We start from the raw sequence: 54,733 nt of genomic DNA, 5'->3' as shown, positions 1-54,733 counted from the left end.
GGAGCATCGAATACACAATAGAATAATCTAACAAACTATAAAGAAATGGGAATTAATTTCAATGTACCTAATAAACACAATGTTGTATAAACTGTAGAAACTACAGAGATCAAGTAGTGTTGTTCCTCATAATGTCTTCCTCCCACCTAAAATCACCCAAAAACATTCAATATGGATCTTTTATCTGTGTGTACTAACATTTATATTCCTCACTGAAAATAACAGAAATAATCTAAACTTGATAGATGGGTGTGTGCTCCTCTTCCTGCTGCTCCTTCATTTTCTTGTTGTTTCTCACTAGTTTCCTGGGGATATCACTCTCCCTTCTCCGTAGATTTCTCTTAAGTTCCTTCACTCATTACTTCATGTGTTTCTGAAAGTTTATTCAGTGTGGCCTTGGTCAGCCACCATTTAATAACACAATGTGCTGACAAGCTCCAAGTTCTCTGAAAGTTACTTCTGACATCTTTACTTATTTCTGATAGAGGTGAATGGAGCTTGCTGTGAATTTCATGATTTACAAATCAACAAACTATCTTGCTTTCCCAATTTTGGGTTTACTCGAGGTGGCCCACAGTGTCCTAAATCCTCATGAAATTGATATTAGATACTGACGTTAGGCATAGCATACATCTAATTCATATGTATGCTGTGAATTTAACTGTTGTCAAAAATGGCCATTCTTACATATTTAACTTGAGGTTCCATACTTACTTCCTTTGAATTAAAGTTCCTTAAAAAGCAAAGCCAATTTTGCTGTGCATTTAGATTTTGCTGTTGACACTTTTCACTTTTTCTCAATAGTACACTTCATAACTATGTTAAAAACAGTATAAAGACTAATAATGATGCGTGTGTAATATATATGTATATATATATATCATATATCACATTTCACTTAGTAGAGACATCATGCATGGCACAATGACATGTTACCTTATGTATTAAGAATTGCTTTTAAGTGTTGCCAATCATTGTTGTACATTATGAATTGTAAATGACATTTAACTTTAGCTTAATTAAAATGTGAGAAAAATCAAATCTCAAACTCAGTGCTGTGCCATATCTACAACCCAGGCTCCCTGGAGGCTGAGGCAGCAGGACCATACGTTTACAGCAGAACAAGTCTCAAGTTTTGAAGAGATCACCTTAGACTTGAAAATATATACTTGCTCTGTACATTCAATATTTCTTTATGTATATGTTTTATGTCTAAATACATGGGATGGGATAATCTTTCCTGGTACACATCTCTGGAAAAGACTAATTCTTTCTCTGCCAGAGGTCATTAAATATTTCTTACAGACCATCCAGTGATGAGCTCTCATGAGATTTTCCTAATCCAAACTAGCATTTCAACTGATCGTTTCATTTTTCAGATCTCATTTAAGCAGCCATATTATTGAGATTTCATAGGTATAGCTTCCCTGCCATAGCTGGAAGACACAATCTTTTAACAGATATACTAATACTCCAACTCTTATCATCTTTCCACCTCTTTTTCAGTGATGTTCCCTGAAATCTGGAGATGTAAGAGTTGTGATGTAGATGTTTCAGCCCGAATTTTGTAAATATGTAAATACAAATGCAATTTATGAGTACTCTAACTAGAACCTTATACCAGTGTGTACAGACCTATAAAGAGCTATCCATTATATGTGCATTTAAGACGGATTTTTATTTTTCTAGGTGAAAGATTAATCATAAAATTTCTTTTTTTATGCTTCTTTTTTTCCTTTTATTTTATAATTTAATTTAATTTTACATATCAGCCACGGATTCCCTTGTCCTCCCCCCTCCTGCCCCCCCAACCCCCGCCTTCCTGCAGCCCACCCTCCATTCCCATCTTCTCCAGGGCAAATCATAAAATTTCCTATGTGAAATGAAAAGTTCTACTCTAATTTCTCCACTCTCTGTTACTGGATTTGAGAAACATATTCTTCTTCACACTAATCCAAATAGTCTAAAAGAGCTACAGGGTTTGTGCGCTCATAAAAGGAATCTGTTTCTCCCAGGTTAGTGATGCATTATATAAATGCTTGTCTAAAGGAATGGGACGGAATGTACATTCTCATGCACCCTGGTTAGAAATGCATTTCACAAGTTCTCTAATAAGGTATTTATAATAAAATGATATAGACCTATAATGACCAGAGAAAATGTCTTCCTCTGAAATAGAATCTTTATGAGGTATTCATCATAGGAGTTCTCTCATGGCCTGAAAGAATGCCACATCTTTACACCTTCTGTTTAGTAATCATCTCTAAGTCTTCCAGAACAGTGCATTTGATTGATAATCATGTAGGGAGAGTATGTTCTTGGAAAATAGATTTCTTTATTCTAGATGATAGATCCTCAAATATAATTTTTCAAATTAAATAGACAGTTCTTATTTTCTTCCTTCTGTATATTGTAATAGGAGTAATGCCAAAGATATTTTCCATAACACTTACATTCCTATAATGAGCTGGAGGAAATGTGGGCTTATAAAATGGGACCTGTGTGATATAGAAGAAATATTGACTATAGACATATGAATCTCTCCCACCTGCCTATTTCCAAATAATCAGTCGGAGGCTTATTATCAATTACAAACTGTTTTGTGTATGGCTCAGGCTTATTGCTAGCTAGCTCTTACCTCTTAAATTAGCCCATTTCTATTAATCTATGTATTGCATGTGTTTATCTGTGTTCTATTACATCTTGCTCCTCCAGAGGCATGCATTGTCATCCCTGACTCTGTCTTTCTTCTTCCTGTATGTCTCCTTGGATTTCCCACCTGGCTCTAAGCTGTCTTGCCATAGGCCAAAGAGCTTCATTCATCAACCCATAAGAGCAACACCTATTCACAGGGTTCCGAAAGACCACTTCACAGCATTTGACAAAACTTTCATTGTGGATTGGAGAAATTAGCCACATTCTTATCCAGTTACATAATTTAAATGCTCTCCTACATGTTTTGCATAAGTTTGCAAGTAGCTCAATATTGTACAGTTGTAAAGATGTGCTCACAAAATAGAATCTACTCATTCTGTGTTAATCATGCCTCATAGACTACATTTCAATTATCAAATACTGGATGAACGTGAAGTGTCTTCCAAACTTTTATGTAACCAATTTCAAAAAAATTCTAACATTCTTCTTGTCCATAGTGCTATAAGATTTAAAAATGCGATAGTTAGTGTATACTTTTCACACAGCTTCTTCATTAATAGTGAAGAATGCACCATTCATAAACTTTTGTTTTGGAAAAGAACAGTGTTTCATTTTCTTCTCTATCATGTAACTGCATTATCCAATGTGGTAACTATTTCTCCAGAGTGCAAATCTACCTAGATCATGCTTCTTGTTCATGTGTTATATGTCTTAAAATGAGAATAGAGAATCTTGCTACATAAAAAGAATATATTCATTCGTGACAAAATTTTAACATGAGTTTCTGTCATGAAATGAAAAAAAAAACACCATGGAAATGATGTCTTCTAGACACAATGGATCTGATGCACAAGTGAATTCATAAAGACTGTGGCAGTACACAAAAAACTTGCACAGGTTCAACTACATGGAGTTCCAGCATTGAGGAGGGTAGAAAATGAAGTAGGGTTCCCATCCCTAATAAAGAAGGTATCTGAAATTTATACCTGCCAGAAAGGGAAAACCTTTTTTCTGTAACGGAGTGACTCTGTGTATACAAAATCCCACGGCCAAGAGTAGTTGGCCAACAAAAATGAATTCCAGGTTCTTTGTGTATGTGTCAGGGGGAATTTGTGTTTTCTCATTTTTGTTTTTACATTTGTTTTGTGGTATTATTGCAAAAGAAAAAGAAAAGAGAAAACAAAAGCTTAGGTTCATAATGTGGAAGGGAGGATCTGGAGTGAGTTGGGGGAAGGGAAAGCATGGTCAAAATATCTTGCATGAAAATTTGAAAACCAGTAATCTTGTAATTGCTAAAAATATGAATCTAAAAAAGAAACATTTTAAACATTAAAAAAATAATTTTTAAAAGGAACAATAGACAGCTAACAACTACTGAAAGAGGGAAAATTAGTCTTTTCCAGGGGTAAGTCCCCTAGTCGTCATGTAACAGTATTTAATCACACACTCTAAATAGCCAGACCTCCAACTTAGGAAGGAACCTAAGGCTCTTGCTCAGTGAGTTTCCCATGCCCTTCATGTACATACCCTCTCCTCATCCATGCCTTTTCAATCATGTCCATTCTTGCTCTTTTAACAATAGCTAGGAAATGGAAAAAATCTTAATGTAGTTCAATTGATAGATGGATAATGAAAATGTGGTACATATACACAAAAGCAACATGAAGTGGACTCAGCAGGTTGCATTAATCTCTCTCTCTCTCTCTATCTCTCTCTCTCTCTCTCTGTGTGTGTGTGTGTGTGTGTGTGTGTGTGTGTGTGTAACAGTAATAATTTTAAAAAGAGGCTATCAGTTTAAGAGGTAATGGAAAAACAGAATAATTTGGAAGGTGAAAACATTGGAAGAGATCAAGGAAGGAAAGAAAAAGGTAAAGTGATATAATTTATATGTTAATCAAAATATAACATGGAATTGAAAAATCAGAACTGGAGATACTGTGTAGTGCTTAAAGTGTTTCTTACTCTCCATTAGAACTAAAGTTTAGTTCTTAGAATGCAGTTCAAGTGGGTCACAACTGCCTGTTACTTCAACTCCAGGGAAGACAACACCTTATTCTAGCCACCTCAAGCACCTTCACACACATAACACATAGAAATACACAGAGAGACAGAGACAGAGAAATTTATTTTTTTCATATATTTGTATTTTATTTTATTTTTTTCTTTAGAATTTTTTTATTCATTTTACATACCAATCAAAGATCTCTTCTTCCCTCCCTCTGCCCCTCCAGCCTCCTCTTCCCAACCCACCCTTCATTCCCTCCTACAAGAAGGTAAGGGCTCCCATGGGGAGGTAGTTAGTAGAGGCAGGTCCAACCAAGCCCCACCCCCTGAACCAAGGCTATGCAAGGTGTCCCATCATAGGTAGTGCTCTCCAAAAAAGCCTCTCATGCACTTGGGATGGATTCTGATCCTACTGCTATGGGCCCCTTAAGAAGATCAAGCTACACAACTGTCTCATGATGCAGAGGGCCTAGTTCAGTCCCATGCAGGCTCCACAGCTGTTGATCCAAATTTTATGAGTTCCCACTAGTTTGGTTTGGTCATCTCTGCAGGTTTCCCTATCATGATCCTGATGCACTTGCTCATACAATCCCTCTTCTCTCTCTTCCACTGGACTCCTGGAGCTCGGCCTGATGCATGGTTGTGGATCTCTGCATCTGCTTCCATCAGTTACTGGAGAAAGGCTCTATGATGACAGGGTATTCACCGATCTGATTACCAGGGTAAGCCAGTTCAGGCACCCTCTCCACTATTGCTAGTAGTCTAAGCTGGGGTCAACCTTGGGGATTCCTGGCAACTTCCCTAGCACCAGTTTTCTCTCTATCCCCATGATATCTCCCTTTATCATGGTATCTCTTTCATTGCTTTCCCACTCCACCCTTGTTCCAGCTGAACCATCCAGTTCCCTTATGTTCTCATCCATCCCCGATCCCCTACCCTCCATTGCCCACCCCTCATGCCCAGTTTACTCATGGAGATCATCTATTTCCCCTTCCCAGGACAATCCATGTGTCCCTCTTTGGGTCCTCCTTGTTAGCTAGCTTTTCTGGAGCTGTGGGTTGTAGTCTGGGTGAGTACATACCATGTTTGAGCGAGTACATATCATGTTTATCCTTCTGAGTCTGGGTTACCTCACTTAGGATGATATTTTCTAGTTCTATCCATTTGCCTGAAAATTTCATGATGTCATTGTTTTTCACTGCTGAGTAGTACTCCACTGTGTATATGTACCATGTTTTCTTAATCCACTTTTCAGTTGAGGGGCATTTAGGTTGTTTCCAGGTTCTGGCTATTACAAATAATGCTGCTGTGAATATAGTTGAGCATGTGTCCTTGTGGTGTGATTGAACATTTCTTGGGTATATGCCCAAGAGTGGTATAGCTGGGTCTTGAGGAAGATTGACTCCCAGTTTTCTGAAAAACTGCCATATTGATTTCCAAAGTGGCTGTATAAGTTTGCACTCCTACCAACAAAGGAAGAGTGTTCCCCTTGCTCTACATTCTCTCCAACATAAGCTGTCTTCAGTGTTTTTGATCTGAGCCGTTTGGACAGGTGTAAGATGGTATCTCAGAGTCATTTGCATTTGCATTTCCCTGATGGCTAAGGATGTTGAGCAATTCTTTAAATGTCTTTCAACCATTTGAAAAATTTAATTTTTTTAATTTAAGAATTTTTTTTCCATTTTACATACCAGTGACAGATCCTCCTCTCATACCTCCTTCCACTCCCCCACAGCCTTCCTCCCCCTGACCCAACCCCCATCCCCTCCTCTGAAAGGGAAAGGCCTTCCATGGGAATCAGCAAAGCCTGGTACATTCAGTTGAGGAAGGACCAAGCCCCTCCCCCTTGCATCATGGCTGAGCAAGGGGTCCCACCATTGGTAATAGGATCAGAAAGCCAGCTCATGTACCAGGAATAGATCCTGATCCCATTGCTAGGGTCCCTTCAAGTAGGCCCAGCTACACAACTGTCTCCTGTGTGCAGAGGGCCTAGTCCAGTCCCATGTGGGTTCCACAGCTGTCTAAAGTTTATGAGTTCCTATGAGCTTGGTTCAGTAGTCTCTGTATATTTCCCCACCATGATCTTGACCCTCTTGCTCGTATAATCCCTCTTTCCTCTCCTTGACTGGACTCCCTGAGGTTGGCCTGGTGCTTGGCTGTGGATCTCTGCATCTGCTTCCATCATAATGATGATAGTTATGGTATTCACTAATCTGATTACTAGGGTAGGGTAATACAGTGGCATCCTCTCCACTATTTCTAGTAGTCTAATCTGAGGTTGTCTTTGTGGATTCCTGGGAATTTCCCTAGCACCAGGTTTCTCCTTAACCCCATAATTTCTCTCTCTATCAAAATATCTCTTTCATTGCTCTCCCACTCCATCCCTCCCCCCACTTGACTATCCTGTTCCCATATGTTTTCATCTCCCATCCCCTCCCCTATATTGCCCCCGCATCACCAGTTTACACATGGAGAACTCATTTATTTCCCCTTCTCAAGGTGATCCATGTGTCTCTCTTAGGATTCGCCTTGTTTCCTAGCTTCTCTGGAGCTGTGGGAAGAATAACTACTATATAAATAAAATTTAAAATAATTAGAAATGAAACATCCATTACTACAGTGAAGATACACATAAAACAACTGAATGTATAAGAAAATTAATACACAACTTGGATGTGAAATTCAGGAGAAAGAATGTGAAAACTATCACAGTAATTTTTCCAACATAATATTTGTATTGCTTATTGGGAATTTCAAAAAATGTGTAACAATCACACTAGCTTCCCAGTTCTCCCAGGTCCACCATCCAACATTTGTGACCCAGCTCCAAATACACCAAGTACAATTTGTGTTGCTCATGTACTCACTGGAGTGGCTGGCTATTGGGAATTTCACTTTTACAGGTTTTTTTTTAATGGAAATATATCTCTATACACAAAGCATAGAAATTCTTTCAAAAGAGTCAGCAATAGAGTGAAAATCCAGTACAAAAACATCAGGGATACTAAGGTATGTGTATTATTATATTTAGACACTAATAAATTAAAAGTAATGAGCACATCTTTTATGATCTCTGAGATGCTACTGTTCAGAGATTGCATTTGTTAATTTTCTGTTTCTGTGATAAAACATCATGACCAGCAGCATCTTACAGAAGGAAGAGTGTATTTAGGCTTTCAGTTCCAGAAGCATAGGAGTCTATCATGGTGGGGAGACTTAGCACAAATGGTCAACCTGGGGGCAGGAAAAGGAAGCTTAGAGGTTCCATCCCAACCACACTCAGGAAGCAGAGAGCAAACACAATGGGCAGAGACTATGACCATTCAAGGCCTGTCTCCAGGGATGGATGTCATCTAACAAGGCTCCATCTCCCAGACGTTCCACATCCTCCCCAATTAGCACTACCCTCTGGGAACAAGTGTTCAATTATCTAAACCTGTGGGTACATTCTCTTTCAAAAGTACCTCACACAGCAAATATATGTATCTAACACTACAGATAATGTGTGGAGATATTCAGGGATAGAAAATATGTTCTATGAAACAACAGCAGAAATTTCCTCATATCAAGAGAAATAAATAGACCCAAGTACACAGAATACATTTAGAATCACAACAGACATGACTGGATAAAAACTTCTCCATGAAATCATGTGAAATTAAAAACATTTTTTCATTTCATTTTCTTAAGGAGGTTCTCACTATGCAGCTCTGGCTCACTAGACCAGACTGCCCTCAAACTCACAGAAATCCATTTGTCTCTGCCTCCTGCCAAAGGCTGGGATTAAGGTGTGTACCATCACTTCTGAGCTCAGAAAATAGTAATTTTACAGCTTTTCACTACACTGAAAATTCAAAGAACACTGAACCAAAAATATCAGGGAGAAGCTTCAAGAGAGAAATTTCCTTACAAAGACAAGCCCATCCTTGACCTCTTAGTGAAAAAGGAAATAAAAAAACAAACACTCAGCAAAACAAGAACAAAACCAAAAAAAGATATCATAATGAGTAATTACACCCACAAAGAAAGTAAGTACCAAACAAGATTGTTGTGGGGAATAAAGAAATAAAGAGATCGAGATCTTGCAGGATATACACAAACTAAAGCCCAGGAGACCGCCACACTTATATTGCACATGCGCAGTGAGCACTATTTGCTCCATAAACTGTCAGTTATGCCTAAGGAAGAACGAGCATGCTTTTGTTTACCAGTGTTGCTTAGCAACGACTGTTCTATAACTGCATGCTTCGGTTTGACTGGTCAAACCATAGCCTCGCACTTGTGAGAGTCGCAGAGTTAGGCTCTGGTTGTTAGACGGTCAGGGGTTAAAAGTTCATCATTTCCTAAAATTACTTAGTGTTGAGTTGATAGAAAGGTGGTCACAGCTATGTTGTCCACTCTGAGGAAGCTCTTCTTCTTTAAGAAGGAGCCGAAAACCCCCTTGGGGTTTTGTGACGGCCCAAGCAGGGGAACGGGATACTTGTCCTGCTTTCACTGTGGAACTGAAGACAGGTACCGCCAGCCTTATGACCCTGAAAACCAATTTCATGAGGCAGTATGCATGGGAAAGCGCAAAGTGGTGGTGCGTCTCCTCAGGAAGAACCAATTTCATGTGAACGATGAGGATGAAGGGAAACGGTAAGAACACTTGGAAGATAAGGATGAGGGGCCTTGAGGAAATCGGGTGATGGGAGAAACCTACCTTTCCTAGCTCTATTGAGGGCAATAGGGGTGAGGAGAGACCAGCTGTGCTTTCTGGACTACAGTCTCCTTGGTACCTGTGATCACAAAGTTCCAGTGTCCAGATCTTCTTCTGGAGGAGGAGAACCATAAGACCAAAGCTCCAGCAGGTTTACTGTCACCCCGTAATTCCCCTATGGAGCATTTTCTTATGGAGCATCGAATACACAATAGAATAATCTAACAAACTATAAAGAAATGGGAATTAATTTCAATGTACCTAATAAACACAATGTTGTATAAACTGTAGAAACTACAGAGATCAAGTAGTGTTCCTCATAATGTCTTCCTCCCACCTAAAATCACCCAAAAACATTCAATATGGATCTTTTATCTGTGTGTACTAACATTTATATTCCTCACTGAAAATAACAGAAATAATCTAAACTTGACAGATGGGTGTGTGCTCCTTTTCCTGCTGCTCCTTCATTTTCTTGTTGTTTCTCACTAGTTTCCTGGGGATATCTCTCTCCCATCTCTGTAAATTTCTCTTAAGTTCCTTCACTCATTACTTCATATGTTTCTGAAAGTTTATTCAGTGTGGCCTTGATCAGCCACCATTTTAATAACACAATGTGCTGACAAGCTCCAAGTTCTCTGAAAGTTACTTCTGACATCTTTACTTACTTCTGATAGAGGTGAATGGAACTTGCAGTGAATTTCATGATTTACAAATCAACAAACTGTCTTGCTTTCCCAATTTTGATGGCCCACAGTGTCCTAAATCTCCCTCGTGAAATTGATATTAGATACTGACGTTAGACATAGCATACATCTAATTTCTCTGTATGCTATGAATTTAACTATTATCAAAAATGGGCATTCCTATGTATTTGACTTGAAGTTCCATACTTACTTCCTTTGAATTAAAGTTCCTTAAAAATCAAAGCCAAGTTTGCTGTGCATTTAGATTTTGCTGTTGATAATTTTCAGTTTTTATCAATAGTACATTTCATAGCTTTCTTTAAAAAATCCAGTAAAAGTCTAGAAATGTTTTATATTTATGGATATGTATATATGTATGTATATGTATATCACATTATATATCACATTTCACTTAGTAGAGACACCATGCATGGCACAATGACATGCTATCTTATGTATTAAAAATTGTCTTTAAGTTTTGGCAGTCACTGTTGTACATTATGAATTGTAAATGACATTTCAATTTTAGCTGAGTTAAAATGCGTGAAAAACCAAATCTCAAGCTCAGTGGTGTGTCATATCTACAATCCAAGCTCTTTGCAGGCTGAGGCAGCAGAAGCATAAGTTTATTGCAGAACTTGTCTCAAGTTTTGAAGAGATATCCTTAGACTCTAAAATTTATACTCCTTAATATATTTACAAAATAGAGATAATGGAACTAACATTGACTTGAAATATGTTTATTACAGTGTTAACATTCATAACTTAAATACCGAAAAGATTGTTAAGTTGTTGTTGAAGAATATTTTCTGAATAGTTGCAAAGAATCTAATTGAGTCATCCTAATTTGATAGAAGTATTCCTTTTAACACCCATTTTCTGGACAAGAATTCACAACACAGGAAGGCTGAGAAGTAGTTGGTTGATGGTAGTGTCTAGAGTAGGATTCAAACTGAAAATGAGTTCACCCAATAGTCATGTTCTTTTTGCTCAAATAGGCTGCTCTTTACTACGTAGTTCACTAATAGAGCACTTATCTAGGCTGCAACAGCTGTGTGTATTATTCACACTGCGATAAATGATAGTTGCAATAAATTTTTAAATACAGTAAATTATAAGAGCAAATAAAAATAAATTTTGAATGAAGTTAAATATTTTTATGGGTCTATGGACTTAAATACTATATAATATTTATAAATGCCAGAGTGATTGTGTATGTTGATAATAGTGCCTTACAGTTTTCCTTCAAAATGTCTCTCATTCCCACAGAACTGCGCTCCACTTTGCATGCTTCTATGGCCATATCAATCTGGTTCGTTTTCTGTTAAGATTTAATGCCTGTGAGATTAATGCCCTTGACAATCAAATGTCCACACCACTAATGAAGGTATTTCAAAGACTTCAATTTCAGTAATTAAGTTGATCTAAGTGTTTAGAATGAAAGTAAAATTAAAGTCACTTAAATATAAATCATGGTGAAAGTTGGGGGAAGTTTCTTGTGTGTTCTTTAAATTGACAGTGTTTTCCTGGTAACGATATCCACAGGCTGTACAAAGCTGGGAGACAGAGATCGTGTCTGTCCTACTTGATCGTGGAGCAGATCCCAATATTAAAGATTGCAATGGAGAAGCAGCAATTCACCATGCAGTGTATGTAGACAGGCCAGATATTGCCAGCAGTCTTCTTGAATTTGGGGGAAACATTGAAGATACTACAAAGGTAAAAATTTTCTAAATTGAATCCCCAAGTATTTGAAAACTATATGCTTTAACAGTTGTCATATCTTGGTCCAATTTATTCACGTTTAGAAGTTGAAGTATTACTTGACTGGCACTTTGAAATAACTTGATCGGTATCCATCTAAGTATTGATATGTTGTTATAGTTTGTTTTTTACCCCATTGAGTCCAATTCGTGCTGCCCACATACTCTTGGGTATGTGACCATCCACTGGAGCATGCTCAGTCCACCCAGGCCACACCTTTAAATGAAAATGACTATCCAGTCCTAGCAGCTATAACTGTCAAGAAGTTCTCAGCTCAGAGCAGAACTTCATGCTAAATTCCTGCTTGCATAATGACATTTTGTGTCACTTGAGCTTCCAACCATCATCTTCTGAATGTTTTCACGGTGACTGTGATGTCATATGAACATCTACGCTGGTGTGCCCATGAGACACTCTTTGCTTTTGGTCATCCAGTGGACCTGGCTCTTACAAGCTTTAACCTGATCTTCTACAGTGACCCCAGAGACTTGAGAGGAGGTTTATATCAATAAGGTTAGAAAGATGGGTGGGTACAGAAGAGGGGTGCATTTGGAAAGTAGTGAAAGGGAAGGGGTGAATATGATTAAATTGCACTGAATATAGCTCTCAAAATTATTTCCAAAGGGGGAGAAGTAAATGTTAATTTATTGAAATCAACATTAGAGAATTTAGCTTACTTTTATGGAGCCATGGAAAATATTTATAAAAATAGATAATGGACTAAAAGGATTATTTGACTTACATTTCCAAGTTACTGTGTATTACTGGGAAAAGCACAGAATCAGGATCTTGAGAAAGCTGTTGACATATCATCTATCCTCAAGAGAGGGAGAAATGAATGAGTCCAGGATGCCTGTTTGCTTACTCTGCAGCTATCTCTGTAAAGTCTTACACAGCCATGTTCTGAAACAAGGCTGTGGTGCCACCCACCAGGGGCTGGGTTCTCTTCATTGGTTAGCCATCAAGATAACTTCCTATAGGCAGCTGGATATAACTTTGTCTGTGGTATCAGGAACTTGTAATCCTTCCTTCCTCCTCATATCTCCACAGAAACAGAATCAGTGGCCTCTTGAAAAACTCAGAATAGGTGTACCACAAAACTGCCTACATACCAATATCACACCCATCAAATATCCAATTCCAAAAGCTTCAACACCTACCCAAAATATTGACAAGCTGTGCTGGGATATAAATCACTTCAGGCTGTGGGTGATACTTCACCTTCAAAATGCTATCACAGACTGAATATTTGCAACTGAAGCATGGTACATTGCACTACAAGCACTTGATTTCCACACATCCATTAGTATGCATGCAGCAGAGGTTAAAATTTTAGTAAACAAACCAAAGGGCTATGGAACAGCGCAGTCCATTCATAACCTCCATTTTCTCCAGGAATGCAGTGCATGCTCAATCTCTAAGAGAATTTTAAAAACTATGCTTCATCCTGACTATAACAAATCAAATCATTTTGCTTTTGAGCCCCTATGATGGAACGGTTCCCTGCAGGTACTTCCACAATCCAACCTCCAAGTGTGTTTTATTTGCTAACAAATCCCATTTCACCTGCTTTGCCGATACAGGTGTTTCAGTCTACTAGCCTTATTTCTTAGTGTTTGATATAAATTTAGGATGTCTGAAGATTCCTTTTCTCCCTTGGCAGTTTGCAGAGCACCACAGGAAGCTAGTACTTGGATAGGAATCACTGGGTTAGTTCCAGCTTTATTCCTGCTAGTCTTTTCTCCAAAGGATTTGGTGTCTTCTGTAGCAAGATCTTACACTTAAGTGACTGGAGGCAACCAAGAACACTGGCAGTAGCTCATATTGTTTGGGAAATCTCTGGAACTCCCAAAAAGTCTAGGGAATTTTTACCTGCCTGGCACTGTGTATTTTGTTAGCTGTGGAGTTGGGCAAGGCTTTTCCACCCCTTGTTGCATAACTTCATGTAAATTACAATACATCGTCTTAATCTCACTGATATTGATAATCCTAAAATCATCATAGACTTCCAATATTAATTTTTTAGATAGGGTTTCACTATGTAGCCCAGACTCTCCTAGAAGTCACGATCCTCCTGCAATAATACCCTGCACTCTATTGATGGGATTACAGTTGTGCCTTCATTTCTGAATTCTAATGTTTAAAATACTTTTAAATTATTGCTCTATTTTGATTCCTGCTTAGGTTGTTTTCTAAGCAAAATATAAACCAGAAAGAAAGCAATGCCTTGCCCATCTCTAAAACTTCCATTACACAGATCTGTATGCACTAGCTATAGTACAGTACAGTCACTCAGTAAATTGGAGTTAGATGCAATGATGATTAAAATGCAGCAAATACAGAGTATAACAGAGATCCACAACTAGTGAAAATGCAAAGACCAAAGGACCATGGGTGCCTACCACAATCCTACATCTACAATACAACACCCACACTTAAGTTTCGGGTGACACTGAGAAAGAAAGTTCTGAAAAAACAAACAAACAAACAAACTCTGAGTTCCAGTGACCAGGATGACTGTTGCAGAAAAGTGTCTTCTAGATACAAAAGGGATAATTCATCTATGAAATCTCAATAATATGGTTGCCTAAATAAGACATGCACAAGGAAAACACCAGTTGACATGCAAACACTTGATAGGGGAAACTTCAAAACTACACTCGTAAATAAAGAGTTGCCAATTATCCATAACTGCTGAGAGTAGAATTCAATTTTCTCCAGGGATACACTCTAAACTCCTCAATAGTTTATCTAACCACAGTGGCCATGCTTAAACACACACACTTACACACATGCACATGCACACACATGGACACACAGACACACACAGACACACACACAAACCAACACACATACAGGAAGAGAGAGAGACAGAGGGGGAGGGAAAGAGAAAAGGAGAGGCAGAGACATAAAAAAGAGGCACACAGAGAGTCTGCTCACATTACATGGAACCAGTAGGTTGTACATAATACACATGTGTGTGTGACAGTAATAAAAAACAGGTCCTGAATTTCAGAGGGAGTTAGGGGGAGTTGGAGGAGTGAGGGTGTAGAAACTATGTAAATACAGATCTCATGTAGGAAACTGTCTAAAAATAATATAAATAAAAACATTTTAAAAATGTACTGGATTTTCTAAACACTAAGACAGTTTTCAACTTGTAACAGGACAGAATACATTTCAAGGTAAGCAATCAAAGATTCTTTGAGTTGGGCGGTGGTGGCACACGCCTTTAATTCCAGCACTCGGGAGGCAGAGACAGGCGGATCTTTGTGAGTTCAAAAAAAAAAAGATTCTTTGATTTCTTACTCATTTTGAGGTCATTTCTTTGGTGACCTGTTCAGAGCAAGAGGCAGACATTGTTACCCTTGGCCCTTCCTGAATGGAGAATCAAGAAGAGCTTCCTCTGTGTCCTCAGCAAATACCACATCATTACAATACTCTGAGAATTGTGCCTGTGAAACAACTTCTGCTGTTGCTGACATTTGCCCCACAGAAGATTTGCCAAACAGTACTTCAGAATCAGGTTTTAAATACTGGACAATTCCATAGTTTTGTCATTGTCCTTAATTGAATTTTTCTGTTGGGAAATGCTACATCTGCCACATAACTGTCTTTTGAAATACAGGAGAATTTCTGACATAGAAAAGACAATTTTGCTCATCCATGCAACTTAGGATCTAACACCTTTGCCACTGTGTGTCGGTGTGTGTCTCTTCAGATAAACTCTGAGGGGAGAGTGCCATGGCTTCAAAGTACCATGACAACTTCTGTGACAGGAACCACAGGTCCATGGGTGTCACATGAGTTCTGTAATGGACTAGAGGACTTTGTGACAACTGCAGCCATGGTTAGAATATTGCAATCTTGAGGATCATTAGCAGGTGCATTAGGCTAATAAGGAAAAGACTACTGTGGTCAAGTCTATGGTAAACATTACGATCACGGGCTACATATATGATTTTCAGTTCAGTTGTGAAATATGCGGTATTGCGAATGATTAATTGATATCATTACAGGATGGGTTGACCCCTCTGCTGCTAGCACTCCGAGAAAGGAAACCCCGCATGGCAGCATACCTAATCACACACGGTGCGAATCTTCACGTATCTGATCAATATCTAAGGTACTATACTTTGCATTTTTAAAACACTACTTGTGTTGAAAATAGTCTAGAATAGTAAAAATCATTCATTTCATATGTGTTATGGGACTAGATTAGAAAAAGTCAATAAAACATCAGTTACATATCTAAAAATATCTATTACATGAAATGGTTATGCCAAAGAATGATAGTCAGGTTGATATTCCCTTTCATAATGAGAGGTTTTTATTTTGATTTTTATTTTGACTGCCATATGATCTTCTATGAATTGATAGCATTTATATTAGATTGTACATTTACAGTGTCAGTCCCAGTGTTTTCAAGTTTGCAATCACACAACCTTGTGAACACCCTTTAATGTTCAAATACTTTTGGTGGTGTGCAGAGAAGGATGATACATGAATGGTAGTTGTAAACTTACATATATGGCATGATATTAGTATCAGGATTTGAAAACATTCATTTTTAACATTAAAATTATTTGATAACATTATTACTATCATTTTACGCAAATTTCAATTCCATATATAATAGTGAATTGTATTTTAATAGAATAGGAAGGAAATGGTGTTCTTTTTCATATAAAGCTTTCTGTACTTCTGGTCAATTTTCTCCAAACAGTTATTCACCATAAACAATTTAAAATACAAATTCTACTCTATAAAGTATCATAGTGGGCTAAGAAGTTTTCTGCTTGTTTTCTAGTTTTAGCCTTGGACATATTTTAGGAATCTGAACTCTGCTTTCAGGATGCTTAAGGCTACTTAGTTAATGGTCCATTCTACACACAAAGGCCTTATACTTATATGGTAAAATGTATACAGTTCACCATTTAAGTAATTGAATTGCCTCTGTCATTCTAGAACAACACTCATGTATGCTGTTAGATGGGATTGTGAAAATATGGTTGAAATTTTACTGAAGAAAGGTGTTGATCACCAGTTAAAGGACACATTTGGATGGAGTGCTCTTTATTATGCCATTATGGGGAAACGCAAAACGTAAGTCCAGAAGTTAAAACGCTAATTGAAACTAAATTTAGACATGAAATATTTACCAATGTTGTATTTTAACCAAGCGTGACTTCATTATTTAAATGCTTTTGGAATGGAAGCATTTTAGTCAACTCCACTTGCGATTCAGGATCATTATGACAAAACTCAGATCATTGTTTCCTTCTTGGCTAAAGGAAGACCAGCAATAGAGCAACCTATGTCTTGGAATTCATTAGTGTTCTCACCATGGGCTTACTCTTTATTTCAGTAATATCAAATTCTGAATTCTGTAGCATTTGATAATAGGTCCATTCATGAATTATAGAGTGCTTTCATTTAGGATTCTAATCAGATCAAGACTGAGAAGCAAGTTAGATACTGCTTTACTATTTCTGTGCCTGTTTTTAGGTGGTGAAATTTTCATAGCAAACTTTTAAACTAAAGTAGGGAAATCCTGAGTTTTGGAAACTTAAGTCGGAGCCTAAGGAAACACATTCCCAGAGCGAGTATACTTAGGACTCCTACCTATATTAGGGCACTTTCCATCCTGTCAAGATAATCCAGATGATTTGAACCATAGTAAATCTACACCATCTCACTCTGTTCTTTCCCTCTAAAATGAGACACTTTGTAAAATCTTTTAGAACTAATAAATTTGAAGGGTATGTCCAGATGACTTGATGGAATCTTATATTGTCTTTGAAATATCTTAAATATTTAATATATTGATAAATGATTTTCCATCCATATTAAAATAATAACGTTGTTTACCACCATTTCCATACTTGGCAGAAAAATGGTGATTATTCAGCACGACTTATTCCTCTGGAGACAACAAAATACCTTCACACGTAAGTCTTTTGAAGTTTCCTTCTCTGTAGCCCTTCTTTAGATTAAAAATGTTGCATTTAGAATTTTTCAATTCTCTGTAATTAGATATTATTTGGGTACATACCCAAGAATAGTGTAGCTGGATCTTGAGGTGGATCCATAACCAGCTTCTTGAATAATGGCCAAACAGATTTCCATAGTGGTTATATGTTTGTACTGCCCTTACCATTGGGTGAGTGGATGAGTGTTCCCCTTCCCCTTCACTCGCAAAGAGCAGTTTTTATTTTTAAAATGCATTTAAATTATGATAGAATTAATATCCTTTCCTCCTTTACATTCCTCTCTCCAGCTCCTCCTAGGCAGTTTTAAAAACCAAGTGTCTATTGACGGCTGAATTGTTTAAGAAATTAGTTGTATGAAACTGCTTTGTTAAAAAGTTTCTCAGTTTTACACCGGAATTACATACTTGCATGTAAAAATATTTTTTTAATTACCATACTGTGATGAGATGCCAGCCTCTCCCCAGCCCACAGCACATTTTAGTGTACTTCATACATTTTTTTTCTAAAAATGTTAACATAGTGTCTACTTCATTAATAGTTCCACTACACTGTATTGTAATTCATTTTATTTGTTTATTTTATTTCATGTGTGAGTGTTTTTGCCTGCATGTACACCAGGCATGTGCATCATGTTCATGTCTGGTGCTTGTGGGAGAGAGAAGATGGTGTTGTATTCTTTGGAACTGGAGTTACAGGTGATTGTAAAATACCACATAGGTTCTGAGAGCAGAACACAGGTCCTCTTGAAGAGCAATGCATGCTGTTAACTTCTAAGTTGTCTTCTTAGCTATCCACACACATTATAAAAAAAACACATTATTTTCTCACAGTAAAAATGAATGCATTGCAGTAAGTGAACACAATTACTTTGTTATACATATCATAGAAAACATGATTTGTATGGCTAAACAAGACACAATATTCAATCCTTTTATGATTTCCTTTCCTGTGTATGTTATTAAAGGAATGTTTTCTTTTCTATAGATTTTAACTAAAGTACAATTAGATCACTTTCCCACTTCCCTTTCTTCCCTCCAGCACTCTCCCCACGCTCCCGCTTCTTCCATGTCCCCGCAGGTCTCAAATTGATAGTCTCTTCTTCCCTTATAATTACTCTTCAATGCACACATTCACACACAGAGACACAAATGTGTAACTACAACCTACTGAGTTCAGTTTTCTTGTTTGTAGTTACATGGTTTCAGTGCTGACTACAATTTCATCAGTCAAGCAATTAGGGGTTCCTGTCTGAGAGAGACTCACTATCCCTATCTCAGCAGTCATTAGTTTCCTGCAGTTCCTTGTCCAGGAGCATGACCCTCGGAGATTCCTCCCTACTTCTTCCTTAGCATGTCTATTGATATTGTCTCTGTTCAGATCTTGTTAATATAGCCATTTCCATGAGAGACTGTTTCACAGCAGACTTCCTGATGTTTGCAGTCTTTCCCTCTGCCTGTTCTGTGATGTTCCCTGAGCTAGAGATGCTGGAGTTGTAATGTTGATTTATCAACTGAGACTGGGATCCCTAGACTCTGCTGATCTCTGCTTCATGTCTACATTCTGGTGTGAGACTCAAGAGAATCTTGATGAAGGAGTCATCTTTATCTTCTCAGAAAAATAGCTATTAGATTCATTAGTTCTTTGTACAGTTTTCTTTTTTTCTATTTAATTCATTTACTTTTTATTATTTCGTACTATCTACTGTTTGGGGGTTTGGTTTGTTTTTGTTCTTTTTTCTTCAAATTCTTGACTTGGATCATTAGGTCATTTATTTGTTTATATGCATACTGGAGTTTATTTTGCTGCCAATTTTAACTTTTATGACTCAGTGGTTGCATACTGTACATGCATTATTTCAATTTTCTGTATTTCTTAAAGTTTCCTTTGTCTCTAGGCATATGCTCTATTTAAGAGGAGCCTCTTTGTGCTGCTGAGTGGAATATATATTCTTTGGTATTGAGGTGGAATATTTAATTATTGGTTAGGTCAATTGAATGAAGATGTCATTTAATTCTGAGATTGTATGTACTTGGGCTGGATGACCAATCAATTGGAAAAATCAGTGTTTGCAATCACATAATGTTATCGGGTCTGTGTTGATCTGTGCCTTTTGTTCCATTAGGTTTCTTGTGAAGTTGGGTGCACCTGCATGTGTGTGTGTGTGTGTGTGTGTGTGTGTGTGTGTGTGTGTGTGTGTGTGTAAGTATTCTATTTTGTATTTGTTGACACTTTAATTAGTATGAAGTGCACATCTTTGTCTCTTCTGCTTCATTTTAGTTTGAAAATGATTTTTCAGGTACTAGGATGCCGATACCTGCTTGCTTCCTGACAGTGTTTGCTTAGAATACATTTTGAGAATACATTTTGCATCCATTCATTGTAAGAGGGTGCTTGACTTTTAAACTAAGATGAGATTTTTCATAGACAATAGATAGTTGGATTTTGTTTCTTAATTTGTTTAGGTAGCCTTTGTCTTTTGACTGGAGTGTTGAGGCCATTGATATCTGGATTCGTTATTGAAAGTTGTACCTAGATTGCAGTGTTTTATTTTCCTGTTGTTTTGTGTTGTTAGATGCCCTTTGTATTTCCTTAAATTATAGCGTTGCTTGTTTTCTTTCTAAAAGTCTCCTCTCACACTTACTCCTCTCTTCAGTTAGAAGTATTACATTTAGTAGTCTGTTTAGAATTTATTATTTGCTATAACTGTTTCAGGCTGCTTGTATCATGGAAGTGTTTCCTCTTCAGCTATGGCAGACAGATTCACTGGGCACACGAGTCCTGGTTGACATGCATGGACTTGTAGTATTTGAAGTTCATTGCTTCAGGCTCTTCTGCTTTTCAGAGTTTTGTTTGATAATTCAGCTGTTGCCCTGGGCACGTTCATTTCCAAATGACTTGTATACTTTCTTTTCTTAAGCTTTCAATATTTTTTCCTAGTCCTGTATATTTGGTGGTGTTACTATTATATGCTTTGGAGTTTTCTTTCTGATCTTGTCTGGTTGGGGTTTTGTTTGATTCTTGTATCAGTGTGTGTATATATTTCCTTACTTGGATGAAGAATTCCTCTGTGATCTTTCTATTAATCTTGTCTATGCTATTGATTGAGAATACTGTTTCCTCATGTATGCCAATAGAATTCAAAGATTTGAGCCTTTGATAGTATCTCAAATTTCTTTCCTGGTCTTCTAGCATGGTTTTTTTTTTATATTATTTGCTAATTAATTATAGATTTTTCTACTTTTTCTTTACATTCTCATATTCTATCTTTTGTTTGATTTGTTATATTGGTAAGGTTTTTCTCTGAACTTTCTAATTGGCATGCTGAAATTTTCAGTATTATATCTATTGCAGCCACTGATCTGGACCTAGTCTTCTGTGTATGGTGACAGCCACAAACAAAAAATGTGGGGGCAGAACAGGGAAGAAGTGACTTACCCAGAAAAGGTTGTGATATATTGTGTACTCTAATAAAATTTGCTTGAAGATAAGAGGACAGAACAAGCCACTAGATTAAATATAGAGGCCAGGCAGTGGTGCCACACATCTTTAATCCTAGCACTCAGGAGGCAGAGATCCATCTGGATCTCTGTGAGTTATATCCACCTTGGACTACATGAGATTTAATCAGTCTAGGAGAGAAAGAGAGGCAAGCAGTGGTGGCACCAACCCTTAATCCCATTACTGGGAAGTCACATGCCTTTAATCCCAACACTAGGAAGGAAGTGATGGCTGGGTGGAGAAAGGTATATAAGGCATGAGGAGACAGGAACTAAAGGCTTTTTGGCTGGAACCCCTTTTGTCTAGAGGCTTTTCAGCTGGAGCGCTTTCAGCTGAGTACTCAGAGGCATTCAGTCAGAGGATTCCTGGAGTTGGCGAGGTTAGACTTGGCTATGACTTGTTTCTTTGTCTCTCTGATCTTTCAGCATTTTCCCCAATATCTGGCTCCATTTTTTAATTAAAATAACATTTAGGATTCCTGCAACAGAGGGTTCACAGCTTTGGGTCTGGAATAGGATTGTTGGCTTCCAGAGAAAATGAAGTAGCCACCTAGCTAGCAAAGGTAGCTAGGAAACATGGAGGCCATGCCTGCTGCATTTCTTAAGCAAGGCATGTGGGTTTGGAGATAGTAGTAGGGGATAATAGGATGGGAAATGGAAAAAGAGAATTGCCCAACAATGGTGGCTCACAAACAAAGAGGGTTGTCAGCTTGGATCTGGACCAGGTGTGAGTTTACTGATGGCAGTTTTTGGGGGGTGACAGACAAAAAGAGACGTATTCAATAAAGGTGGCGCAAAACCTAAAATAATGGTAATTTTGTATTCAAATTCTTCCATTTAAACAAATATATCACATAGTGTTACTGAAATGTTTATATACACGGTGATTACTTCTGGCTCTACTGTATGGCAATGGTCTGGTTCCTAAATGTATAATTAGAAATTAATATTCTTATCTGTGAGGTGTTGAACTCAAGGTTTCATACTTTAAGAAGGAGGTGCTCTATGTGTTTGCTACTCCAATGACCCTATTTTTATTTTTATTTTTGTTTATTTTTGTCTTCCTGCTTTGTGTTGCCAAACTGACTCTTGACTGCCAAAAGGCAATCTCCAGAGGTCATACTTTTCCAAACTGTAGTCAAGTCTTTCACATGGCTTTTTCCCATATGCAGTAACCTTTAGAATGTGAATACTGTAGATGAAGTAAATAATGAACCTCTTCTTTGGGGGAAAAAAGAAGAAACTAGTCTACTAATTCCAGATTTAAATTCTGTTTTTATTGTGAGTCGTTAATATCTATAGTGCTTATCAGTAAATATGAAGCCACTCATACACCAGAGAATACTTGACTATCCATCCACAATCCCATTTTATCTTTTACCCTATTTTTGCAAGACAGGTGCTCTGCCACTTGGGCACATTTCCAGTCTTCATTTTCCATGGGAAGATACTTTCTCAAGGGTAATGTCAATAGGATCTCACCATGTGTGGTCTTTCTTATTTTATATAAAAGGAGAACTGTAGACAAAATTCTAAATGGTCTTAGTAAATAAGAAACACAGAGCCAACTACAGAGTTAAAAGTCCAAGAGATGAGAGCACTAGTGAAGAGCCCAGACAGCCTTATCTTAATACCTGGCTGCTGTCTCTTCTCTAGAGAGAGAGACCTTCTTCCTGTGTGACTTGTCTTTTTATTGCTTTTCTGTTCTGCCTTCTCATTGGCTCTAAACCCAACCACATGACTTCCCTGTCACTGCCTGTCTATACAGACCTCCAGGTCTCTATGGTTGGTACTGGGATTAAAGGTTCAGGTCACCACTCCTTGGCTGTGTCCTTGACCACACAGAGACTCTACCTGCCATGGGATTGGATTAAGGGTATGTGCCACCACCACCTGACTTCTGCTTAGTGGCTCGGTTTTACTTCTGACCTCCAGGCATCTTTATTAACATACAAATAAAATCGCATTTCAGCACAAATAAAATACCACCATAGGGAACTAGGTTTCTATCCCAGTAGAAAGATCTTAAGTGAGTTATTAAGTGATATATATGTAGATACCTACATATGGATTTATAGTTTTATAATAAACAAACCTCCAAAGCAACTTTCTCGGACCTAGCCTTCCTAGTACATACTTTTAATTTTCTGTATTTTAGCCATGTGCAGAATAGATATATTCTTTAGGAGGGGATCTTACCAGTAGTTATGTCCAAAGGTGACAATAGCAATTGTGGTTCTACCTTATTGTATCATAGGTAAGAATGAAAACTATAGCCAGATCTAAAAGAGCTCATTAGAACCTAACCACAGAGGAGATCAGGAGGGTGGGCAGCATTAATTTCACCTTACCTCTCTTTTCTGATACCTTGCAAGTCTTTATGAGAAACCTTGTCCAGATAGGTTTCCATAATTTTAGGGGAGATTGATAAGTACAATGATCATTGCCTCAGGTTCTCTCTGATAGGTTGTTTCATCCCTACCTAAAGGATTGCAGCCGTGCATCTGGGGAATATTTGTTGTGTTATAACAAAATATTTATGCTGTCTTCAAATTGATCCTGGTACCATTCTTCCAGAAAACTACTCTCTTTGCTATTTATTGATGATAGGCACTGATTCTGGCAACGGCACTATTTGCCATTAGTTGGACTTGTTGTCAGTATACATGGTCACCTACTTTGAGGTATCAAATGCTGATAATTTCTTTCATTCTTTTATTCAATAAATCCAAAGGAGGTGAAGATTTCCTGATGCATTTGTTATATTCCAGTACCATAGTTATTATTTACCCTAGAAGATTTTTTACTCTAGAAGATTTACCCTACGGTATTTTATAGACTAATATAATCGACTGAAATATGTCTACTTTTCATTCAATTATAGGAAATCAGCCTGAAGATGTCTTTTTATCGGGGTAAGATTTTAAGGTCTTTGAATATGAATGTTAACTTATAATTAGAACCAGGGAAAAGAACTAATGTTTATTGAATATTGTGTTCTTCACTGATTCCATCTGATTTATTTAGTGTCCATGATGCATTAATATAATCATATGTTTTAAAGCTTTCATATCCTTGTGACTAAGTGTCTTACTACTTTAGCAAAGGTCATCCAGAGAGTTTGATTAATTCTATGAATCCCATAGGTAACAAGTTGCCATCTCTTGACTGAACTGTCAGCCTGTGCACTCTCTTGTTCCTGTGACTACATTGAGATGATCTCATGTAGAAAGCCAGTTTTCCTTATGTGTCAACTCTGGATTAGAGTTTTCCTGAGAAACCTATCTAAAACCTCCATAGTTTTTCTTTTGAAAGTTGTTCTTAGACACTACATTGCTATCAAGATTGGAGGGGGAAACCTCTCTTTATTGTGTCTGTAGTGCCATAGGTTTGAAATGAGCAAGATGACAGAAGGCTTGGAATTACATTATTGGAATGGTAGTCCATGTGCACATATACCATGTTATGTTGATACAAGTGAGCATCTATTTAAGAGACGTTATGAACTTATACTCAGTTTTGTTTTCTCTTCAAACTACTGGACTGCCTGGGTACAGGAGAGTTTTTTTCTCATTTCATCAAGTCTTTGTTTCCCCATGACACTAAGAATTTTGAAATTTTTTATTGTACATTTATTTTTCCTCATGTTTCTTGACCTATAGTTTAGAATTTTTGACTGCCAGGTACTGCTTCTTGTTTTATTAGAAAATCTCAGATCTGAAAAATTTGTAGTTTTTAAGGAATTTTGAAAACTAATAAAAATATCCTGAGCACAGAAAACTAGATCCAACGTTATACATAAACAGTTGCTCTGAGGGAGAAGCCAAAACTAAAACACAGTATTCTATGGAGGTGGAAATACAAATGGCCCAATTTAGATTCCCATGCATTCCTTCACTAAAAGACCAGTCCTTACTGACCAGTATTTGATTGAGAATTTCTGTAGGAAAATATGGGAATGAGTCAAGTGTTCCAAGAATGGCATTAAAAGTAGCCTAATGGTGGATGATTTGAATGACATTAACAGGGGAAGGGCAATTTCGAAAGGAAAATCATGGAGGCCAATAGGACTAAGAGTTTGGCCTCGTGATTAGTTTTTTAAAGACAATAAAGTTATTTACATAGACACAGGATGGTGAAAATCATCTGGGAATGGATAGGGTTGAACGTAATTTGGAAACTATATTACCTTTTGTGCTTAATTGATAGTAATGACAAATAGATTCTTCTGTTGAAACTTACTTGAGCAACCTGAAGTCTTTATAGAAAACGGGAATGTGGTATCACAGAGGGTGGGCTAGAGAATGTTCAGAACCAAGGGCTGAAATGAAAAATATCTGTGATCCACTGCCACTGCTTCTTTTCCTGTTACCTTTGCCAAATTCCTGTCCTTTTCAGATTGGAATTGCAGAACATAATCATAGAATTTTGTAACATATCTAGGCTTGGGATGTGTGTTGCTGACCCTCCATTTAGCTTATTTGCCTGAACCAGGGAACTAGCTGTCTTTCAGGTTCTTTGAGCCTGTACTTTCAGGAATCTGCACCTTCCTGGGATGAATATTTAAAGGCCAGAGAGCATCACTGAAGACTGCAAAAGAGGGAACGAGGAGTGGTATCCTATATAAGGAAGACATCTAGAGAACATAGAGGGAAACAGAGGCAAAAGTCCCAGGGATCTGCTTTTCCAGAAGTCTCTGCCATCAACCGAGCACATATGAAGGTTTTTAAGTGCTTGGTAGTTTTTCAATCAGCCTCTACCAATGTAATAACTGAATTATTACATTTTAATGTTTGAACACCCATGATAAGAGGATTTCAAACCTCAATGTGCACATTTGTTTGTTCACTTATAACTTTAATGTTCAAGGATTTCACATCTTTTTCATGACTTTATTAGTTGTTTTACAATGAATGGATGTGATGGTTTCCTTTCAATGGGTATTTTCCATGCTCAAGAATGAAGGTTGCCATTTAGTAGTTATATAGTTTTATGCTTTATTAATAGAGTAGAATGAGGACACTATTGTTTTGCTTTATTTGGGGCTATTACCTTTATTTAAATTAATGATTAAAGAGTATGTGAGCAATTCATTGTAATTTGCATGCAATCATCAGGACAGTTTTCAAAACAAATGATTTTCAGGTTCCACAAATATATTGACTGACACTATTTGATGTGGAACTATGTGGAACTCTTTCTTGACAAATGCAGAGATTAGGAGAAGTGGAGACAGAAATTAACAGCTGAACAAATTTTATAAAACAGATGTCTAATAACAACAGAAACACCATCTGCTATTCAAATAACTAAACATTCAGGACAAATGCTTTTGTCCACTACTCACTTATTTGTTGTTGTGTGTTTTGCTTCAAAGACATCACTTTGAATCTGAGTCACTGATTTCCGTGTGTGCAACAATGGAGGACACAGCTAATTTGAAAACTCAGGTAATCAATGCCTTCTTGAGGTAAATTCTTGTGCTGAATTTCTTCTTTGTGGAGTTTGAAATGGTATAATAGAGCAGTTGTCAAAATGTCATCACTTTAGATGAAAAATTGGCTAGAATTTTTTAATAAAATTATGACAATATTACTATATTGATGGTGAAAAGTACCAAAACATATTAATTACTTTAAGGTTCTGAAAGCCAAAAATGAGATAAGAAATAAGTAATCACAGAAAAATTAGTTTGTATAGTTTTACCACAGTGGAGGGAATTTGAAATTTGGGAATATTTGGACAAATAAACATTAGTAGTTTTATTTTTATTTCTTATAGCATGACTTACATAATTTTCAGGCTTCTCTAAATATGTAGACTAACCTATTCATTATGTTACTTAAGGTAGCTTACATATCCAACCCATGTATTGAAGGGCACAGAAATTAGCATTAGTTTTTAAAGTACCTTTTAAAAAATCTTTTACTCATGATACAAACTTTTAAAAACTGTTAACTGGATGTCAACTACATGTTAACTGGATGTCAACATGCAGAAGACTGCATATAGATCCCTATCTGTCGCCATGCACTGAACTCAAATCCAAGTGGATCCAAGACCTCAACATAAATCCAGTTACACTGAACTTGAGAAGAGAAAGTAGGAAGTAGCCTAGAATGCATTGGCACAGGAGACCACTTCCTAAATATAACACAGACACTGAGAGAAACAATTAATAAATGGGACTTCCTGAAACTGAGAAGCTTTTGTAGGGCAAAGGACACAGTCAATAAGACAAAACGACAGCCTACAGAATGGGAAAAGATCTTTACCAACCCCACCTGACATCTGACAGAGGGCTGATCTCCAAAGTATATAAAAGAATTCAATAAACTAGACATCAAAATTCCAAACAATCCAAATAAATGGGCTACAGGCCTAAACAGAGAATTCTCAACAGAAGAATCTCAAATGGCCAAAGGACTTTTAAGAAATTGCTCAACATCCTTAGCCATCAGGGAAATACAAATCAAAATAACTCTGAGATACCATCTTACACCTGTCAGAATGGCTATGATAAAAAACACTGAAGACAGCTTATGTTGGAGAGGATGTGGAGGAAGGGGAACACTCCTCCACTGTTGGTGGGAGTGCAAACTGGTACAGCCACTTTGGAAATCAGTATGGTGGTTTCTTAGAAAATTGGGAGTCAGTCTTCTTCAATACCCAGCTATACCACTCTTGGGCATATACCCAAGGAATGCTCAATCATACCACAAGGACACAAGCTCAACTATGTTCATAGCATCATTATTCATAATAGCCAGAAACTGGAAACAATCTAAATGCCCCTCAGGTGAAGAATGGATAAAGAAAATGTGGTACATACACACAATGGAGTACTAGTCAGCAGTAAAAACAATGATATTATTAAATTTGCAGGCAAATGGATGAAAACCCAGACTCAAGAGGAAAAATATGGTATGTACTCACTCATAAATGGATATTAAATGTAAAGCAAAGAATAACCAGACTACAACCCACAACTCCAAAGAAGCTGGCTAACAAGGAAGACCCTATAGATCAAACAGTGAAGGCGAAATAGATGAGATCAACATGAGCAAACTGAGGGTGAGGGGGAGTAATGGAGGGCAAGTAATGGGGGATGAGAACATAAGGCAATGGGAGGTTTGAGCTGGAACAGGGACAGAACGGGATAGCAAGGAAAGGGATACCATGATAAATGAAGACATCATGGGAACAGGGAGAAACAGAGTGCTAGGGAAGTTCCCAGGAATCCACAAGGATGACCCCACCTTAGACTACTAGCAATAGTTGAGAGTGTGCCTGATCTGGCCTACTCTGATAATCAGATTAGTGAATACCGTAACTGTCATCATAGAGCCTTCATCCAGTAACTGATGGAAGCAGATGCAGAGATCCATGGCCAAGCACCAGACCAAGCTCCAGTAGTTCAATTGATAAGAGAGAGAAGGAATTCTATGAGCAAGGGACATTGAGATCACGATGGGAAAATGTACAGAGAGAGCCAGCCAAACTAGTGGAAATGCATGAAGTGTGCACCAATAGCTGTCGAGGCCCATGGGACTGGACTAGGCCCTCTGGATAGGTGAGACAGTTGTTTGCCTTGAACTGGTTAGCAGACCCCCAGGCAGTGGAATTGGGATCTGTCCCTGGTGTGTGAGTGTGTTTTTTGGAACCCAGTGCCTGTGGTGGGACACCCTGAGCAGCCTTGGTGCATGAGGGAGGGGCTTAGGCCTGCCTCAACCAAATATACCAGGCTCTGCTGAGTCCCCATGGGAGACCTTGCCTTGGAGGAGATGGGAATGGGGGGTGGGTTGGGGAGGAAGGCTGGGGGTGCAAGGAGGGAGGACAGGGGAATCTGTGGTTATTATGTAACCTGAATAGAAAATTTCTTAATAATAAAAATATCAAAAAAAAAACACCCTCTTACTCAGGACACTAACATTTAAAAACAATTTTTCAAGTCTGGTGTAGATGGAAGTTTTCCTGTGTCCTGCAGCCACTTGGTCCCAAATAAAAACACAGAGGTTTATATTAATTATAAACTGTTTGATATATGGCTCAGGCTTATTGCTATTATATCTTAAATGAACCCATTTCTATTAGTCTATGTGCCTCGTGGCTTTACCTGTATTTTATTACATCTTGCTCCCCCCGACAGCTTGCAGCATCTTCCTTGACTCCACCCTTCTTCTTTCTCTGTCTCTCTTGGTTTTCCTGCCTGGCTCCATCCTGACCTGCCATAGCCCAGTACAGCATTATTTATTAACCCATGGGAGCAACATATATTCACAGCATACAGAAAGACCATCCCACAGCATTTTGGTACTTTATCTAGAAAAAAGTATTATTTAAAGTGATTAAAATGTAGAAATACAAAATCTTTCTCTCAAAATAAGTATAATTGTAGCTTTGCATTATTCATTCTCATAAAATATTGGATCCAGTCATCATGGCACAGTCTTTATCCTAAAATTCAGATGACAGAGGCAGGTTGAACTTTCCAAGAGTTCAAGGATGTTCCTAATGAGTTCTGTCTCAGGCTGCCAATGGGTATATAATGAGGTACAAAAAGAATGTTTGAAGGCTCTTCACATCCTAGTATAAGTTTGCACTTCCTTCAGGAAGGAACAAGTGTTTCCCTTTCCTTGCATACTCCCCAGCTGAGCTGTCATTTGTTTTATTGATCTTGACCATTTTGACTTAGGTAAAATGAAATCTCAGAGGGGCATTGATTTACATTTCCGTTGATGACTAAGGATGTTGAACATTTACTGAAGTGTTTCTCAGGCATTTGTGTATCTCTGCTTTGTTCTGTACCCCATTTTTTAGAACATGTTATTTGTTTTCTTGATTTTCAGTTTATTAGTTCTTTGTGGTTTAGATGCTAATCCCCTATCAGATGTATAATTGGCAATGGTTTATTCATTTTCCATGCCATAAATTTTTACATGATGCTGTTCTATTCTAAGGAGAAGCTTTTCATCTTCATGAAGTTACACTTGCTAGTTTTGGTTCTAATGCCTGTGTTATTGGTATCTGGTTCAGAAAGTTAGTCATTGACTGTAACAATGAATTCAAGCCCTTTCCAGACATTTTCTTCTATCTTAATCAGAGTTTATGGTCTTATGTTGAAGTCTTTGATCCATTCGTAGTTGAGATGTATGCAGGGTGATAGATATGGATCTACTTAGTTCTTCTGCATGTGGCCATCCAGTTTGACCTGAACCATTTGTTGATGATTCTACAGGCACATAGAATTATCCAAACATAACAGGCTATGGTGAAGGCCTTTGGTCTCACTCCACAACCAAATAGAAAGACCCTATTGGTGAAAAAACCACATATTAAATACCCAAACATAGAGTAGATGGATTTGTGCCCAAATAGAATCATTACACCTTCTAACTAATGTTCGTGGTGCTAGAAGATACACCTCCTGCTCACAGAGGAGAAAGGTAATCATCGATATCACCAACTACAACCCTGTGACCTACAACAGTGACCTGTCGGAAACATATGCTGGTCCCATAGTAGCATAAATGTTATGGGAATAACAAATAACTTTTTCATTGGACTTAGAGACTGCATAAGGTGGAATACAAACCTAACACTGCCAAAGGGGCCAATAACGTGATAATGTAGGGTATGGGCCTATGGATAAACCCAATGCTACTCTTCTTCTGAATGAATACAGCAAGAAAATGAGTCCTAGAGACATGTCACTATACCTTTCCCGATCCTCCTTATAGAAGTTTTCTCTTGCAGTAGATGGGAATCAACACAGAGATCAACAACTGGTCAAAATGCAGAGTGAGAGACTTTGGACCACCTAGTCATAAATTGGATGTCTTCATCAAACCTCCTCCATCAAGGCTCAGTGTTTATGTAGAAAAGGAAGCAGAATGATTATAAGAGCCAGTGCTTATGGATAAGGTCAAGGAAACTTTGGCTTCCAGACACAACAGGACCAAGACCAATGCACATATGAACTCAGAGACTACGCCCATACACAGATGATTTGCCCAGGTTCCAACAAGACAGGGTGCCAGCACTAAGAGGCAGAAGAAGACACAGGCTGCCATCCATAACCAGGACACAGTTTGTAATTGATAGCTGTTGGCAAAAGGAAAAGTCAGTGTTCTACTTGAAGCATCACTGGGTATATCAAAGGCACTCCAGAGAAGACACTATGACCAGGGGAAGTTGATCAACACAAAGGAAGCAGTGTTCAATTTTGTGTTTGTGGTATTGTTGGGGGCTGATTGTTCTCTTGTGGCGTGTTTGTCTTATTGGTTGTAAGTTTGTATTTTCAATTTGGGGGTAGATTTAAGAGAGAAAGATTATAAACTTGGGGGGTAGGTAGATGGGGAATAATCTGGGAGTATTTTGGTTGGGAAAATATGTTCAAAATATATTGTACATGCAAATTTTTAAATCAAAAATGGAAGAAAAAACTCTTCATATAATTGAGGTATACATGTTTCCCCCTAATTGTAGAAAGTTCTAGAATAAGGTCTTTGATAACCAATGCTAAAGGCAAAATTTCAATTTCATCTTATTTTTGCACTCAAAATCTTTAAAAGTAACCTGAAATTCTTTGCATCATATGTAACACTTCAAATTTTAAAGGATGTCTACACAGTGGTTTCATTGCTCATTTAAATCTCCAAAATCACTCTGAGGTTAGGCTTCTTGTTTCTGGGTGTCCTAGATCACTTGTGATTAGAGTTTTGTAGTTTTCTTTTTTGTTTTTTCGTTTATTACATCAACTATGAAATTAGTGAATGCAAGGCAAATTCTTTACCACTCAACCACACACCCAGTCCTTCAAGTCTTATTGTGATAAGCTATACATAAATTCTTCAAATGTGGATTTCAGCATATAGTCAATAGGGCTTTTTATTCCTTTCTTCACGTGTTTTATGAATGTTGGGACCAGACTGACATATATTTCAACAGTATTTGAAGACTTACAAATCCTCAGCTGACATAATGACATTGATGTTTCATCACAGAATCTTTCTGAATTAAAACTACCAGTTCATATGACTTAAATATGAAGTGATAACCATTAGTGTTATGCCATTTAGAGAATAGTGAATCTATGTGAACTTTAAATTTTCTTACCTATCTCACAAGTAAATGACTAAAAATGCTGAGTGTGTAATTGCATAAGGACCTCTCTACTATTTCAAGTATAAATAAGCACCAGGAACATTCCAGATATAGAATGAATGTTCTGATGCTTCCCTTCATGTTAATGCTTGTTATGCTCTAATGATACCCATTTTTTACTGTGAAAGAGTTTAAGATTTCATTGAAAGATTACATGCATTATGTAAACAAAGAAGAATCACTAATTGCTTTTTAATTTTATGAAACTATTTTCTCTCTATCAAGATTTTAACAAAACTATTTTTTGTACATCCTTCTTTTCATAAACAAAACTAATTCTAAAATATTTCAATTCTTCTCCACCTGGCGTAGTTTGTATTTTCATACTAACCAAAGGGCCTTATTATAATATTAAAATGATTTTCTCAAGGAATTGATTTTTAAATCAAATACTTTGATATGGCAAGCACATTAACAGTTATTATTACTTAAATGTATCCTTTCACTGTTTAATTTTTGGTGAGGAATGTAAGTTTCATATTATGAGTTTAGTTCTTTATTGAATTCTGCAGATAATCTTTTTCTATTTCTGCTACAAGGCTTGATTTTAGAATATGTGACTGTATGGGGTAAAAAGACAGGTTGATCTCAAGAGCATGCAAAAGGTTATCTATGAAAATATTTTATCCTATTTTTAAGTTTAGTTGAATTCAAAATAGGAAATTCAACTATATTCTCATTATTATTTTCATTATTTTAGCAAGATATTCCTGAGAATAGTCTGAAAAGTGGTGTGGATGACTTACCAATAGCTTCCAAACAATATGAAAATGTAGAAGAACAAGAAGGTAATGCACATGCTTAACTTGTAAGATCACTTGGCAGAGAGGTTTGCTTAAAACATGGCAACAAATACCTTAGCCAAATAAAATAACCCACGTAATACATATTAAATCAAACAAAAGTAAAAATGTAATAGTAGACAAGAAAAACTTTCATCCAAAGGTTGAAATAAGAATGTCAGTAAAAGAGTTGCCTTTTATTTTATTTAGCTTTTGATAATTTCATGCTTGTGTACTATATTTACATCATTTTCAGGTGTCTGGCTATTCCTACAACCTTTCCTGTGCTCAAGTCCTTAGTAACTATGTGTGTGACTTCTATACTATTAGTAAAGACACACTATTTTGTGTGTGTGTGTGTGTGTGTGTATGCGTGCGTACATGCGTGAATATGTGTGTGCATGTGTGTTTGTGTCTCTGTGCGTGTGTGAGTGTGTGTAAGTGCATGCATGCTTGTGTGTATTTGTTTAGTGTGTTGCTTGTATGTACATGTGTTTAGGACTGATCACTGGAATTGCACAACCTATTATCCTCCTAGGATGAGCTCATCTCTGGAAAATCACCTGATTTTTCTTTGTTTATCAGTCACTGATTGCCTACAGATCTTCATCTAGGGGTTGTGCATTGTGAGATTCACTTCACCCACAGTAGCATTTCATCAAGTGTTGTCCTTATATAGGTGTCTTTTCAGATATCATACTTTTGAAATTTCGTGGTAGCAATATCTAAGTCATGCATAGAAGATGCTGTGTAGCTTCAAGAGTGCTGGTACTTTGATTTTACAATCTATCTACCCAATTCTTGCTATTTTTCCTGATCTTTAGATTTAGGACTTTGTAAGTGGAGTTGCGGCATATTATGGTCACTCCTTGGAGTCTGATTAATTGTATATACTGTAATATTTTTATGTACTGTGTAAAGTAAATTCTTTGAGGAGAAATGACAGCTACATTCTTCTGTGGTATAACCGTGACTATAAAAACCATATTTAGAACACAGTAAGTATACTGTTATAAGAAAACGGGAGTAATTGATGACTCCTAGTGTTTATGATTTCTCCATCCATGGATAGTTGATTAGTTTCCCAGTACCAGGAATGAATTTCTCATTGAGTGGGTCTCCGGACCGATAGGACAGCTGTTGATTACCCCAAAAATAAAAGTGTCGCTATCCTACCATGAGCGTTATCTTGCCAGGCCTTTCAACATCTTGGTGGTGGGATTACTGATTGCTTATCTCCCTTGGCACTTTGCATAGCATGTTCTCATAGTAGGAGAGCAGGTTTCTATGTCAGGTCCAGCTAAATTACTCCAAATTCTGTGTCTAAAGTGTGGAGTCTTGAGCAATAGGGCCTTACAACTAAAACTATTTTGCCAGTTTCAATAAAAAAAATTATTTCATAATCCTTCTCCAATTTCTTTAATTTGTACATTTTTGAATGTGCTTGTGGGTGTGAGCACATGATAAATGTTCTGAAAAATGGATGACGTCTGAAAATGTAGATTTTAGAGAGCTTGGTCATTTATGAGAGGTGTGTTACTACTAGATGAATTAGTCAAGTATTTGGATGTCTTGAAGCTGGCAACATGCAGTTTCTGTACAAGTGATATACAGGTATTTCTACAACTTGGGCATTTATCTAAGCATGTAAATATTCATGTATAAAGTACATTTAATTGAAATATTTGATAAGAGTAAATTTTTTTCTAAATTCTAATTATGAATGTATTTCAGTCTATTGTCATAGAAAATTGTGTATCTAATTGTTATATTTATTTTTTAAATAAAATATGTGGATATGTCAGAAGAACTAGAATTAGAAACAATACCGGATTTAAAACTGGAAAATGAAAATGCTTATAATAAGAATGAAGACTATCAAAAGTTGGTATGTAACTATTTAAATTTAAATTTCTCACTTACTACTGTTTGGTTTGATGATCTTACCATAGGCCAAAAGAAACTACACTTCAGGCTACTATATTCAGTCCATCAATGATGATTTAACATTGAAGTGAAAGTCTTTTACCTATTATAAAACACAGGGTATTCTTAGAATCCAGTCACACAGCTAATCATTGTCTTTTATAAGTAATTTAGTAAATAATTATGTGATTATTACTTGTGCTTTATGTTAAGCTCTTTACGTAGCTGGAGAGTCTTATGGCTCTCTATTTAAAATAGTGGATGATATAAAATTGTGACTTCAGAGTTGGATTTATTTCATAAAGTTGATTCTTCCTGCAGAAACTAAATTTGTTATGTGATGATTATACTCAGTTATGTCAAGGAGAAATTTTTTCCTTATGGTCATTGGGTTATTTCAAGGTCCTCATTTGAGAAGATAATATGGACATATAATCAACTAATCTGCCAACAGAAAGAATTTTTGATTCCATAAAAGAGGCTTCATTGTGAAGGAAAAACTCAATTATTTTGCTCAATTCAATGAAGAAAATTAATTATTTCCACATTATTGTCCAATATGCTTAATTAATATATATATTGGGAGTTGAGTTAATGTAGAGAATTCAAATAGATTCAAGACACTATAGTTTCCCTTTTACACAATGTTAGGTACTTACTGAAGTATGAGTATGTTCTGAAGACATTTTTAATATTTTAAACCTACATAAATCTGTATAGTCAATATCTACTCTATGTTGAGAAATCAAGAACTGAGAATTTCAGAGGGAAGCCTAATATGCTATAGTAATAGAACACAAAACAAGTAAAAAGCAACTGTTTTAGTTCAGATAGGTGCATTTTGTCATAAAGAAAACATATGGTACAGAGAGACATTTAGGTAAAATTGTCGTTAATACAGGGTAGGAGTGAGAATGGTATTTTGATATCAGAGATCAAAGTATGAAGCCTAACATGTTTTAGAAGATGAGGGAGTGTCCACTCAGTAACTGTCAAATAGGATGGCATTACTGTACATATAGAATAGTGGACAACATATTCTCATAACTTTTAAAATTCTTGAATGACGAGAAAGCAAGATTTGTTGATTCTATTAAACATGCAAAAAATGTGAAATGGTGTTTGGGGAAGATTTCTGTTCATTGAGAAACATTTGCAAAATATTAAAACTGCATAATGGTCTAATGTTATTGTCTAAAGGTAACATAGGAAATAACTTGTCTGCTTATCATTTTGATCCAGATTTACCATCTATAAGAAATTAACGAAATATGTCAGTTTTGTTCGTTCACTTTTACCGAAATTAAGCACATTCTGCCTTCTTCACTACACAATCAGCATGATATAACATGAATGCTTTTTAACATAATACATATCTCCTATCAAGCCTAACCACACAAATAATGTCATTGTATAACACCTCATGATTAATATTAATCGTGTCCTAGAGGAATGGCCTTACTAAAGATGTGAACATTTGTGTCATTAACATTCTCCAACTTTACTAAGAAGAACAAATTAGTTTTATGCATTGTAATATAAAATAATTACTTTTATTGATACATACACATCAGGCATTACTCTGTCTATGGATGTTTTTCCTCTATTCTATATTTCTTGTATGTAATTGGGAAATGAAAGACTTAAACTTGACTGTGTATATAAGATTCTCCATTCAAATACCATGGTTTTTGATATATACTGCATATATTCTCATGAACAATTTTCTTAAAGTCCAATATCATGGTATGTTCAGAAATAGAAAATGAGACCTTTTGAAATTACACTACTAATATCACGTGACGGAGTGTCTTTTACCCTAATCCACTGCAGAAAGCTGCCCAGTCATCCAACATAGGAAATGGTCTAGAAGAAAATGAAATAATTCAAGGTAAGAGTCATCATGAAGAGACTTTATGTAAGACAAATGCTGGTATGTTGTGCTACCAAAAGAAATCACTGAATAAATTTACACTTAAATAAAAGACAACAAAAGTGGTAATAAGCCCCATATGTTAATATGCATGAGCGATGTGTAAAATTGAGATACTCCCAGAAGGATCTCTGAGTTCTCTTCTACCTGAGATACCTAAATTGCCCTTTTGTCCATTGACTCAACTAGGTATAACTGAAGGTTTCATGTTTAGCAAAAGATGTCTAATTGGGGCTTTATCTCCTCTTTTATTTGGAGACTCCATTTGGATTTATTTTATATGCATATGTATTTAGAAATATTCTACAGCAGTATGTTTCCATATGGTTTTTCACGTGGACTTTAGTAAATTGTCCATCCCCATATTCCTACCCTAACCTCTCACTTGCATCGCCCTTCCCCCCACTGTCTCTTTACAATTATATATTCTATTTCCCTTTACTTGAACGATCCTCGCAAGCAGTCCCTTACTTGATGCAGAGTCTATGGATTTTAGCACAAATGTTGAAGACTTAAATGCTAACACTCACATATAAGGGAAATTATACAGTATTTGACTTTTGGATCTGGGTCTCCTCATTGGTGATGATTTTTTTCTAGCTTCCTACACTTATATGTAAATTTCCTTTTTTTTGATAGAAGCAAAACACCCCATCGTGTAAGTTCACCATATTTTCATTATATATTTGCCAGTTAAAGGACATCTAAACTGTTCCCTAAATCTGGCTATTGTAAATAGTCAATAATGAGCATGTATGAGCAGGTATTTATTGTAGTAGGATATAGAGTCCTTTGGGTATATGCCAGATAGATGTATAGGTGGCTTTAGAGAAGGATTAGTAGCCAGCTTCCTGAGAAAATGCCAGAGTCATTTCCTTAATGGCTGTAAAAGTTTACATTCTCATCAGTAATGAGCAAGTGTTCCATTTTCGTCATATCCTCACAAGCATGAGTTGTCATTTGCTTAATTGAACTTTGCCCTTTGGACAGGAGAAAAATGAAATCTCAAAGTACTTTTGGTTTGCATTCTCCTGATAAAGAAAGATGATGAGCATTTCTTTAAAAGTTTGTCAGCAGTTTGTGTTTTATCTTTTAAAAATTGTCTTTGTATTCCCGAACACCATTATCATTGGGTTAGTTGTTTCCTGGGAGTCCAATTTTTCTTCTTTATGTATTTTAGATACTAACTGTACATTAGAGGTTTGAATGATTAAGTTCTTTTCCTATTATGTAGCCTGATGATGGTGTCCTTTGCCATAAAGAAGCTTTCGGTTTCATGTGGTCCCATTTACTAAATTTGGGTCTTAGTGCTGTATTGCAGGTGTTCTGTTCAGAAGTCTTTCCTGTACCAGTGAGTTCAAGCCTGTTAAAAACTTTTTCTTCTGTCATATTCAGGGTATCTAGTCTTATTTTGAGATTCATGATCCACTTGGAGTTGAGTTTTGTATGTGTATTCTCCTTCATGTATCCATGAAGTTTGGTAATCTCCATGTATGGAGGCTATTTTTTTATCCAGTGTGTATTTCTAGTTTCTTTATGAAAAATCATGTATTCATAGGTGTTTTGACATTAATTTGATTTCATTGATCAACATGTCTATTTTGATGATAGAGTCATGATGTTTTTATTACTCTAGTTCTGTAACAAAACATGCAATCTGGGATAGTGATTTCTCCAGCGTATTTTAGTATTGAGAATCTTCTTAAATCTATCCAAGATTTTTTTGTATTTCCATATGAACCTGAAAGGCTTTTTGATGCTGTTGTGGTTGTTTTTTAAATTTCTCTGAATTTTGATGGGAATTAAATTGAATCTATAGATTTCTTTTGATATATTTCAATATATTTCTTGTCAGCTGCTTTCCTAACCAATAAAATAATAGATGGTTATTTTGAAAGAAGGGAATAGAACTCATTGCCCTCTGAAGCCTTCATAAAGGTAGGTTTGGAATTCTTATTGTGCATAAGATTGACTATACTTTCTTTTTCTTTCAGTTTGGGCTGAAAAATGTCCACATCCAGAGGTAAATGCCTTTTAATATTTATATTGAATATTTATATATTGTTGAAATCCAAAATATTGATTAAATGTCTCTTTTCAAAATAGCTGAGGGATGATTGTCATTTAGTCTCCAGATCCAAGCCTGAAACACAGCAGTCTCAAACAGGTAAATTTTGTAAGTCACTTTCTCCTGATCAATTTATTCTAATACATTTCAAATACACACAGTCTTCCTGATGCCAATTATATCTTGACTATAATGTTGGAAGGTTTTGTCATAAGCAATGCCAACTCACTAGTGGCATACATGCTTCAAAATTATTACATTGACAACATAAAACATTTAGAAATGTCAGCTCAGCTTCAATGTTTAATATTCATGTTGGACTGCCTTATCATTTCCAGTGTGCAATCTCTGTTTATTAGTGACTTGTAGAAGTCAATCATGAGACTAATGAGACTGCCCCAGTGTGTGACCATAATTTCTTGATGGATCTCAGAATGCACACCTACACACATAGCTATCTGTAAGGACAAGGCAGAAACTTATTTGAGCTCAGAGATTCTGATCTGGACTGGACAAACAGCAATGTACAATATCTTCAGGAAAGAAAATCAATTTTTGTGTTGCTCTAGAACTCATAGTACACTGCTTCACTTCACTCATAGTGCATTGTAATTTAATTACAAGGAATATGAAATGCATTTAGAATTCTTATCTACAGTCTATTTCAATAACACAGCATACACTATCATATAGTGGAGCAGTCATTGACAATCCCAAAGCTTACATAGATATCTTGCCATAGGAAACTTTCAGCTTCATGTGGTCCCATTTATTAAGTGTGGGTCTTAGTGCCTGTGCTACAGGTGTCCTATTCAAAAAGTCTTTTCCTGTACCAATGAATTCAAGCCTATTACACACTTTCTCTTCTGTTATATTCAGTGTCTCTGGTCTTATTTAGAGATCCTTGATTCATTTGGAATTAAGTTTTTATTTAGGGTAGTAAATACAGATCTCTGTGCAGTTTTCTCCATGCAGCAATCAAGATTAGTTCATTACCATGTGTGGAAGATGTTTTTTACCCAGTGTATATTTCCGGTTTCTATATGAAAAATCATGTGTCCATTGGTGTGTGGACCTCCATTTGGTGTTTAGTTTGATTTCACTGATCAACATGTCTATTGTGATGCTAGAACCATGCTGTTTTTATTAGTCTACCTCTGTAACAAAACATGAACTCTAAGATAGTGGTTTCTCCATCCTCTTTTCATATTAAGTATCCTTTTATCTCTATTCAGTGTTGTCTTTCATTATTTTGTTCTTTTTTTATTTAAAATTTTATTTTACATACCAACCACAGATCCCCCTCTCATCCCTCTTCCGACTCCCCTCCAGTATACCCCCAGCCCCTCCTCCAAAAAAGTGTTAGGTCTCCCATGGGGAGTCAGCAAATCCTGGTACATTCAGTTGAGGCAGGATCAAGCACCTCCACACTGCAACAAGGCTGAGCTAGGCATCCCACTATAGGTAATGGGCTCCAGATTGCCAGCACATGCACCAGGTATAGATCCTGATCCCATTACCAGGGGGCCTTCAAACAGACCAAGCTACACAACTGTCTCCCATATGCAGAGGGCCTAGTCCAGTCTCATGCTGGTTCCACAGCTGTTGGTCTAAAGTTCCTGAGTTCCTACAAACATGGTTTAGTTGTCTCTGTAGATTTCCCTACAAATCTTGACCCCGCCCCCCTTGCTCATAGAATCCTCTTCCCTCTTCTCTACTGGACTCCCAGAGTTCAGCCTGGTGCTTGGTTGTGGATCTCTGCATCTGCTTCCATCAATTACTGGATGAAGGCTCTATGATGACAGTTAGGGAATTCACCAATCTGAATACCAGGGTAGGCCAGTTCAGGCACCCTATCCACTATTGCCAGTCTTCTAATCTGGGGTCATCCTTGTGGATTCCTAGAAATTTCCCTAGCACCAGGTTTCTCCCTTACCCCATAATGTCTCCCTCTATCAAGATATCTCTTTCATTGCTCTCCCACTCTGTCCCTCTCCCAGCTCAGCCATCCCATCATCCCCTCATGTTCTCTTCCTCTATCCCATCCCCTTTATTGCTCCCCATCCCCACTTTACTCATGGAGATCTCCTCTGTTTCTCCTTCCCATGGCAATCCATGTGTCCCTCTTAGGCTCCTCGTTTCCTAGCTTCTTTGGAGCTGTGGGTTGTAGTCTGATTATTTTTTTTCTTTACATCTGGTATCCACTGATGAGTGATTACATATCATGTTTGTCTTTCTGAGCCTGGGTTACCTCACCACAGGAGTCTTGCCTGCTGGTCTACAACTGGGGCTAAAATGGGTGGGGGTAAGGGGGCTTGGGTTGTGCCTCTGAAGCAGGGTGACCGGCTGGGAGTACAGTAAGTCACCTCTTGGTCCAATGGGAGCCAGCCAAGTCTGTGTCTCAGGGAACAGCTATGGTCTTGGGGGATGGGTGGATTTGGGAGAGCAAGTGGGACTTGTAGATAACAGAGTCTTATGTGGAGTGGAGGTAGTTAGTTCTGCCTGCAGGAGACTTTCCAACTGGCCTGAAATTGGGGCTGCAATGGGTGGGGGAATGGGGGCATGGGTTGTGCCCCTGGGCCTAAGGCCTAGAGGCTGGGTGACTGGCTGGAAGAACAATGATTCACCTCTTGGTTCAATTGGAGCTAGCAGAGTGTGTGTCTCAGGGAGCAGCTGCAGTCTTGGTGCAGTGGGTAGGCTTAGAGGGACAGAGTAGGACTTGTGATTAAAGGATCTGATGGGGTGGTGGGAATCAGACCTGCCTGCAGGAGTGTTGCCTGCTGGCCTGTAACTGCGCCTAGGAGAACGGGGACAATCTGAGCTGGTGGAGTCTCTCCATTCTTTTGTTTGGTTTTTTATTTTTTTATTTTTATTTTTTGGATTTCCATATGAACCTGAAAGGTGTTTAGACGCTGTTGTGGTTGGTTTTCCTTTTTTTCAATTTTTCTGACAAATTATATTAGAATTTTGATGGCTCTTGCACTGAATCTTTAAGTTGCTTTGCTAAGTTTCGGTATATTTCTGTCAGTTTTTGTCCTAAGCAGTAAAATAATAGGAGTTTATTATGAAAGAAGGGAATGAAATCTCACTGCCATCTGAAGCCTACATAAAGGTAGTTTTGGTGATCTCGTTGTGCATGAGACTGACTCTACATTTTTCTCTTTCAGTTTGGGCTGAAAAATGTCCACACCCAGAGGTAAATGCTTTTTAATAGTAATATTGAATAATTACATCTTGATTGAAGTCCAAAATATTGATTAAATATCTCATTTCAAAATCCATTCAGCAGAGGGATTATTCTCATCGAATTTCCAAACCCAAGTCTGAAACACAGCAATCTCAAGCAGGTAAATTTTGTAAGTCACATTCTCCTGATCAAGGTATTTTAATAAATTTCAAAAGCACACAGTCTTCCTGATGCCAATTATATCTTGATGATGGTGATGGTAGACTTTGACATACGCAATGCCATCTGATAGTGGCATACAAGCTGGAAAATATATTACATTGGAAATATAAAAAATTTGCAAAATAAGCTCAGCTTTAATATTTAATACTCATGATCTAAGGCCTTATCCTTTCCAGTGTGCAAGCTCTCTGTTTATTAGTTACTTATAGAAGTCAATCGTGAGACTAATGAGATTTCTCCAATGTCTATGATTTCTTGATACCTGGGTCTCAGAATGAACACCTGTTGTACCCAAAGTTACCAGAAAGGGCAAAGCAAAAACATATGTGAACTCAGAGATTCTGTTCTGCACTGGACAGCCAGCAGTATACCACATCTTCAGAAAATAAAATCAAGTTTTGTTTTGTTCTAGAATTTATAATGTATATCTTACCTTCATCTGTACTGCACTGTAATTTAGTAACAAGAAATAGGAAATGTGTTTAGAATTCATATCTATAATTTATTTCAATAACACTATCATATGATGGAGTGATTATTTAAAATCCCATAACTGGTATACATATCTTGCCATAAAGAAGCTTTTAGCTTCATGTGGTCCCATTTATTAAATGTAGGTCTTAGTGCCTGTGCCACAGGTGTCCTATTCAGAAAGTGTTTTTCCTGTACCAGTCAGTTCAAGCCTATTACACACTTTGTCTTCTGTCTTACTCAGGGTCTCTGGTCTCATTTTGAGATCCTTGATCCACTTGGAGTTGAGTTTTATTCAGGGTTAGAAATACAGTTCTCTGTGCATTCTTCTTGAAGCCATAAAGTTTGGTGAGCACCATGTATTGAAGCTGTTTTTTTCCAGCGTGTCTTTCTAGTTTCTTTTTCAAAAATAGTGTCCATAGGTGTGTGGACTTACGTTTGGTGTTCAGTTTGATTTCATTGATCAACACATATACTGTGATGCTAAAACCAAGATGTTTTTATTACTCTAGACCTGTAAAAATCATGAAATCTGGGGTGGTGGTTTCTCCAACTCTTTTTGTATTGGGGTTTGTTTTACCTCTCTCCAGGGTTTTTTCTTTGTTCATTTGTTTTTATTTCTATGTGGAGCTGAAAGGCTTTTTCATGCTGGTGTGGTTATTTTTTTTCAATTTCTCTGACTAATTATGTTGTAGTTTTGATGAGAATTACATTAAATCTATAGATTGCTTTTAGAATGTTTCAGTCATTTCTGTCAGCTGTTGTCCTAACCAGTAAACTAATAGGTGTTTATTTAGGAAGAAGGGAATAAGAACTCACTGCCATCCAAAGCCTATATAAAGTTACTTTTGTAGTTCCCATTGTGTAGGAGATTAATAAATTTATCCTTTTTCTTTTAGTGTGGGCTGAAAAATGTCCTCACTCAGAGGTAAATGACTTTTAAAATTTATATTAAATGATTAATATTTATTGAATTCCAAAACATTAATTAAGTATCTCATTTGAAAATCCATTCAGCTGAGGGATTATTCACGTCCAATCTCCAAACCTGAGTCTCTACCACACCAATCTCAACCAGGTAAATTTCGTATGTCATATTCTTCTGATCAGTTTATTTTAATACATTTCAAATGCACACAGACTTCCTGATGCCCATTATATCTTGATGATGGTGATGATAGGGTTTGACATAAGCAATGCCATCTTACTAGTGGCAGACATGCTTCAAAAACATTCACAAGGACAATATGAATTATTAGTAAATGTAAGCACAGCTTCAATGTTTAATACCCAGGTTCACTCACCTTAACCTTTCCAGTGTGCAAATTCCCTGTTTATTAGTGACTTCTATAAGTCAATCATGAGACTAATGTGACTTCCCTAAAGTTTGAACATCATTTCTGGACACCTAGGTCTCAAAACGCACACCTATAGTAAAGCTCCCTGAAAGGTCAGGGCAGAGACATGTTGAGCTCAGAGATTCTGTTCTGGGCTGGACAAACAGCAATATACCACCTCTTCAGAAAAGAAAATCAATTTTTGTGTTGTTTATAACTCATAGTGCACTGCCTTCCTCCATCTGCAGAGCATTGTAATTGATTTACAAGGAATAGGAATGGCATTTTCAAACCATATCTATAATCTATTTCAATAAATTAGGGTACACTCACATATGGCAGTTCAGTCACTGAAAATCTCATTACTTATATGCACATCTTGTTTGCTTTTACACCTTTTCATTTCTCTGTACTCTATTGTCTGAAACTCATCTCTCTGTGTTTATATCAGTAAAGAAACCATGTCTGCCATGGCTTACTTACTTTCAAAACTTAAAAGTCAAAACCTATCAGAATCACACAAAGTAATTAAAAGAAAACAGGAAACAAAAGCAAATGAGATCTTCCGATCTTAGAATAACCTTTAATATAGTTTCTACATGTCAAGGAGAAAAACGGATACAACCGTAACAAAGTGGGTTCAAGTTGAAATCCAAAAGAAGAGTTTAAGCATTATCTTAAGCTAGGGTAGCTACAGCAATACCCATTTTTCTTGGGAAAAAAAGGATGTACAGTACAAAATGACTCCATGTGATAAAGTGAGTCATAAAAGAGCAATTTGTCAGGCGGTGGTGCCTTTAATCCCAGCACTTGGGAGGCAGAGGCAGGCAGATCTCTGTGAGTTCGACACCAGCCTGGTCTACAGAGCGAGTTCCAGGAAAGGCTCCAAAGCTACACAGAGAAACCCTGTCTCAAAAAACCAAAAAAAAAAGGAGCAGTTTCAGTGCAGAGCAAAAGCATGTTATCCTGTTCACAGAAAAATGTGTGGTAAACCAAGTACCATTTTGGGGAAGTGAACAGTGAGTTACTTAAGTTACTCTTGCAAGGCAAGGATAGTTTACAGGATGAAAATGTTATTTTCCACAGTTCCTTCATATGTGGATGTAAGCATATAGGTCATTTATGAGTTTCCTGACAAATCATATGAAGCATGTATATGACTCAAAACTGGCCAATATGTAGTACCTGTCCAAGTGTTGATTTGTCTACAATTACAAGTTTTCTTGAGGATGTAAATATACACCTATACCATGTGGTTAATTGAAATAACATATAAAAAATAAAACCCTAACTTTACATTATTTCTATTTTTATAGAGTATTATTTTGCCTAATTGTTGTTCATATTTTTTATGTAAAAGATATAATATTTTCAGAAGAACTAGAAGAAGAAATAACAGAATTTAAAGTGGAAAATGAGAGAAGTTTTGATAAGAGTGCAGAAAATCAAGAATTTGTACGTAAAATTTAAATTTAAATTTCTCATTTCCTATTGTTTGCTTCAATGACTTTGCCATAGACTCACATGCTACATTTTAAACCACGTTATTCAGTCAAAAAATTAATAATCGAGTAATACAATGAAAACATTTAATCTATTCTTAATTACAAAGTATTCTTAGAATGCCATGACATTGCTAAATATTTCCTTTGATGTATAGTAAGTAAGTTTCTGATAATTGTAATTGCTCTATTTTTAATGTATTTACACACCAGGGTAAAGACAAGACTCAATGTGAATATCATGGATTGGTTTTTGAAGTAACAATGCATTCTTTATATTCTACATACCCTCTCTCATGTGTACAATGTGTAAAGATTTTTAACCATTCTTCCATGCTGCCTTGTCAATCACTTTATGGTGTCCTTTGCTGCACAAAAGATTTTTAGTTTCATGGGATCCCATTTATTACTTTGGTAATTACTTGTTTATAGTGTCTGTACCAGTGACCTGCTCAGAAAGTATTTAGCTATACCAAAGAATTAATCATTAATCTGTAACATTTGGGCCTTGTGTTGAGATACCTGGATCATTGGAAGCTGAGTTTTATGCAGGGTGAGAGATAAGGCTCTAACTTCATTCATCCACCTATAGTCCAATCTGTCCAATGTGACTGGCACCATTTGTTTTCTACAATGTGAATCGTTGGCCTCTTTTACAAAAATTAAGAGACTGCAGGACTGTGGGCTTATATGTGGGTTATTAGTTTTCTACCACCAATCAATGTTTGTTTGGGGACCACTGCCATACTCTATTTATTACTTCAATTGGTTATCGTAACTTGAAATCTGGAATGGTGATGCTTCCATAAGTTTTTGTTTTTGTTCTTTTTAGTTTGCTTTGTTTTTGTTTCATGGTTCAAAATTGTTTCAGCTATTCTTGGTCTTTTGGGTTTCCATTTGGGATTTAAAATTTCTTTTTCATTTTCTATGAACATTGAACTGGAAATTTTATGTGGACCATGTGGTATTCATATATCGCTTTTATTAGGATGACCAGTTTCACAATATTAACCCTACAATAATGATCACAGAAGGTCTTTGCAAGTTATCGAAATATCTTCAGTTTCTTATTTTCACTTTCTTACTGCTTTCATTGTTGAAGTTTCACTTTTTGGTGACATTTATCCTAATTCATTACACTTTGAGATTATTTGGAATAGCATGGTTTTCTTGATTTTATTCTCAGTATGTGCAGTATTTTTAGGTAGGCTACTGATTTGGAGGCTCAGATTAAAACCTGTTACTTTGCTAAATGTATTTATCAGCCATTGGAGTTTTCTGGGCAAAATATGTTTTTTTTATAGAATCATATTATTACAAATGAAAATATTTTCACCTCTTGGTTTCTTTCATGTATCTTGTCTTGTCTTACTCTTCTAGTTAAGACTTCTAGTACTATATTGAACAGAAGGAGGAAGCGTGGTCATCCTTGTCAGGTTCCTGATTTTAGAAGGAATGATTTGAGTGTTAACAATACGTTAGTTGTGTGTTTGCTTTTTATCGGCTTTATTATGCAGAAATATGTCCTTTTCATTCTTAGACTCTCTGAGATTTTTATCATAAAGTGACAATCAATATTGTCAAAGACCCTTTCTGTATCTAATGACATAATCATGTGCTATTTGTCCTTGAGTCTGTTTCTGTAATGGATGGTGTGAAAGTGCTATCCTCTAAATTGAATTCATTAGATAAGTTCTTCCTATTTTATTGGTTTGTGCCCCCAGTTCAGTTATTTCCTGCAGTCTACTCCTCTTGGTGTGCTTGTTGCAGAGCTTTCAGGTGTTCTCTTAAGTCTCTAAAATGAGATCTCTCAAAATTCATTATGAAGGCAGTTGGTGCTATGAACTTTCCTTTTAACAACCCGTGCAATGTGTTCCATACATGTGAATATGTTGTGCATTAACTTTTATTGAATTTGAGGAAGTCTTTAATTTCTTTCTTATCTCTGCCTTGACCCAGTGGTAATTCACTGGAGAGTTGTTCTGTTTCCATGAATTTTTAGACTTTCTCTTGTTTCTGTTGTTGTTGAAATTCAACTTTAATCCATGTGGTTTGATAGGATGCAGGGAGTGTGTTTCAATTTATTTGTATCTGACAAAACTTGCTTTGTGACTGAATATGTTGTCAATTTGGAGAGTGTTCCATGAGGTGCTGAGAAATGTCTTCATTTGTGTTTGGATGAAATGGTCTCAGGAGATCTGTTGGGTCCATGTGAGTCATAATGTCTTTTAGCTCCAGTATTTGATTGGAATGGACTCAAAGACTCAGTGGTAAATCCATAAATGTATGGATATTGAATTTCAACCAAGAAGCCAAAATAATACAATGGAAAAAAGAAAGCATCTTCAACAAATGGTGCTGCTATAACTGAATGTTGACATGTAGAAGAATGCAAATAGATTCCTATGTATCATCCTGCACAAAACTCAAGTCCAGGTGGATCAAAGACCTCAACATAAATCTAGTTACACTGAACCTGATAAAAGAGAAATTGGGAAATAATCTTGAATCCATTGGCACATGAGACAACTTTTTGAATAGAATACCAGTAGAGCAGACACAAAGGTCAATAATTAACAAATGGAGCCTCAAGAAACTGAAAATCTTTTCTAAGGCAAAGGGCACCATCAATGGTAAAAAAAATGACAGCCTACAGAATGAGATAAGATCTTCACCAACCTCACTTCTAAAAGAGAAAATAGTTCCAAAATATATAAACAAACACTCAGGAAATTACACATCAATAAACCAAATAACTCAATTAAAAACAGGACACAGATCTAATCAGAGAATTCTCTGTAGAAGAATCTCAAATGGCCAAGAAACAGTTACAATAGAGTCCATCTTACACCTATCAAGATGGCTAAGACCTAAAACCAAAGTGACAGCTCGTGATGGAAAGGATGTGGAGCAATAGGAACACTTCTCTCTTGGTGGTGGAAGTGGAAACTTGTACAACCACTTTGGACATCACTATGGAGATTTCTCAAAAAATTGAGAATCTATCTACCTCCAGACGCAACTATAACAATCTTGGGTATATTCCAAGGCACACTTAATCATACCACAAGGACTCTTACACAACTGTGATCAGAGTTATTTTTTCATAACAGACCAGACCTCAATACAAGCTAGATGTCCAACAACACAAGAAAAGATATAGAAAATGTGGTACATTTACATAATGGAGTATTACTCATCTGTTAAAAAACTGACATCATTAAACTGGCATGTCATGTTGATATGCAATGCTTTGTTGATACTCATGGAAAATTTGCCCTTTCTTAAACAAAAGAGAGGAGGAGTTGATGGGGGGTGGGAACAGAAAGTGAATGGAGGTGAGGGACTGAAAGGCAGGTGAAGAGAGAGCAGAAACTGTGGTTAGGATGTAAAACAAACAAACAAACAAAAATAAAAGAATCGAAAACAAACAAAAACCAAAATCAAACCAAAAAAAGAAAAAGGAAAGAAATTTGCAGGCAAATGTGTGGAACTGGAAAAAATCATCTTGAGTGAGGTACCCAGAACCAGAATACAAACTTGATTGTGCCCTAGCTCAATTGTCATCAGACAGGCTTCACCCAACACCTGAAGGAAACAGATACAGAGACCTGCAACCAAAATTTAGGCCTAGCCTGGGGGAATCCTGCTGAATAATGGGAGGAAGAATTATAGGAGTCAGAGGGGTCAAGGACATCACATGAAAACCCACAGAATCCACTAACCTGGCCTCATAGGAGCTCATTGAGACTGAAATGACATCCAGAGTGCCTTCATGGACTGACCTAGGCCCTCTGCATATAAGTGGCAGTTGGGTAGATCTTCCTTCTTGTAGTACTCTTAAAAGTGAAATCAGAACTTTTCTCTAATTGTTTTGCTGGCTTTAGGGATCTATTCTTCATACTTGGGTCCCTTGCCCAGCCTTAAAGCAAGCATTTGTGCTTAGTCTTACTGGAACTTGTGATGCCATGTTTTGTTGATATTCATGGGAAGCCTGCCTTTTTATGAATAGAAACTGAGTAGTGCATGGGGGACAGTGTAGGGAGAGACACAGGAAGTAGAGGTGGGGTGGAAAGCTGTGGTTGGGATGTGAAATAAATAAATAAATTTAAAATAAAACCAAAAAGTTGTAATTCACATGTAGTGAATATTTACTATATGCTGTGATATTAAGCCCTGGATATTACAGATCAGGAGAGCAACCAACAGAATTTACAAGAGCCTTTGAATAGAGATTGAAAAATACTCAATAAAATAACTTTCAAAGCTAAAATAGACACACACCAAAATGATGATCTGCTGTGGGATGTTCTGCATGGCAAATGTGTTGCTCTGATTGGTTGCTAAATAAAACACTGATTGGCCAGTAGTCAGGCAGGAGGAAGTATAGGCAGGACAAGGAGGAGAATAAAGCTGGGAAGTGGAAGGCTGAGTCAGAGACACTGCCAGCCGCCACGATGACAAACAGCATGTGAAGATGCCAGTAAGCCATGAGCCACGTGGCAAGGTATAGATTTATAGAAATGGATTAATTTAAGCTGTAAGAACAGTTAGCAAGAAGCCTGGTATGGCCATACAGTTTGTAAGCAATATAAGTCTCTGTGTTTACTTGGTTGGGTCTGAGCGGCAGTGGGACTGGCAGGTGAGACAGATTTGTCCTGACTGTGGGCCAGGCAGGAAAACTCTAGCTACAAATGGCGCCCAACAAGTTGGCAAGAGTTTCCACCTAAAACCTGAGAAAAGATTCTAAAACGGAGCTAAAAATAGCTTCCTAATAGTCTCTCTTAAATGAGCAGCACCTGCCCGTTTGAGCTACTTGTGGGTTCCTGACATGCGCACTCGACCTGCAGTATGGCAGGAATGAGGCCTCTGCAAGTGGCACACTAAGCTGCATGGTGGATTTAGCCTTTGCTAGTACAAAACAAAAAAAGAGGTTTCTGGGCTACACGCTGCTTGGATGAAAGTATAGAACCACGATAGCTCCCAGAGCTGGCGGTAAATGTACCACCACCATGTTGGGAAACTGAGGTGGGCAGAGCCAGCAGCCATTTAGCACCGTTTCAGTCTTACAAATGCTGCAGTTTAAAGCAATAGATTCACAATAAGACAGATTCAGATGTAATAGTTTACAATGTGTGTAAAATATACTTAGGCTTGAAAGAGACAAAAAAGGTGATATATACAGTTATAGAAACAAATACATAGTTTTAAAAAATAAAGTCTTTAAAGAGACAATAAAATTAATATAAAAAATAAGCCACGTAAAGATGAATATTACACAGAGAATCTGGATTGTGTTGTCTTTGGGATTTTTAACTGCAGAAAAACATTTGATTGTAAAAGATGTTGAGTTAAACCAATATGTATATTTTAAAGATACCTTGACTTCAAAATTTGGATGTAAGGATGTGTTGCTTTGGAAAGGAGGCTCTGCTTTTGTTCCCACAGAAAGCCAGAGGCTATGGATTTGTTTCAGATTAAGATATATCAGGTTTGACCAGCCAAGACCCCCTGAAAGGTCTCCGATGACACCATGGCCCAAATGATCCAACATCCAGAATGGTTTGAAGGCAACTGGCTCAGATGATACACCCTCATGGGCTATTCCATAATCCTAAAATTTTCTTTGTGTCCCCGTAAGATACAGTGCCCCCTCCAGCAGGAAGTAGTAAGAGAAGCTACACCCAAATTCCCAAAATATATGTAATTTTATTTTGTTAAGGTTAAAACCTCCCTTTTTGAAAAAAAAAAAGAAAGAAAAGGGGAAGTGCTATGGGATGTTCTGTATGGCAAATGTGTTGCTCTGATTGGTTGGTAAGGCTGAGTCAGAGACACTGCCAGCCGCCACGATGACAAACAGCATGTGAAGATGCCGGTAAGCCATGAGCCATGTGGCAAGGTATAGATTTATAGAAATGGATTAATTTAAGCTCTAAGACAGTTAGCAAGAAGCCTGGTATGGCCATACAGTTTGTAAGCAACATAAGTCTCTGTGTTTACTTGGTTGGGTCTTAGCATCTGTATGACTGGCAGGTGAGAGAGATTTGTCCTGACTGTGGGCCAGGCAGAAAAACTCTAGGTACAATGATCCACCATGAACAAGTTGTTTTTATCTCAGAGATGCAGAGATGGTTTGAAATACACAAGTCAACAGATTTAACAAAGCACAGAAACAGACTTAGACAAAAAGTCACCTAAACTTCTCAATACATGTAGATAAGGCCCTTGCCAAAATCCAATATACCATCATGATAACAGTCCAGAGAGTGTAAGACAAGAAGGACAATACCTCAACACAATAACAATTATATAAGGAGAAACTCAGAGCCAACATCATCCTCAATGGAAGAAAACATGAGTGCATTGAGGTGATAAGAGACAGGTTTGTCTATCATCTTGAATCCTTTTCAATGTTGTGCTCAATCTATTAGCTGGAGCAATAAATCAGGAGAACAAAATTAAAGGGAGAGAAATAGGAGAATAGAAATCAATACTGTTTGCATTAGTTATGGTTTCTATTGCTGGGAAGAGATACCATGACCATGGCTACTCCTATTAGGGAAACATTTCATTGGGATGGATTCCTGTTTCACAGGTTTTGTCCACCATCATCATGGTGGGACATGGCAGCATGCAGGCAGACATGGTCCTGGATAAGGAGCTGAGAGTTCTCATCCTGATCAGCAAGCAGTAAAAGAGCCTGTGTCTACTCTGGGTGTAACTTGAGCACAGGAGACCTCAAATGGCCCCCACAGAGACAAACTTCCCCCAACAAGGTCACACCACCTCCAACAAGGCCAAACCTTCTGATAGTGACACTTCCTATAAGCTTATGGGGCCCATTTGCATTCAAAGTACCACACTGTCCAAAGAAATTTTCCTGATAATAGGGTAGGCAATTCTTTATTTTATAAATATCTCCAAATTCATTTGGGAATATAAATAGCATTAACAGTTCTTATATAAAAGTAGTTGCTTTTGTTTTGTTAATATTGTGCATCAGGTCAAATCCTCTGAATGTGTTTCCTTTTTTCTTTGTACCTCTTACATAGTGAAGTGCCATGAAAAATGAAGGATAGATTTAAACTTTACTGTGCGCAATAGATTTGCTATTAAAATGCCTTTGTCTTCAATATACACTACATAGAATTTCAAGTACACGTGTCATAAAATTAGGAATTCAAGTATGTTCTTAGAAATCAAATAAGACCTTTCTAACATATGTTACCAATACGTCTTTTGATAGAGTGTGTCTGACCCTAATGGACCACAGGAATCTTCTACAACAGGTCCCAACTCATCCAAAATGGACAATGATGCAGAAAAAAATGTAATAATGCATCAGGAGAGAAGTAAGTACTACATTTTAAAATATATTTGTTCTAGAGAATGATTGTGTATAGAACAGAACACTATCTGTAATAGACAGACAACTACACATATAGGAAGCAAAAGGATTAGTAGAATGGTAATAACACACACATTATCAAATCTGAGCAACAGATAAGATTTTGTTTGTCAGACAGAGTCCTTGCTCCCACCTCTCAGGTGTCCATATTTCATTTGCTTTATCTTCAGAAATATATGAGATCAATCTGAATATATAAGTGAAGGGAACTCCCATTCAGTGGGGGCTGCTTCCTAAACCTCTGTTCAGAGAAAAACCACACCCAGACACATGTTTTGGAGAGAGATCCTTTATTAAGCAGAGAAGAAAATTTAAATATTTCCACTGCAGTTTATAATTAATTCAAACTATTGCTTGGGAAAACGAAAATAAATATTTTATCATCCCTAATGTGCCTTCATTATAGCAATGGACAGCTTTTCCCCTAAATGTTCATTGTACTTTGCTTAGTGAAATATGTGCGCTTCTTAACAGCATCTGTCATGGAAGACCAAGAGCATGCCTCAGAAGAGCAGAAGCAGCACAGTGCTAGAAAAACTAAGCGGCCATTTGTAAGTATATACTTCAGTTTACATTGCACATTTATGCTGTTTCCACAGTAATGTTCCATAGGCCAAATAAGGTTAAATTTAGTATGTCTTCTAGAATTAATACATAGAACGTAAATTTTTTTTAAGTATTCTTATTATTTATTCTTTGAAAACTACATTCACCACTGACTCCTTCCATCTTGTGCTGGTGGAACTCCTCCTCCTCCTCCTCCTCCTCCTCCTCCTCCTCCTCCTCCTCCTTCTTCTTCTTCTTCTTCTTCTTCCTCTTCTTTGCTTAATGTCTCCTAAAATTAACTTTTGTTTTTGTTTTCTGAGACAGTGTTTCTCTGTGTAGCTTTGCACCTATCCTGGAACTTGCTCTGTAAACCAGGCTGGCCTCGAACTCACAGAGATCCGCCTGTCTCTGCCTCCTGAGTGCTGGGATTAAAGTTGTGTGCCACCACTGCCTGGCTCTTAAAATTACTATTAATAGCCCACTGAGTCCAAGTAGGGCTGACCATCTGTGAATGTGTGTGAAGACACTTTCTGGGTCATGAGCAATCTGTCCTAAGCCACAGCCCACAGATAAATTAATCTCCTCCTTTCACAACCAGCCATGGCCAATTGCTCCTCATCTAGTGCTGGGGCCTTGAGAGATGTTTCCTCACTCATGCTGGCATCTTGACTGGCTTGAGCTTGTGCAAGTCTAGTATAAGACACAACTGTTCTGAGTTGATCTGTGCATCCGTTATGCCATGTCCCCAAAAGAACATTTCAGTGTACTTCAAACTCTTACATTGTTTTCAGACCATTCTTCCTCATTGTTTCTTGAGCTTTCAGTAGTGGAAGGTCAATGCAAATGACCCATCTGCAGATGAACCTTCACACTGGCTTATCCTTATC

General features: G+C 37.1%; 1 protein-coding gene and 1 long non-coding RNA gene across 2 annotated transcripts; both read left to right on the top strand.

The window, feature by feature from the left end:
* The first annotated feature begins 9,046 nt into the window (after positions 1-9,046).
* Positions 9,047-53,917, top strand: LOC131902133 (POTE ankyrin domain family member A-like). Its single transcript, XM_059253163.1, has 20 exons — positions 9,047-9,297; positions 11,314-11,431; positions 11,590-11,763; positions 15,828-15,934; positions 16,777-16,914; positions 17,701-17,759; positions 24,183-24,213; positions 26,676-26,748; positions 33,165-33,252; positions 35,052-35,134; positions 37,006-37,063; positions 39,100-39,128; positions 39,212-39,272; positions 42,341-42,369; positions 42,460-42,520; positions 43,953-43,981; positions 44,071-44,131; positions 45,751-45,845; positions 53,139-53,244; positions 53,775-53,917. Exons 1-20 carry the CDS (start codon positions 9,047-9,049, stop codon positions 53,900-53,902), a joined length of 1,779 nt encoding a protein of 592 aa, XP_059109146.1. The 3' UTR covers positions 53,903-53,917.
* Positions 28,229-32,445, top strand: LOC131902132 (uncharacterized). The gene is made up of 2 exons (XR_009377020.1): positions 28,229-28,372; positions 31,055-32,445. It is a non-coding gene; the product is annotated as an uncharacterized LOC131902132 (long non-coding RNA).
* Positions 53,918-54,733: the final 816 nt, after the last annotated feature.

Source organism: Peromyscus eremicus, unplaced genomic scaffold (assembly GCF_949786415.1).
Source record: "Peromyscus eremicus unplaced genomic scaffold, PerEre_H2_v1 PerEre#2#unplaced_2716, whole genome shotgun sequence".
Taxonomy (NCBI): Eukaryota; Metazoa; Chordata; class Mammalia; order Rodentia; family Cricetidae; genus Peromyscus; species Peromyscus eremicus.
This window is presented reverse-complemented; position numbering and strand designations above follow the sequence as displayed.

Bases quoted from the DNA above. Each gene is read 5' to 3' on its own strand.
- LOC131902133 (XM_059253163.1), top strand. From the start codon at position 9,047: ATGTTGTCCACTCTGAGGAAGCTCTTCTTCTTTAAGAAGGAGCCGAAA. The intron at 17,760-24,182 runs GTAAGTCTTTTG...ATTCAATTATAG, and splicing joins ACAACAAAATACCTTCACAC to GAAATCAGCCTGAAGATGTC. The intron at 45,846-53,138 runs GTACGTAAAATT...GTCTTTTGATAG, and splicing joins GTGCAGAAAATCAAGAATTT to AGTGTGTCTGACCCTAATGG.